Raw genomic sequence first — 72,089 nt, forward strand, 5'->3', positions numbered from 1 at the left:
TTATTTAATACTCGTTTCAAGTATAAGTTTTAATACTTCTACTTCAATTATTTTTATAAAGATAATTCCTTGTGGGAATATTATTTAAATAATAATATTCAAATATTTTCTAAATATACTGGGGACTGATTTACTTCATTAAATCAGTTTTACTCCAAACACTCTTTAAAGTGTTTTCGAGTCTTCAAAATGATTTTTAAAAGTTAGAGCGGATCCCAAAACTCATTTTTATGTTTAAGATCTTCCTTTTTAAGGGGATTTAAATACTCTCTCAAAACCTGGGGAATCCGGTTCTGTGGTGTATTTTATATTCGCAACAAGGTTGCTGTCTTGGTAAAAGAGTTTTTGATTACTTACCCAATATTCGGGAAGTAAAATTCTTGGAACAAGTTAATCCATTAACAGGCATCGCCTGAGAAATATCGGTGAGTTTTCCTTTCCAACTAGATACGACTTCTTGGTGAAGCCGTATCAACAAGTTTCTACTTGGGGAAAGTGGGGACGAGCTTTACGTTTCAGAGTCATGGATTTCATCTGAACTAGGAGTGGCGTAAGTGGTCGAGTAGCGCCGGCCCAGCCTTATTATATTGGCCCAAATGGCCTGGAAGTTCCGCTAAGGCGGTCCATTCCTTAGGAGTTCAGTGTTCGGTTGACAAGTAAATCCGACAGGTTCTCCTCTACATGTAGAAAATGGTGGGGTTGTACTACTACGACTGATCATCGTAAGTGGTCTTCCTGGCGCGGTAAACTCCCGTAATGAGTTCATCATCCATTTGGATAATTCTGCAACACTACCCGTAGCATTTCGATTGAAAGGCTACTAATGGGTGGTTGCCGAAGCATTGACAGGGTCAAACATTTTTACTGGTGTATCCATTGAATGAAGTATCTCGTAACTTCATCTCTTTTTAAAATATTTCAAAGATCAAATATTTTCAAGTTTTATTTGTGGTCTCATCTATGGGATGACCTCGTGAATCTTATTATACTTCGAACAGTAGTAGTTCAAGTAGATTTCAAAAAAAATGGTATAAGTATAGTGAAGTAATTGGTAACTTCATCTTCTTTTAAAACTTATATCCAGTAAGTAATTACCTTACTTACAATAAAGATTCTAGTAAGTATCCATTTAGATACTTATATTATTGTTATCACTATGTATTATCTTGCGAGCTGTAAGGCTCACTCTTGCTTTATTTCTTCATCACACAACAACAGTTAGGAGAGATGGCCAGACTCCAGCAGACCCAGCGCAAGCGCGTGGGAAGCGTCCCGCGTCTTCCCGATGATGTTGTAGCTGCTATAGCTGCAGAGGTAGATCCATTGTAGTTCGGACCATCTACTTTTGAGAATCAAATTATGTATAATTATAACTTGTGGCAGATAATGGCAATTAACTGTAAATTTATCAAGTAATCATTTTGGGTTGTAATAACTTTTAAATGCTGGATTCAAAGACTTGTACTTATTTCAATTTCATCTCTGAGACTATAACGAGTTGTGGTGTGTGTTAGTGTGGGGTCACAGCATGAGGTTATTTATTATTAATTAAGTGAAGTGATATTGTGGAAAGAAAGACCGTGACAACCCGGATCCCCGACCCCGGATCTGGGGGTGTTACAATATTCAACACATACTTCTATATACCCTTCATTTTACCCAAATCCGATTAACGGATTGAAAGTTATGCGATAATCAAGTAAACACTGAATATATAGACCGATAGTCAATTAACAAGTTACATATAACACATAATACATCACGTAATCAATGATATATTATTTATAAAGAAGTCTCGGGTCATAATTAGGCTTTCTGGTATTTAAAATGATTTTTAAAACATTTTTCGGAATTAAAACGGGTCATTGGATCAATTTTGGGTTAATAAACAGGGTTTGGTTGGCCAATTCTGGCTCCGAAATAATTTTAGAATAATTATCGAGCCTTGGAAATAATTTAGAATAATATTTTAAAGCTCGAAACTATTTTTCAGAATTTTTAAATCATTTTTAAATAATTAAATCTAATTAAATAATTAATTAAAATCAATTAATAATTAATTAAATCAATTAATAAATTAATTTTCGAATTAATTGACCAATTAATCAATTAGAAATTAACTGGAATTAATTAACTAATTAATTTAGATTTATTTGTGAATTAATAATAATTTTCAAAATTAAAATAATAATTTTTAGAATTTTCAGAAATTAAAAACAAATTTTTATAATAAAAATAAATAGGAAATATGATTTTTAAACATTTTTAAAACAGAAATCCAATTTTTGCAAAGTCTGGAAACTACAGGGACCAAACTGCATCGTTTTCAAAACTGCAGGGACCAAACTGCAATTTTGCAGTCCAGTCGCCGGAAAAAGTCGGGGATGGCCGGAGAACACGTTCTCGGCGTCCTCAACCCACCAACACCTCCAGATCACATCTACAGGTTACCAGGAACACAACCATGCAATCAATTCATCCTAACAATCCCTGAGTAGGCAGGAATTTTGCCGTGAAATTTTCCAGTTTCCGGCGAACATCGGAAAACTTCAAAACACAACTCCCTTCTCTACAGACCTCGTTGGTTCATGAAACTTATACGACTAGATTGCAAATTTCACAGAGAACACAACCCACTATAACACAACATCAATCTATCACAGAATAAGAAACCCCCAAATTTCAATTAAGAACATTCATACGGGTTATAAACCCTAATTTTAAAATTCGAAAATCAAACTCAAATTTGAACATGTTATTGAACTCCAAATCAGACGTATGACATATGAAAATCATCAGGAAAACAAGCTCTACAACATGCAATCATCAAATCATACAAACAATCATCCGAACAAAAATTCATATTTTTAATAAAATAAATTCGAAAATAAATAAATTTTCAGAAAAATAACCTTGATTTCTGCAGGTGTATGGATTACAGAATCTGGTAGAGCTTTTCAAGACCTTCAGATTGGTTACTCGAGCTTTCCAAACCGAATTCAATAACACCTCCAAATGCTTGTTTGATTCTTAGAACAGTTTTAGGAAATTAGGGTTTTTCTCTGAAAATTATATAATTATCTGTCTGCAAATGATTTTGATAAGAAATAAAATACGGTAAAAGGCTATTTATAATTACGGAAAATTAGGATCCCGTTGGATCATTCCGGATATAAAACGGTATGTTTATTTGTAAAAACTGATCCAAACGGTATCGGTTTTCGGGATAATTATCCAAATCAGTACAATTTGTATTGCGGTCTTGGTCTCAGCGCCTGGTTACACGTATTACGAAGTGATAATTGTGATAGTTTAATAAAAAGCTCCCGTTTATCGAAAATACGGGTTTTATTGATTTACCGAAACGAATATTGTATCGAAAATGTTGCGCCGGGACCCGCGCAGGACAAACCGTACGCCGGATCGAAAAAGTCGAAATATGGAATATGCTCGGAATATTACAATTAGGTTAGGAAGGAGTTCTGGAAAGAGTTTCGGGTTCCAAAAACGTAACAACGGTTGACGTCGGTTGGTTCCCGTTTTTATAAAATAGATTTTAATTACCCGGAAAAAGATTTTAGAAATTTCATATGATTCTTATAAATCCATAAACCAACATAAAAATAATTAGGAAGATATGACAATCATCTATATTTTATTTTGGACATATAAAAATTAAAATACTCAATTAATATTATTTTTGAATATTCAAGTACAGATAACACTTAACAATTAGCTCACAGAATATATACTGAACACACATAATAATTATATATTAGCAAAAATAATTACATGATATATCTCGGATATTACAGTGGTCGGTCGTCTTATGGGTTTTTGTTCGTTGGGTCTTATTGGGCCCATAGCTAACATATCCCTGTCCTTCGGCTGGGCCGATGAACATCGATCTCGGCCCATATTGGGGTGAAGAAACTCTAGGACGATCACTTCGGTCTCGTCCAACGTTGTGGGTATATTAATGAGACAGTTGTCTATCACGTCATTTCATAACTCAATCCTAGCCGTTGAATTCCAACCATTTTCATCAGGATTGTCCTTTTCAAAAGAGACCGGAAGTCATTCTTTTGGCACCAGAACTTTTTTAGGAGCCTATAAAAGTGGCTACAGTGTGTCACTTTATTTTCTTTATCTTCCTTTTACAACTAAACACAAACAGCAACAAACTCTCCAAATCTTTCAACACGGGCAGTAACAACTCAACCTTTCCCAACCATCCCATTTCAGTTAAGCAACATCTTCAATCAGTAAGTGTTCCTCATATTTCTTTTTGTTTTTCATGCAAGTTTATGTGTTATGTTTTTGCATGCAAGTTTTTGTCTTTTCTAAGATGCTTTCTGGATTTCCTTTCCGGGTTTTTTTTGTTGTTGTGTGAGGTGTTTTTCTGGTTAGGTAGTAGACATATTTCTGGGTTATTTTTCCTTTTTAGGGGCACCCACTAGGTTTAAAGAGGGCATACGATGTGTTCCTAGTCAAGAACTCTCTTCGGGGGATTTTTGGTTGTAGAACAACCTTCGGGAGCCGACCCAGGGTGTTTAGTTCTTCCTTCTTCCTTGCCTGTTGAGTTTAAAGATGGCACGCGAAGGGTTCTGGGGGCAAGAACTTTTTTCGGGAAAACTTATCTATAGAACATCCTTCGGGAGCCGACTCTGGGCATTTTCTTGTTCGCTCGGTTCCAGGATATGTACTCGGTCTTTTTAATTCTTTCTTTTTCATTCATCCGAGTACATGGACTAATAATTTGTCTCTTTATTTCCGAATACAGGGACATGGACCGAGCGAAACCCCATGCCGGGACTTCCACTCCCCGAGTGAACACTCTTGTTAGGAACTCTACTTCCCAACCCGAGCAAATGGGAAGGGCTCTCTGTCTCGCTGGCGATGTACCCTGCGACTAACAGCCGTTCGGAGCTGTGGAAAGAGCGAGTGGGGCAAATGTATTTCGATTACTCTGTCCCACGAGGCTAATTCTGGGTATATGCCTCCAAGGGAGACAAGCAGATCTACGACACTCCGGGTGTGCCGAAGGGCTTTGAGGACTGTGCCATCGTCATCTCCGAAGCGGCTTTTAAATATGGCTTCAAGGTTCCGTTGTTGAATATTCTCAGGAGGCTCTTCAGTCAAATTGGAATCGATTTGGGGTAGATGGATCCGAACAGATCATTCACATCAACTGCTTCCATAACTGGTGCCTTCAAGCCAGGGTTCAGCCGCTCACCTGGCTGTTCTAGTATCATTACGACTTCTAGAAGAATTCGAAGAGCCCGGGCTTCTACAACATTGCACGTCGGGCCGGCCGAGCAGACTGGACGACCACTAATTCCAGTAACAAGACCACCCACACACACTGCTACTTCATCAGTGGGCCGAAACTAGTCGATCTTTCGGTGTGGCGGGAGGTCAATGCTTCGCCACTTCTGATGCCAAACTTGACTGAGGAGGAAAAGGTTATGTACGCGGCCCTGGTGGATGTGAAGGTAGACAAGCTGGGTCCCGAGGATTTCCTGGACAAGGATTGGCTTCTTAGCTTGTGGGGTGGGGGTAACAGCCTTTTCCTTCGTCTTTCTTTTAATTATAGTTTGTCATATAATTATTTTCTTTCTATTGTTTATTCTGTTTTTTCTTCATTATGTCTTTATGCATTGTATACTTGGAATTTTATGATGCTTGCTTAGACCGACCTTCCTTCTTTCTTCCTTTATTTTTCAGTGTCTTCCAGAGAGACCTTAATTAAAAGGAAGAAGGATAAAGCAGCCAAAAAGAGGTCGGCGGAGGAAGCAGAGAAGACCAGGATGACCGGAAAGAAGGTCATCACAGAGCCTTCAGGCGAGGAATCGGAGGAGAGGATTGAAGCTGAGAGGGCGGTTCCGCTTTAGCAGGCCCCTCCGGCTTCTGAAGACAACCAGGGGGATGACCTGGGGTATATGGGCAAGGGAGGCCCTTCCAAGCGGCTTCGGAACCGGGATGGCGTCGTTCACACGTTTGTCCCTAACTGGGCCGTTCTAAAGACCGACCATACTGTCTATCCGTCTAGGAAGTCTACAAAGGATGTGGCTTCAGACCTCTGTCACGGTCTTCAGCTTCCGGCTGACCAGGCTTCCTTCGCGGCGGCCTCTCCGACTAAAGCTTGCATGGAGCTGATTTTTTTCTTGTCTCTGATAAGTATTTGCTATTCTTTTATTTGTTTAGTCCTTCTTCATATTCATCCTTCATTTATCTAACATATCTTTCACTTGTGTATTTTTTGCAGGCCACTCCTTGGGACGCTACTGTGGAAGATAAGGTCCGAGACAAGAGGCCAGGATGGCTGAAGTCAAGGAACTGGAGTGAAGGGTTATAGAGGCCGAGGAGGAGCTTGGGAGGGTGCAAACCCAGAACGGGGTGATGGTCGGCCAGGCCATAGTGCCGCAGAATGATAGGCAGCGGCTGGGGGGAATCTGGCTCGAGCGAACAGAAGAATAGCTCATAGGAATGGCCAGCTGAAGAAATCCCGCAAGGAGCTTCGCAAAATCAAGAAGCAGCTGGACTAGACTGAAGAGTGGTGCTTCCAGTTCGGTGCTGACTATGTCTTGGAAAAGGCCCATGGCCTCAGATTGGACTATAAGCAGTTGTTGGATGATAGCTTGGAGGACCTTATAGGTCGGGCGACCGTGTAAATTCCTGAGGTCTCATCGGGCGAGGACGAAGAGCTCTCGGATGAAGACCCTCAGCCTTCGATATTTTTCTCTGAATTGTAATTTTTATTTGATACTCTTGCCTTCGGGATTTGTAATTTAACTCACCTTCAGGAAAAATTTTAATTTTTAAATGCATCTTTCTTTTGTCAGCATTCTGTTGTTTTTGTTCGTACTGCATCTTTGGCTAAAATTTTGCCTTAGCTGTTTTTGCGTAGTATTTCTACATCTTCGGCCCCGAGTGTTAAAGGGGCGAATCGTTAGCCCGAAGTGTAATCTCGGGCCATTAATACTGAAGAGACTAAGTCCTTTTAGGCGAAGGAAAGGGGGGTGGCCTTCTTTAGGTTGCCCCTAGGCGAGTCCTCCTTCTTTCCATTGGTCAAAAATTGTACTTAGAAAAATGTAAGTAAAACTTTTAAGTTTAAGATTTAACTAAGAAGGGGAAGGGCTTATTTTCTTTTGGATCATCCCTAGACGAGGATTTCTTCGCTCTTAAAGTTTACTTGTAAAAGTTGTATGAAATTATATATTGAGGATGAAGGGTTTGTCTTCTCCGGGATTGCCCTTAGAAAAAACCTTCTTCGTTCCTTTGATAATAATGTGCTTTTATAATGGACATAAATTACAAGTCACTTATGTTATAATTTTATAACAGTTCTAGGGGAAGGATATTATTCTGTTTGGGATTGCCCCTAAATGATATTCATCCGCCCTTTTATTTTAAGCAAACCAAACATGGCGGGCGAAGGGTTTATCTTCTTCAGGATCACCCCTAGATAATACTCGATCGCCCGCATGGTTTGTCGTGATTTTAAGTAATAAATTTGTGAGAAGGAAGTGCATTTTTATTTGATCATTAATTCATTACACTTTTCACATAGAATTCAGAATAAATTACAAATGGGAAATAAAATAAATTATCCTTACCGATAAAATTTTCGAAGGCGACTAACATGCCAGTTGTTTTTGATTGCTTCGCCGACCGGTGTTTCCATCTTGTACGTTCCGGTATGAACGATCTCAATTAATTTGTAAGGCCTTTCCCAGTTTAGCTGAAGCTTCCCTTATCTCGCCGGTATGGATGCGGCTAGTTACCGTATGACCAAATCTCCAATGCCGAATGACCTCTTCTTTATTCCTGAATTATAGTGTTGGGCTGCCTGTAGTAGGTACTTTACGTTCCTTTGGTGGGAAATCTCTCTTTATTCTTGTTAGGTCACACACACTGTAGAGGGGGGTGAATACAGTTTATAATACAATCAAATCAAACTTTAATATATTAAGTAATAGAAAACAAACTTTATTGAAACAATAAACTCTGTTACAGTATGGAACTGTTACCTCTCAGTGATGAACAAATATCACGAGAGCTGCTAGGGTTACAATGAATAATCTTCTCGAATATGATAACACTTATAGTGTAAACCCTATGTCTGTGTTTATATACTACACAGTTACAAGATAATCGCTAATTGATATGGAATATAATTCTGCTTCCTAAAATATATCAATAAGATATTGATAGGAATAAATAAATTATGATTAAATACTGCAAGATGTGGGCTGCTAGGCCCAATAAAAAGATATATGATACTCAGACCGGAAAGGTTAAGCCTGATGGACCAGATCAGGCCTGATGGAATAAAGAAGGCCCAAAAGCCCTGATTATTAATTAATTTCGTAATTAATTAATAAGGTAAAAATCAGCTATTGAGAAGAGTCCCGATAAGGATATAAATCCTTATAGATTATCCTCAAGGGGACCTAAAAGGATAAGGAATCAGTTTCCTACTATTTAGGACTCCTAAGTCCATTCTAATTATGAGACTTGCCCACCAAGTCTCCTATACCAAGTCCAATTCAAGGACTCCCAACATCTATATAAGGGGTCTCACCCCAAAAATCAGAACTACGTTTTTTGGCTTGATTCTCTAATTCACAGAGATACGTAGGCATCTCGTAAAGGCAGATCGAGCCACGAAACACGAGAGCAGCCATTAAAGGCCTTGAGCTCCCGAATCTTAGTAATAAGTACAGCAAATAATAACCTTAGTTTTTTATCCATAACATTTGGTGCCGTCTGTGGGAAGATGCAACAATAACCATGGCGAGAACACGGAGAACAATTGGAGCTCTAGAGGAAGGAACACCATCAGAGACAACCCAGGAGATTTCATCAACCGTGGAGGTTCCTCCCCATTCAACTTATGCATCTACTCAGGGGGAAGCCCAGACAGGGGCAACTCAACCTCAGCCACAAGGGACAACTCCCCCGACTATTCAAGGTACGAATCCTCAAGTTCAACAAGTACATATACCTGTGAATTCTCGACCCGTCGGGTATGAATATTCAACTATTGTTACTACTAACCCCCCCTACGGGATGCCCCTTCATCCTGAGGTTGGAGGAAGCGGATATGCTGGGCGAAGCGAAGCACGAGGGCAGTCGCCCCCCTATATACGAGGTTTGGGTCCTATCCCTGAGGATCGGGAATTTTCTGGTCCTTACACTGAAAGAGACTCCGAATCTTCGGATGATGAAGTGGCCCCGAGAAGGAGGCGTCCTGGAAAAGAGCCAATGGCCGATGGAAGGCAACGCCCCCAAAGCACCCCAGGGGCGAATCCCCAAGAAGTGCAGAAAAGGATCAGGGCTCATGAGGCTGAAATCCAAAGGCTGAGGCGTGATTTGGAGGCTCACCAGGCCACCAGAACCCAGATACCTCCTAGGGGGAGAACTCCTCCTCCTGTCATAGACCTGGATGGTCCGGTAAGAAGAAGGGCTGCTGTCCCAAGAACTGATCCAAGCAATCTCCTTCCCCTTAGAGATCCTGATGATCCAACTCCACCCTTTACAGAAGAGATAATGAATGCCCATATCTCGAGGAAATTCAAGATGCCCACTATCAAAGCCTATGATGGCACGGGAGACCCCGCTAATCATGTTAGGACATTCTCTAATGCACTGCTGCTGCAATCCGTGAATGATGCTATAAAGTGTCGGGCCTTCCCTCAAACCCTGTCGGTTATGGCTCAAAGATGGTACAGTCGCATGCCCCCAAATTCTATTGGATCGTTTAGAGAATTAAGTCAGGCTTTTATTAAGCAATTCATCAGTGGAAGAGTCCATGAGAAAAGTTCAGCATCTCTTATGAGTCTTGTGCAGGGAGCTAAGGAATCCTTGAGAGATTACCTGAATCATTTTACAAAGGAGGCTTTAAAAGTCCCAGACCTTGATGATAAAGTAGGGAACCAGGGATGAGTTTTTCAAGATGTCCTTGGCCAAACATCCCCCTGAAAACATGTTGCAACTCCAAGAGAGGGCAGGGAAGTATATCAAGGTTGAAGAAAGCATGAGGAAGACCGTAGTAAGTAATGAGCCCACTGGAGGCAAGAAGCGAAAAACTGATCTGGAGTATATCGCTAAGGAAAAATATCCTAGAACCGAACAAAACCCTGATTCAACCCCCAAGAAAGGAGGACCTGGGCAAAAGTTCACTGAATACGCTAAGCTGAGTGCTCCTAGAAGTCAGATTTTGATGGAGATTAAAAAAGATAGAGATATTCGCTGGCCTAAGCCCTTGAAGGCTGATCCCGCCAAGCTAGATAAGAGCAAGTATTGCAGGTTTCACAAGGATGTTGGCCATGACACCGATGCGTGTAGGCAATTTAAAGATGAAATTGAGTTTTTGATTCGAAAAGGAAGATTGAACAAGTACACTGGAGATGGAGGGGACATAAATAATAATGGAAGGAAGAACTTTGAAGATCGTAGGAGGGACCAAGACGATCAGGGGCGGAATCCCCAACCTAGAGGGCCGGTTATAAATGCAATTTTTGGAGGACCGCGATGCCCTCGAGGGCCTGTGATAAACACGATCTTTGGAGGTCCAACTGCTGCTGGATTGTCCAAAAATTCCAGAAAGGCATATACTAGGGAGGTTATGCATATTGTTGGAGAAGCCCTGAAGAGGGCCAGGACAGAAGTAACATTGGCTTTCGATGATTCTGACCTAGAGGGCATGAAGTTTCCCCATGACGACCCGCTGGTCATAACACCGATAATAGGAAATAGCCCGGTTAAGAGGGTCCTTGTGGATAATGGTGCTTCTGTGGATATCTTGCTCCACGACACCTTTCTAAGAATGGGGTATAACGACTCCCAGTTGACACCAACCGATATGCCGATATATGGATTTGCTGGAGTAGAATGTCCTGTGGAAGGGATAATCAAATTGCCGACCACCATAGGTACGGAACCAAGGCAAGCAACGCAGATGCTGGATTTCGTAGTGGTAAAGGCTAGTTCAACTTATAATGCTATCATGGGGAGAACAGGGATACATGCCTTCAAGGCAGTCCCCTCTTCCTACCATTCAGTCATGAAGTTTCCCACCCGAAACGGGATTGGAGAAGAGAGAGGAGATCAAAAAATGGCTAGAAGCTGTTATGTGGCCTCTTTGAGGGCAGATGGAGTCGGGGGGCAGGTTCTTCCTATTGAAGATATGGATGTTCGAGAAAATGATGAGAATAGAGGAAGGCCAGCAGAAGAATTGGTTTCGGTTCCTTTAGACCCCGAGAATCCTGAGAGGATGACTTTCATTGGAGCCACATTAGAGGAGCCCCTTAGAGGGAAGTTAGTGAAATTTTTGCAAGAAAATAGTGATGTGTTTGCATGGTCAGCAGCTGATATGCCAGGCATAGACCCGAAGTTAATAACTCACAAGCTAAACGTGGATCCAAGCCGGAAGACAGTGAAACAAAAGAAAAGAAATTTTGCCCCGGAAAGACAAGAGGCTATAAAACAGGAAGTAGAAAAGCTCTTAGAGGCTGGTTTTATTGAGGAGATTCAATTTCCGGAGTGGTTAGCAAACCCTGTAATGGTGAAGAAGGCTAATGGAAAGTGGAGGATGTGTATAGACTTCACTGATCTGAATGATGCATGCCCCAAAGACTGTTTTCCGCTGCCTAGAATTGATACTTTGATTGATGCCACTGCTGGACATGAGATGCTGAGTTTCATGGATGGATTTAGCGGATACAACCAGATCAAAATACATAAGGATGACATTCCAAAGGTATCATTTATCACTGACTTTGGTGTTTATTGTTATCTTGTTATGGCGTTTGGTCTCAAGAATGCAGGAGCCACCTATCAAAGGTTGGTAAACAAAATTTTTAAGGATCTTATTGGTAAGACTATGGAAGTCTATGTTGATGACATGTTAGTCAAGAGTCTAGTAAAGACTGATCACATAACCCATTTGAGGGAAGCTTTTGAGGTCCTGAGGTACCACAAGATGATGTTGAATCCTACGAAGTGTGCTTTCGGAGTAGGATCTGGAAAATTCTTGGGATTGATGGTCTCAAAGAGGGGAATTGAGGCTAACCCCAATAAAATAAAGGCAATCCTGGACATGGAACCACCAAAAACTGTCAAGGATGTTCAGAAGCTCACAGGAAGGGTTGCTGCGCTAGGACGATTCATCTCCAAGTCAGGAGACAAGTGCTTGTCATTTTTCAAGTCACTAAAGAACATCAAAGACTTTGTATGGAGTGAGGAAAACCAGAAGGCATTTGAAGAGTTAAAAAATTATATGGTCCAGGCCCCGTTGTTGGCCAAGCCAGTTCTGAATGAAGTTTTATTCTTGTACTTGGCTGTTTCAGAGAGCGCCTTGAGCGCGGTGTTGGTTAAGGAGGAACTGAAAGTCCAGAAACCCGTATACTATGTCAGCAAAGTTTTGCATGGTGCTGAGTTGAATTATTCAACTATTGAGAAATTCGCTCTAGCCTTGGTAATGGCTTCAAGAAAACTGTGTCCTTACTTTCAGGCTCATCGGATTGAGGTGCTAACAAATCAACCACTGAGAAATATCATTCACAGTCCCAAGGCAAGTGGGAGATTGATTAAGTGGGCAATAGAGTTGGGAGAGTTCGATCTCAAGTATAAGCCACGTACGGCCATAAAAGCCCATACACTAGCTGACTTCGTGGTGGAATGTACCATACCCAACCAAGAAGTCGGGGGCAGGAAGATGCCATACCTCAAGACAAGGGAGTCGATAATGAAAGCAAAAAGAAGGACGATAATGAAAGCAAGGAGAAGGATGATAAAGAGTTTTGGGTTCTCTATTTTGATGGAGCATCAAAAATAAACTCCAGTGGAGCAGGATTGGTTTTGCAAAGCCCTGATGGGTTCTTAATTGAGTATGCTATGAAGTTAGACTTCCCAACCACAAATAATGAGGCAGAATATGAAGCCCTGATAGCTGGCCTTGGTCTAGCTGGGACACTTAGAGTCAAAAACTTAAAGGTCCGTGGAGACTCGAAGCTGATCATATCCCAGGTAAAGGGAGAATTTGAGGCAAGGGATGACACAATGGCTAAGTATGTCCGCCTAGTAAGGGCTGTGATGACCCAATTTAATGAATGCCATGTTGAACACATTCCAAGGGAAGAAAATGTTAAGGCAGATGCGCTATCAAAGTTTGCTTCATCCGAGATAGAAGAAAGTTCAGGAAGTGTATACTTCCGTGTTTTGAAGACACGAAGCATAGATGTTAAGCTTGTGGCTCCCATAGGTCTGGGGACGTCATGGATCGACCCCATTAAGGCTCACATTCAAACCGGTTGGTTGCCAAGCGATGCAACTGAAGCACGAAAGTTAACTGTTCGAGCACTAAGGTACTCTTTGATAGATGGGATTCTGTATAAAAGATCTTTCGTGGTTCCTTACTTGAGGTGTCTTAGGCCCGATGAAGCATGCTTGGCTCTTGAGGAAGTGCATGAAGGTATTTGTGGGCAACACCTGGAGGGCAGGGCCTTGGCTCATAAGATAACCCGTTTAGGCTTCTATTGGCCAGAAATGATGGCTGATGCCAAAGAATATGTGAAGAAGTGTGATCGATGTCAGAGGCATGCACCAGTTGTTAGAAAACCCCCCGAGATGCTGACCTCTATCAACTCCCCAATTTCCTTTGCTATGTGGGGGATGGATATTCAAGGGCCTTTCCCTATGGCCACGACACAAAGGAAGTTTCTGATTGTAGCCATTGATTATTTCACTAAGTGGATTGAAGCCAAGCCCTTGGCCAAAATCACAACTAAGCAGGTTGCACAATTCCTGTGGGAAAACATTATGTGCCGATATGGAATTCCCCGTATCCTCGTCACTGACAATGGAACACAATTCAACAATGAGGAATTCAAGAAGTATTGTGAAGAAAATGAAATTGAGTTACGGTTCACCTCTGTGGCTCACCCGCAAGCCAATGGGCAAGCGGAGGTAGCAAATCGGATAATCCTGGATGGACTACGGAAGAGGATCGAGAAGTCAATAAATAATTGGGTGGATGAGATACTTCCAATACTATGGGCCTATAGGACTACCTGTAGAGTCACGACTGGAGCAACTCCCTTCATGTTGGCATATGGGGCAGAAGCAGTTGTGCCCGTGGAGAGATCACATTCTTCTCCAAGAATTCAAGCTTTCAATGCTGGGGAAAATGAGGAAGGGCAAAGGTTGGCGCTGGACTTAATTGTTGAAGTGCGAGATAAGGCACATGCAAAGATAGTAGAGTATCAGAAAAAGGCTTCGTTCTACTACAACCTAAGGGTTAAAGAAAGGTTCTTCAAACAGGGTGACCTAGTCTTGAGGAAGGTGGAAGCTTCTGGTGTAGGGCAGAAAGGGAAACTTGCCCCAAATTGGGAAGGGTCGTACAAAGTCAAGAGCGTTCAGGGTAGAGGAACCTACAAGCTGGAGACTATGGATGGCTTTGAAGTCCCGAGAACTTGGCATGCGCAAAACCTGAAGGTTTACTATGTGTAAAGCCATTAAACATGATTCTCACTTGACAAGTAGGTTGAAAAGCACCTTGAAGCTTTGATTGCTTAGGATTTACATGTTTTAGCTTTATTTTTAGGAGTGGTGTAAGGGATGAACCTCAAGAGTTACCATAAACCTGTTTTACAATTGTTTAGTTCATCTTATTATAGAACTATTTGATTCATATTATTATATGATCAAGTTTGCTTATCTATTTTAGTACAAGTACGGGTAAAATAGGAGATAGTTTTTAAAGCTAGCAAGCTAACAGTACAAGTACTTGAAAAGGATAGTAGAAAAGCAAACAAATAACTTAAAATAGCATAAAAAGCCCCGAAGGGTAATAAGTTCTGAATACGATTAAGTCAATACATAGAAAGCCACAATGGGCCAAACAAGAAAAACAAAATACTCAAAGATCCTTGAAGAAGTCATCATCGATGTTTCCTTTATCGGCAGCAGAAGAAGGAACTGGCACAGGATCAGCACCTCGAGGAGAAACAGTTGCGGCCTCAGCAGAAGTAGTAAGAGTAGGAGAAAGAGGGATATCATCAAGAAGAGGCTCTTTCCCAGGAATATCAGGGACTGGATAGGCAGTGAGAGTCACCTCCGGAATCTTCTTCCCAATCTCCTCTACTATCTGCTCCCAACAGCTAGAAAAGGTCTCCGGGAAGTTAGCATCGTACTCAGCATTTAGGACATCCTGAAAGTCCTGAGATGCCTTATACTCAGCTATCACCTCAGCTCGGGCCCTTTGAGCATCCAGCTCCAGCTTACGAACTTTCTCCTTTTCATCCGCCAGCTCCTTCTCTACCTCACGAAAACGAGTGAAGTTGGCCTCGGAAGCCTTGAGGTACCTATCCCTGTCTCTCTCAGCAATAGTTAGGCTGGTCCTCACATCCTTCAAATTGTGAAGGGCAGCCTGGAGATAGGTATTCATCTACACAAACATATCAAAGTACAGTAAGTAAAAAAAAAACAGTTAAAAAAGGAAGAGGCTTACAGAAGCTACGCCCTGAGCACCCAGACGCTCAATTTGTAGGTCATCAGAAGACTCTACAATCTCAGCCCTGTCACGAGGCGTGATTACACTCTCAGACCAAATGGCGGCAGCCTCGGAACTCCCTACCACCGTGTCCCTCCTCTGAAGGCCCCAAGTGACGGTGAAAGGAAAAGTATCTTCATCAAGGCTAAGAGGCCTCTGGGATAAAAAGGTAGGGACGGCCTCCTGAACTGTGATTGAAGGGTCGTCACCAATCCTAACCCGCTTGTCGCGGTGGGTCTCAACAACAGAGCCCTTGGCAGCACGGGTCTCCCGCTTCTTGAAGATCGTTTCCAAAGCTGCCCTAGCTGCAGGCAAATACAAGCACGTAAGAAGAAGGACAAATAGAGAATGGAAAAAATGGAACAAAAAGGGGAAAGAAATACCCTCGGGACCAAGGTCACTTAGACCTAAACCTTGCAAATTACCCTCTGAAAGGATGAGAGCGCAATGGTGCAAGTTATCAGCAGTAATGGCCTTGATGGCCGCATCCTCATCTATCCCCAATTTTAGGTCTCTTAAAGACCCGTCTATACTTTTTGAGAAGTCGGGCCTGAAAAAATGGTCCCAACCCTCCTCGGAATCCAGAAATACATAAAACCACTCACTCTTCCATGTTGGATACGAGTCGGGGTTGGTGCCAGAAATAAAGCAGGAACGGGCCAAGGATCTATGAACTATTTTGTCCCATCCTTGGTCCTCAGAAGCATTTACAAATTTAAATAAATAACGAAAGACACAAACATTTGGCTCAAAACCGTGTTTACGAGATTGGGCCATATAACAGTGAATAAAACGCCAAGAGTTGGGTGTGAGTTGGGTCGGACAGACTCGGGCCTCAGCCAAAAGGCGAAAAACAAAGGGATGAGGAGGTAGGCGAAAACCAGCATAAAAGGTTTCCTTATAGACCCGAATGGCCTCAGGCTTTGGGTAGCAGGCCCTATCATTTGGGCCTGGAGCCTCGGCCCTATAAGGGTGAGAAATGCCAAAAAGGCGGGCTATGGTACCTACTTGATCTGGACCAAATCTAGAAGGATAATTATATGCATCTAAGTGTAACATGTTAGGAAAGGCTTGCCCGAATTCGGTTAAAAGATCCCTAAGAGAAATAACTGAGGAATGTACAAGAGATTTTTTACCTCGGCTGGCCCTAGAGGGACGGGCAACAGCTTGGGGGACATGGGAGTGAGATGAATCAGAATCCACCATGGATGAAGACAAAAACCCAGGAAGCTCTTGAAGGTAAGTGAAGAAGATGAAGATTCAAACGGAATCTTCAAAATAAGCCCAGGAAGCGGCGGAGTAGAAAGCCGGAAATCGCTTTGAGGTGGCGATTCTTGAGAGACTAATTGCAGAAAAGAAGTTAAGAGATTTTTGTGAAAGTAAAGTGTGAGAAATGAACTCACACTCCACCTCTTATATAGAAGAACTTAAGGATGCACAAACGTGCCTGGGCCTAAATCAAAGGCGGGAAGCCCATAAAATTTGAATTTTGAAAAGATTTGCAATCAAAAATCAAAGGCGGGAAGCCCATAAAATTTGAATTTTGAAAAGATTTGCAATCAAAAATCAAAGGCGGAAAGCCCATAAAAATTGAATTTTGAAAAGATTTGCAATCAAAAATCAAAGGCGGGAAGCCCATAAAATTTGAATTTTGAAAAGATTTGCAATCGAAAATCAAAGTTCATTGAATGAATCAAGGCTCGAAAAGCCTCAACAACGCCTCGGGTACATTGTCCCTAGCCGTTGTTAGAAGTGTGGCTCCTAGGCGTGGTCCAACAACGCCCAGGAAGCTTCTGTCTTCAACAACGCCCAGGGTGCATTATCCCTAGCCGTTGTTAGAAGTATGGCTCCTAGGCTTGGTCCAACAACGCCCAGGAAGCATCAGTCTTCAACAACGCCCAGGGTGCATTATCCCTAGCCGTTGTCAGAATGTATGTCTCCTAGGCGTGGTACTAAACCTGTCTCCTAGGCGTGGGTGCACAGCGTCTAGGATCTATGAAAGCATCAGCCTCCAACAACGCCCAGGACACAAGTTTCCTAGACGTTGTTAGGAAACTGTCTCCTAGGCGTGGATCAACAACGCCCAGGAAGCATCAGCCTCCAACAACGCCCAGGACGCAAGTTTCCTAGACGTTGTTAGGAAACTGTCTCCTAGGCGTGGATCAACAACGCCCAGGAAGCATCAGCCTCCAACAACGCCCAGGACGCAAGTTTCCTAGACGTTGTTAGGAAACTGTCTCCTAGGCGTGGATCAACAATGCCTAGGATGTATTGAGCAGCAAAAGTTCTATTATTTAATCAGAAAATTAGGGAAAATCCAGAAATTAAAGGAAAAATCCCAGAAAATTAGGGAAAAATCCAGAAATTAAAGGAAAAATCCCAGAAAATTAGGAAAAATCCAGAAATTAAAGGAAAAATCCCAGAAAATTAGGGAAAAATCCAGAAATTAAAGGAAAAATCCCAGAAAATTAGGAAAAATCCAGAAATTAAAGGAAAAATCCCAGAAAATTAGGGAAAATCCCGGAAATAAGGGAAAAATCCCAGAAAATTAGGGAAAATCCCGGAAATAAGGCAAAAATTCCTGGAATTAAGATAATTCCTGAATAAAAGGAAAATTCATTGTAAATGTGTAGGTCACTCCACACTTTGCGCAAAAACGAAACCCTGTAAGGGAATAAACAGACTTAACTTCTGCGAAACCTAATCAATGTTTCCCAAAAGTTGGGGGGCAAATGATAGGAATAAATAAATTATGATTAAATACTGCAAGATGTGGGCTGCTAGGCCCAATAAAAAGATAGATGAAACTCAGACCGGAAAGGTTAAGCCTGATGGACCAGATCAGGCCTGATGGAATAAAGAAGGCCCAAAAGCCCTGATTATTAATTAATTTCGTAATTAATTAATAAGGTAAAAATCAGCTATTGAGAAGAGTCCCGATAAGGATATAAATCCTTATAGATTATCCTCAAGGGGACCTAAAAGGATAAGGAATCAGTTTCCTACTATTTAGGACTCCTAAGTCCATTCTAATTATGAGACTTGCCCACCAAATCTCCTATACCAAGTCCAATTCAAGGACTCCCAACATCTATATAAGGGGCCTCACCCCAAAAATCAGAACTACGTTTTTTGGCTTGATTCTCTAATTCACAGAGATACGTAGGCATCTCGTAAAGGCAGATCGAGCCACGAAACACGAGAGCAGCCATTAAAGGCCTTGAGCTCCCGAATCTTAGTAATAAGTACAGCAAATAATAACCTTAGTTTTTTATCCATAACAGATATCTTTTCTTCCAAGTATTCCATTCTTCACGGAACTCCTTCTTCATGCATATCTCTTCTTATATTTATCTTGATCTTCTTTCCTTTAATCAGCTACTGTCCTTATCTGATCGTCCTTCAACACTTAAGTTCTGATATCTAACTTCTGATGATTATCTCCTGACAATATAAGTACTGATATCCTTAAGTCCTGACTTCCAGTATAAGTACTGATCAACGGTTAGGTACTAATTTGTCCTGTTAAGTAAGATCTGAAATCTAAACATAAATTATATTAGCCATGACATTATCAAATATATCTAACAATTCTTATAACAAATCCACATTCACCCTTAATCCGAAGTTGTTGGCTTCCACATTATAGACTTCAGTTCTGTAAGACTCTAGGCCCACTTCGACCGGTATCAGGGCATCCGTTCCATATGCTAGTCTGAAGGGAGTTTCCTCGGTGGAAGATCTGAGTATAGTTCGGTAAGCCCATAAGACCCAGGGTAACTCTTCGACCCATCTTCCCTTCGCTTCGCCTAACCTTTTCTTGATTCCTTGAAAGATTATCTTGTTGGCTGCTTCGATCGCCCCGTTTCGCTGGGGTTGCGCAACTGAGTTCAAGTTCTGTTGAACCCCGAAGTGATGCAGAAACTTTAAGAACTTGTTTTTAACAAACTGTGTTCCATTTTCCGAGACACAAACTTTCAGGATCCCGAACCTGAGAATGATCTGCTCAAGAAAGAACTTTTTGGCCACTTCTTCGATTATGGCGGATAACGACATGACTTCTGTAACATCCCCAAATCCGGGGTCAGGATTGGGTATCACCAAACAACTTTAAACAATATAAACTTGTGTATTAAAATAAATATACAAATATCCCCTCAATTCCGGATCTTTTACAGGTTATGGTATAAAACAAAAAATCTAACTTTCTGAAATTTATAACAAATAAATAAAATTTTATTACCTCTACACTAACTTTCTCGTCTTATTCACTCTGACATCTCCAACTTCTTGTAGCTAGGATCTCTCCAATTTTGCTGTCTATTAAGAGCTATTCACTTTTATCCTCATTTGATACTGAAAGAAATAAGAATTTACAAAGCATGAGTTGGCTAAAAATGCCTAACAAGTATCATAATAGGTTTCCAAGTTTCATATCAAAGAAACTCCTAGAACACATCTTTAAATGATTTTAAAAACATCTTTATTTATTAAAACAGTTGAGAGAATAAAATATCGGCCTTCATTAGCCTTTAGTCATAAATCAAAAGTCGTCATTGGCTGGAATTGAAATATCTGCAAGGTTGGGTCAACGAACAGTTTCCTGATTCATTCATGAATCAATTCTTGTTCGGTTTTGTAATCATAAACTTTCTATTAAGGAATGTCGTCAATGGCGATCGACAATAAATTAGACTGGACACTAGTATCAACACAGTACTATAACCTGCTGATCAGTTAGGTATAATATGGACCTATGCCCAACCGCATATACCCACGTCATAAAAAGGTACCCATGCACTATGGCCTCCATAATTAAAGGGTCCAACCATCTCTGGCCCCGGGCCCATTCTGGCCCCAGGCCCATTCTGGCCTCATAACAAAGGGTCCAGCCATCTCTGGCCCTAATCGTAACCATCCGTCCGTGGAGTATTTTGATTTCAAATACTTTGATTTCAAAATATCCCGAGTCAGGTTTCGTAAATAACCCGGAATAATAGTTATTTGCTCAAAATATAAATCAATAATAAAGGAATGATAATGAAGGTTACTTGCATGATTAAGATTCATTACAGCGAAATATAAAAACATTTAACTATCCTGAATTTAGAATAGGAAAGAAATACTTGCAATATATCACATGAAAGTTCGGGAATACTTACCTCAACTGATAACCCTCTGATATTTAACTATCTGCCATATCACTCAGTTCTGGTATATCTGTGTTTTCATCGACATGCTATCTGACCTTTCTTGTCAATCACCATCCTATGTTTATCTTATCTCTGTATTTACTCGTCTCATGTATTTCGTATAGACAAACTTTACTTTTAAATCTCTCTGTCTCGCTTTGAACGCCTCGAACTATGTGTATCTATCATAAAAGATACTATTTCAATTAACTTACAATATATAATCGTCTAGTCTATACGCTTATCCTTATCGTCTACCCATCCGATAATAACAGATAAGGATCATATTTTAAATCAGATAACGTTTAAAAGTCACGTGGACTCATAAGACACATAACACGTAAACACATAAGGCACATCACATTATTCATGTAACATATGATTCAGTTCATCAAAATATTCGACTCGGTACGTTTAAAACTGAAATCGAGTCGAAATACGACTTTTCGATATTTACGCGACTCAGAAATGTTTCTAAAATCAAACGACCTTTCGAAACGAAAGATTTATGTCTCGAAAGTATTTTTTAATAGAATCAGAATATTTTTCCAAGTCTAGAAGTGTTCGTTTCGTATTAAACGGAAGAACGGTCTATTTATTCTGAATAAAATAAGAATAATTTAATTAATATTAATATTAATTGAATTTTAAATACCTTAATATAATTTTTCAAACTTTAAAATGAATTTTAAATTATTATTTAGCTTAATTATAAATAATTACATTTTATTTAACTATTTATAGAATTAATTAAATTAATTAATTAATTAAATCCATAAATAATTAATTAAAATAAATTATAAATAATTAAATCAAATTTAGATTTATTTTTTAAATAATAAGGAAAATAATTTTATGGAATTAAATAATTTAGTTAATTATTTTAAAAATAATTAACCAATTTATTTTGAATTTAAAATGAATTTTGGAATTTAAAATAAAATTTTTGAATTATTTTAAAATGGAAACATAATTTGGAAAATCTATTTGGGGCAAAACGGATCGAAACCGGGTCAAATCCCGGGTTGTGAAGAACACAACTGGGTTTGAACTCCGGCGATACCTGCCCCGATTCCGGCGAGGGGTTACCACCGACCACCCCCGTTCTGGACCAAAAACAGCAGGATTTCTCATCATTTTCGTAACAAAGTCAATCAAAATTGATCCCGCAACACAACGGGAACAACAACAGCAGAAAACATCATTTAAATCATCGGAATCAACGATCCCCGACTTAACGCCGACGAATAATTCCGGTTAACATCCAAATCATCGATTTCTTAACCAACCTCGACGTTTTATACATCAAAATGAAGCCTACAATTCATACAATCTATCCACGAAATCAAAGTAGACAAACAATCAGTGATAAACCCAGAAAGATGAATCGAAAATTCAAACAAATTCAATAACTCGACTAATAACTTCCGGGAATTGTTTGGTTCAAATAAGTATATCAATCGTTTGCAAATGATAAGATAAAGCTATATCAATCATCAATTTCAATCAATAACCCTCAAATTCGAAAATCCCAATTCAAGTCAAGAACCCTAAAATCGGGTTTAGAAATTTACCAATCGTTTAAATGATTTGATGGGATGAATAGATAATACTCTCCATGACCTTCAATTCGGTTACTCATACATGAGATTTGGAGTCCAGAATCATCTTCAAATCCGTGTTTAATCTCAAGAACATCAAGAACAAACCCTAACCCTAATTTATGAGAGTTTTCAGAATTTTTAATATATTTTCTGATTTTTTTATAAATAAATAATAGATAAATCCTATTTACACTTACAAAAATAATACTCCCGAAATTATTTAGGGTCTAATTATATCATTTAATAAAAATAATTAGCCCAAAATTAATAATTAACGGAGAATAATTTTTAATTTAATAAATAAAAAAAATTATGTCAAAATTTCCCCAAAATTACGAATAATTTAAATGTGCAAGAATATTGAATATTTGAAAGTCTCACGATTTCATAAAAATAAAAATACAATTTTTGTGGGCTTTGACTTCTCGGTAGGGGCCCGGAAAAATTATTTTTCACGAAGTAAAATATTTTCTAAATTAACTGGATGTTCGGAAAATTAATATGGTATACGCCATATTTTGAAAAATAAAGCCAGTTGTTCTATACAAAATATCAGCTATTAAAACGAAACATGGATAGTATAATTTTTAATATAATTCCATTTAACACATAATAAAATACCCAATTTTTTTTTTTCCAAACCACACAGAACGCATATAGCACATAACAGATAACATCTTATGATCAATCATAATCTATAATATCATAAATCACATAATTATTCATTTAATATGACATTAAATAGTCGTAAATTCCTGGTTGTTACAGCTTGGACCCACTTGGTCATGTAGTCGATGGCGATTATGCAGTATTTTGCCTATCTGGTACTGGTAGGGAGAATGTCGACGATATCTACGGCCCACATGGTGAACGGAATGGGGCTAAGGACAAAAGCCTTTTCTTCGGGAGGCTGCTTTGGGACGGTGGTGAATAGCCGACACTGCTTGCACTTCTTTGCATATTCGCTCACGTCAGCTCGCAAAGTCGGCCAAAAGAACCCTTGCCGAAGGATCTTGAAGGAAAGAGACCGACCGACCGACCAAATGTTCTCCACAAATCCTTTCATGTACCATTTCCAAGGACTTCTGTTGTTCTTCAACATTTAAGCACCTCAAGAGGGGTTGACTGACCGATCGATGATACATCCTCCCATTGGAGATAGAGTAGCTTGATGCCCTGTACTTTACTTTTAGGGCTTCCCTTCGGTCCAAGAGAAGGATTCCCTTTTCCAGAAAATTCCGAATAGGGGTCATCCAATCTGTGCCTTGGCGTATCTCAAGGCAATCTTTCCTTTAAATTGAAGGCGTCTTAGCTTCAGTGAGATATATAGAACCGGTCAAGCTCTGTGTCTCAGTCGAAGCTAGCCTGGATAGGGCATCCACCCTACTATTATTTTCCATTCCTATCTGACTTAGCTCAAAAGTTTCAAATGGAAAAGAAGAATCTTTTACCTTAGCGTCGTAAGCCTTCGTCCGAGGATCCCCTTGTTCATATTCCCCTTAAAAGTGCTTGACTACCAGCATGGAATCACTAAATTCCCTCAAATGCTTCTCCTTAAGGCTTCGAGCTAATTCCATTCCCTCCAGGAGGGCTTCGTATTCCGCTTTATTATTAGTAAGGGAGAAGTTGAACCGTATAGCCTGACATATTTCAAACCCGTCGGGGCTAGAGAGGATTAAGCCGGCCCCACACTTCTTCCCAGCGACCGATTTGTCCATATAAAATGCTTCTATTTATCCGAGGTCCGAGTGAGTTGTTCCTCCGGTATAAGGTTCTTCGGTCCGGAGAATGTGCATTCTATCATAAAATCTGTCAAAGCTTGAGCTTTAATCGCCATTCAAGGGATGAACTCGAGGTCGTATTCTCCCAGCTTGATGGACCAAGCTACAATCCTTCCCGAAGCTTCTGGCCTTGTCAGAATTTTCTTCAACGGGTGATCGGTGACGATATCTTAATTTTGGCCATGACCAACCCATATGTGAATTTATCGGCATTGGGGTAACTTGTTTCTACATCCTTAAGAAAGTGAGACACGTAGAAGAAAGGATGTTGGTTCCCCTCATGATTTTTTACTAGTACTACTCCTAGTGTTCAGACGGACACAGTCAAGTAGAGTTGAAGAGTTTCCTTCAGATCCGGCCTCATTAAGAGTGGTGCCTTGGTGAGATATTCTTTTACTTCTTTAAATTCCTTTTGACATTTGGGCCCCCACTCGAAATTCTTCAACCCCTTAAGCACGACGAAGAAAGGGAGTGCTTTCTTGGCTGACTTAGAGATGAATCGCCGAAGGGCTGCCATTCGGCCGGTCAGCTTTTGGATATCCTTGATGCATTTGGGAGCCTCCATATTGATAACTGCTTCAATTTTCTTTGGGTTCACCGCTATCCCTCGGGCGCTGACCATGTTGCCCAGAAATTTTCCACTTGCCACTTTGAACGTGCACTTGTTCGGATTTATTCTCATATTATTCCTTCAGAGAGTCTCAAAGCACTTTCTCAGATCTTTGGTGTGATCTTGGAACAGGGACTTCACCGGCATGTCGTCTATGTAAGCCTCCATATTTCGGCCATTCTGTTCCTTGAACACTTTGTTCACTATTCGCTGAAATGTGGCTCCAGCGTTCTTAAGTCCGAAAGGCATTTTAATATAAGCATAAGTTGCCTTCGGAGTTATGAACGCTGTATTGGGCACATCCTTGTCATTTATGGCAATTTCATGATTACCAGAAAAAGCATCAAGAGAACTAAGTATCTGGTATCCGGTCGAGGCATCTATTAGTTGATCGATGCTGGGTAAGGTGTAGTGGTCCTTCGGACAAGCTTTGTTGAGATCCATATAGTCCACGCATATCCTCCACTTCCCGTTGGATTTTTTAACAACCACCACATTAGCCAACCAATCAGGGATACTCAATTTCTTCAATAAAATTAGCTTCCAACAGGATCTCCTCTTCGGCCTCAATGACCTTCCGTCATTCGGATATAAAGGTCCTCTTCTTCTACTTTACCGATTTGGCCTCGGGTTACACATTAAGGCAATGCTTATCCGTCTTAGGGTCCAAGCCGGGCATATCCTTCACCCACCCGGTGAACACATCATGGTACTTCCGAATCACTGCAATAACCTTTTCCTTCATATATTTTCCCATGTTTCTCCCAATTTGAACCATTTTTCACGAATGCCCAATATATAGTTCAACTTCTTCGACTTTGGCGGCTGGCTCGGCGATCGGACTTGAAAGATCCGTCCCGAACTTCTCCAACTCGATGTTCAGGGTCTCTCTGTTAGATAATAAGTGCAACACATGGGGGAATGTGTTTTGGATATTTTTAAGCCTTTTTAGATCACACGGGGCATGAATGGATTCTATAAGCTAGCTCGGGTCTTAGTCAGTTCAACATCTAGTATGGTTGTGTGAATAAATCGGATAAGAAATGCAGTTATATTATGTTAGCACAAATAAAACAACAAACATAATATTTCAAAACTCACTTAATTTTGTATTAAAATTAAGTTAAGGTCTATTTCGTCAAAAAAAGTTAGGTCTTGCTACAAATCCTGGGTTCTTTATAAGTAAAGAACTCAACTTTTATCTTGAGAGAATACAAGAGTGTTGAATATGTTTTTTTTTCTAAACTAAGGACCAGTGCATGCTTTATACACTAGCAGCACGGGTTACAAAAATTGCACTAAAATATACTAAACTCTTTACTAAAGAAACCTTTTTTTATTTCCATTTCTAGCTTAGAAAATCTGTGCAGAATCTTGCAGGTCTGTGACCATCCTTTGTCTAGTTAATCTTGGCCCCTGATCTTGTATTCTCCCCAGCTACTTTGTAGACTTTTCATTCTTGTTGATAGATTGTTTGTTGAATAATAATCTTGAATCTTCATTTGTTTGCATTCTTTATTTGAGAGCATATCGAGATCTCTAATTTGTTCTAGAGAGAGATGACATCTCGATAAGTATTATGACTTGTCGAGATCTCTGAGTTCTCTATAGGTATATTTGACTTATCGAGGTCTCTTGATATTTTCATGCTAAATGACTTATCGATATGTCTGAGCTCTTTACATGTAGAACTGACTTGTCGATAACTTAGAGATCTCTATATACATTTGACTTGTCAATATCTCTGATATCTCTGATATCTTTAATGATAATTTGACTTGTCGATATCTCCAATCTTTACATCTTCGATTTGACTTGTCGATATCTCTGAATTCTCTATATGCAGAAATGACTTGTCGATATCTCCAATCTTCACATCTTCAGTTTGACCTATCGATATCTCTGTGACTTCTCTATAAGCCATTTTGGACTTCTCGATAAATCATTCTGGAGTTCTCGAATGACTTCTCTATATTGCTTGATCTGTGACTTGTCGATATCTTAACTTAGAACATTTTTCATCATACATATTTATTCAACTCCAAGCTTCTGTATCATTTCTCTGAGGCATGATCTAAATTGATCTTCTTCTAGAGTTTATTCCTTAGGCTTGAAAAAATACTCTAGTCTAATCTTCTAACCATTTTACAGACTCAAGTAATATAATACAAAATACAAAGTTGATTATCAAACAACTAAATCTTAGGGCTGTCAAATTGACTTAGTCTTGTTATTGTATATGCATGTCTTGCACAACACTCTCTGCTTCCACTGGGTTCGGCCTCAGCTCTTTTTCTTTTTCCAGTTTCATCTGGATTTTCGTAGGCCTGATCTTTCTCTAAGTCCTCTAGCATGATTATTCGGGTTGTTTTCTGATCGCTCCTCATCTCTCCTACCCACTTCTCAGTTGGGAATTTGAGCATGAGGTGGGGTATGGACTCTACCGCCTCGAAGGTTGACAAAAACGGCCTTCCCAGGATGGTATTATACGGAATCTCAATCCAAACCACATAGAACTTTACTGGCTTCTCAACAGTATATGGTAATTTTCCCAAAAGGACGGGAAGAGTGATCGTACCTTCGAACTGTATTGGGTGTCCTCCGAAGGCGTAGAGTGGTGCTTCGTTGCAAGGCTCTAGTTTTTCGCGTGCCAGGTTCATTTTACAATAAGTTTTGTGGAACAGGATGTTGGCCGAGCTGCCAGTATCCACAAGCACCTTCCAAATTTTATTTTGTCCAATGGGAGGATTGATGATAATGGGGTCTTCATGTGGACGAATGACATACTCATAATCTTCTGTACTAAAAGTCATGGGCATGTTGCGCTTTGCCAGGCCGAACTGATAGAGGTTGTACACCTGTCGAGCATACTTATTTTTCGTCGTCTTACTATCTCTGTCTAGCATATTGCCCCCAGAAATTGTATTCACCTTACCCCTTATCTTGTCTCTTCGTTCGGGCTCCTCAGCTTCAAGTTCTTCCTGATTATCCTTCGGCCCCAGTCTGTCCCTCGGATCTTGGACGAACTGATTGAGTCGCCTTCTTTGATCATTCGTTCGATTAGCTTCTTAAGGTGGTAGCACTCATCAGTATTATGATCCTTATCTCTGTGATAATCACAGTACTTGTCGGGGTTCTTCTTATGATTAAGGGCCTTCATCTTGGCTGGCCGAACGAACCCAGGCTTTCCCTTGATCTCATGAAAAATCTTGGATATTGGTGCATTCAGATTGGTGAATACAGCCAAATCTCTATCTCGGTGTCGTTCAGCCCCACGGTCGGTTTCCTTTCTTCCTTCCTTCCTGCTTTCCCTTTGGTCATTCTCAGATCTTGAGCTATCGTATCTTTCTGCTCGCTTCGATCGGTCATCCCTTCGGGAATCTTTGTATCCCCCGATACTTTCCATTTTTCTCCAAATATTCTTACCCTCACATATATATCATTTAGGGATTCGAGGGGGAAATCGTAAAGAGAGGAGCGAAACTTTTTACCTTTAGAGGGGTCCAGCACCGCCATAAGGAAGCCCATCGCCTTGACTTTGTCCAGATTTGTGACCATTCCAGCTTCCTCCTTAAACCGTGCCAAGTAATCCCCAAGTTCCTCATTCTCCCTCTGTCTACAGTGGACCAGAGCCTCAGTATCCTTCGCCTTTCGGCATAGGTGTGAATAGTACTTCAAGAATTTTCTCTTCGACTGCTCATATGACCCGATGGACCTAGGTTTGAGGCACTTGTACTATATCGAAGCTGATCCCTTCAAGTAGGTCTTAAACATTTTACAGAGCATGATGTCACTATGACTCATCCCAATCATCAGCAATTCGTATTATTCACAGTGGTCCTCCGGGTCGCCCTTTTCGTTAAACTCACTCATCTTCGGAAACTGCCTTTCCTCTCCCGGGGGAGGTCGTTACTGCTCGATCTCTTCTGTCACGATCGGTTCTCGGTCGACCCTTCTGTCATTGAACACGACCTTTTTTAGGTGAGTTAGTATGATTCTCTTTGTCCGAATCAGATGAAAAGCTTTGCTTCGTTCGCTTCCTCCTGGGGTGCAAATCAGAGTCAGACTCGTCTTCTTCGTCATGCCCACTTCGCTCTTTTCTTGGTTTGGTGGTTTTTTCTGGCTCATCGGCTTGTAGTGCTTCACGCAGTGCTTTCTCCTGTAGCTCAATTTCTTCCCTCTAGAGCTGCTGGGCTTTCAGCCGCAACGCATCGGTCTCTTTTCGCTTCGCCCGGGCCTACGCCTCTTTCTCGACTTGATCATCTTTTGCTTTGCCCTTCTCCGCGGCTAACTTTTCTGCACGGATCTTGAGAAGTGAAGCCTCCTCTTCGGGAGTTAACTTGATGACTCCATCGGCATCCGCCAAGGAGAACGTCTGTCCCCCGTCGTGAAGAGTGAAACCAGGTGGTGGTGAGTGTTCATGAACTGTGTTTATCGTTTTCTCAGTATCTCGTCTACAATTCTCGTAATTTTCACAAACTGTGCCAAATGTTACGCCCAGATCTCCTTTGCTCTGATAGAACCCAATTCGGCCTCTTAAGAACTATCTTTGGCTTCTACTGGAAAAGGAAGAGAATTCGATGAATTGTCCTCCCGATTCACCTCCAGTGTGAGAATAACAATCTGGATGTAGAGTGGGTTTTGGGAATATAAGAAAAGTAAAGAGATGTGAGAGAGTGTATGTGTGATGTCTTTGTCTTACTTTCTTAGAGATTTTATACCCAAACTCACCATAAATGCTCGTCCGTTACACCTGGTAATGAAGAGGAGTGAAAATGGGGCGTTATGATTGTATAATCCCAACGGTTGGAGGAGTAATGGGTCTCGGCCTGCCGAGCTCTGTAAGCCTTCGGTCTGTGGTTACATTGGGCAGTCGGCTCAATAATGTGGTTGTCTTATGAGTTTTCGTTCGTTGGGTCTTGTTGGATCCATAACTGCTAACAGGTAGTTAATTGGTAGTGAATTAGGATGTTAAATAATGTCAAATTTTAATTAATTTAATTGAAATTTAGGAAAAAGACATTTAAAATAGAAAAAATATAAAATTATTATATTTTTGACCAAAAGGAAGAAAATATAAAATTATTATATTGAAGTTTGAACGAACAAAAATTTAACGCCCTCAGTGTTTTATAAATTTTCATTAATATGAATCTGAATTATTAAAATGATACTAATCACCGATGCCGTTGATGATTATTTAAGCAGAGGGAGCCGCGGGCAGCCCACGTTCGATCCAAACATATACACTTATGTTAATGATTCAAGTTGTTGATATTCTAATTCACATGGACAATTCCAAAAAGGCAGCTAACAATAATTCCGATATGTAGAAAAAATACTTATATATTATAAATTATATTTGTACTGTATTCCTTGTTATTTACGCTAGTTTATGATAATATAATACTTAATATTCTTGTAAGAGAACATTATTATCTTTAATTTATTTTATCTCTTTAATTAAGAAAATAAATATTATCAAAACTTAAAAGCCTTGTTATATGGTCATGGCGGATTCAGGGGACACGTCTCCCACAGAAATAAAAAATAAATAATTATTTATTAAAATTTTAAGCTTATGTTTTGTAAAGTGTCCTCAATAAAAAAAGTGAAGTATCTATAATGCTCGTAAACTTTCCCTAATTTGAGTCATGTTTAGTTCATAGGTTGAAAATTAAATAATTAAAATACTAATATTTAGCATTTACATATCAAAAAAATTCAAAAATTATAATAAAAATGGTAAAAAAAGTTGAATTGAACCCCATTCCTAACATACTCACTTAAGTAATCCGCCACTGATATGGTCAGGATGTTTGGTTCCTTTGTGGATAAATATTGATATGAAATGCTTAACATACCGTAAGAGAAACTTGAATGGTGTTAACAGAGGCGCCGACATGGTGCAGTGTTGGGTATCTTGTTTGTTACCCCTGCATTGAGGTTGAGAGATGTCATTGGGATTGGGGGTGTATTAAAGAAAATAGTATTATATATCCTTTAATTTTGGTTATTAAAGAAAATAGATAAATATTATTATATATCCGTTAAACTATCTAATTATTAAAATATTAAATATAGTCTACTTATTCTACTAAACTATGACCACAACCTATCATATTATTAAAAAATAAATAAATACTGTTATATATTTGCTAAACTATTAAATTATTAAATCACTAGACATAATCTACGTATTCTACAAAATTTATTCTATTACTTTTATTATAAATTTATAATTATTACATATTTACACAAAAAATTTAAAAATTAGAATATGAAAAGATAAATAAAATTTTTAAATATTAACGGACCAGTGCATATTTAAACTATTATCTTTAAGTAGTGAAGTTGACATCTTAGGTTTCAATTATTGGAATATTTTTTGAGAGAAGGGTGCTAAAAATAATATAAAAAAATAGAAAATATAAAATATAATATTTTTAATTATGCCGGCAAAAGATTGCCAACCATTAAAGATGAGCTTCGGGAGAGCGTACCACAGTGCTGGAATTTTATCATATTCACGTAAGTTTACTCGACTTTTATATAGAAATTAATACAATAAGTTTAATAAGCCGAGAAATGGTAAGGTTTTTACAGTTGCATTTCATTAAACAGTTTCCTGCATCTATATATGTCCAGATTCCCCTTATTCATCATATGTTCTGTTCTAAGATTAAGTAAAATTCATTAGATTCTTGTATTCGGTCATTAATATTGATAACTCCGGTGAGGGGGCGGCTTCTTCCAGCGCCGTTCCTGTACCTTCTGGGTGTGAATGAGGTGTAGCTGCTGTTGGAAGCCTGCAAAACAACACCGGAGGAGGGTTTGTCCCCGCGGCGCCTCTGGTGTAAGAATAAGAAGCTGGTTGGGGAATATCAAGATATAGAGGACTAATGTTGCTGTGTGTGTAGGCTGAGTATATGAGAGTGTGTGTAATGAAAGTGTTTTCTAACCCTTTCAGGGCCGTTGGTTCTTGGAGGCGGAGGACGCCTGACTTGGGTGGATTGCATACACGTGTCCAAGGGAGGACCACCTTCAGGGTTTCCTAACGGCCTTCTGACATGCGCCGTATTTGTCTGATATGTTGGTTGTTGATATCTGTCATCGTCACGTGCCCACGTACCCTTCCTTTGCGGGTCATGGAGTGCACATGCGCTTGCTGGGACCTCCCTCATGGTGACCTTGGTCATGGGTTGGATCCAGGTAGGCAGATGATCTAGGTCATGGGCGGGACCCTGGTAGGCAGGTGATCCAGGTCCCGGGCCGGATCCGGGTAGGCAGGTGATCCAGGTCCCGGGCCGGATCCGGGTTGGGAGATGATCCAGGTCATAGGTTGGCCTTGGGCCTGATCTCTCCACTTGATTGTGTTGGGTGAGGGGGTCTTGGTTCATCAATTGAGCCTGATACCCCTTAGATTCAGGTTGGGCCCTAGCCAGGTTGCTTATACCCTATCATTTGCCCCCCACTCCCTTATGCAGATTTTTTGGATGCAGGAGTAGAGTAGTATCACATAGCTGTTGCTTTAGGAGAAAAATTTCTGCTCCCTGGTTGCCCCTCAATCCAGATTTGGTGTAGTAGATACCAATCCAGATTAAGGTAGAAGAATTTGGCTGCTTTAGAAATTTTTTTTGCACCCGGTTGCCCCCCAATCCGGATCTGGTGTAGTAGATACCAATCCGGATTAAGGTAGAAGGGTTTTGCTGCTGTAGAAAAAATTTATGCTCCCTGGTTGCCCCCTAATTCGGATTTGGTGTAGTAGATGCCAATCCGGATTAAGGTAGAAGAATTTGGTTGCTTTGGAAAAAAATTCTGCACCCGGGTTGCCCCCCCAATCCGGATCTGGTGTAGTAGATACCAATCCGGATTAAGGTAGAAGGGTTTTGCTACTGTAGAAAAAAATTTTGCTCCCTAGTTTCCCCCTAATCCGGATTTGGTGTAGTAGATGTCAATCCGGATTTGGTGTAGAAAAATTTTGCTGCTTTAGAAAAAAAATTTGCACCCGGGTTGCCCCCCCAATTCGGATCTGGTGTAGTAGATGAAGATCCGGATTGACCTTGAGGAATTTACGCTCTCACATATGTATCCGGTTCACATTGATCCGGATTAGGGCCTTTGGTCTGGGTAGTGGGTTATGGAATCTGAAAAGTCGGGGATTTGTAACGCTTTTCAGATTTTTCCCTCCCATGAATTTAAAATTTCAGCAGTTACTCCTTAGAAAACCGGCCCATAATCATTATGGGGTGTAAATGCGGTTTTTTAATGTGCATATATATACATTTATATATATATATATATATTTTGTTTTAATTCCCGTAACTATTGCCCGGGCCACTCCTGTCCTGCCACATGGCAGGGTGGTTGGTCTCCCCAACACCTATAAAAAGATGGTCCCTTCTCTCCTTTTCATTTTTTGTTCATCTGCAAAGAAAATAGTTAGTTTCTCCCCACTTCCTTTTTGCTTTTCTCTGAAGATTGGTGCTTGTAGTCGACCATTGCCGCCGTGTCCCGTTAGTTCTGTCGTTTCTCTTCCATTAATTCGTAAGTTAACTCGTTCTCCCCCTTTTCCTTAATCTTTATCGCACTTGTAGTTCTCATGGTTCTTTTCGAGTTCTTGAATGCTTCGAATTAATGGTGGATCTATGTGTTTTTTGGTTTGTTTTGTAGTGGGTTTGTTCATTTTTGCTTGGGTATGCGTAGATCTACACTTTTTGTTGTGTTTCTTGCATGAAAAATTGGGTTTTGGGGTGCGTTTTTTATGGGCCTTTTAGTGGTGTTCTTCGTGTTCTTGAGGAAAATATGTGTATGTATATGTCTGTTTTGTATTTTTTGCTTTTTGATTCTCAAAGCGACTGTTTGTGGGTTTGTGTTTTAGTTTGGATCCGGGTAGGGGGTGTAAGACCCGGATTCGTGGTAGCTATTTGGGTAGAATTATATGAGTTTGGGTTTTTAATTTGTGTTTGGCTGCTTTGGATCCGGGTCTGGGCATTTGCCATCAGGATCCGGGTCCATGGTGGTTCGGTTTATTGGCTTGTAGTTAACATGATCCGGATCGTTGATGTTTTTCCGGGTTGGACTAGCATTTGTGGTCCGGATCATTAGGTTATGGTAAAACTAACATAACTTACTTGGTTCAGACCGCTTAGCAAAACAAATAAAATCTGTAGGGCCCAGGCTAACTGACCTTCATTTTAATAAGTATATGGTCCGGACCAAGGAGCGGGCTAGGAGAGTCTTTAACTGCTACCCATCCTTTTCTGGAGAAGAGAGTGATCCAGATTCTTCTGGAAGAGAACAGATCCGGGTCGAGATGGTGAAGAGGGGTTCCGAATCTTCCGAAATAATTAACAGCTTCCGGTTCAAGAGGCTTCCGGAAAACTCGGTTTTCTTCTCCCTTGAGGGTCGCTGGACCGATATCAAGAATCATTTTGTCAGAAAACCAGTCGAGCTCGAAAATAGCATCTACTATGGCCGGGTTAGGTACGAGAGGCAGGAGGATGGCAACCCTGGGGTGTATGATCAGAGGGCCTTGGAGGAGGCTTTTTCGGGTTTCCCGATTGGCCGGGATCACTACTAGCTGAAGGATTTCTATGCGGAGGCCGATCCGGCTAACATGGACACAGCGATCCGGGCTGTGTTTCAGTTAACCCCCGATATTTCTTGGAGATGGCTAAGTCCCCATGAGAGGATTTATCACCGTCCATCTGATGGTTTCGTTCCAGTTTGGCTGGAGCATCTGAGGTCCGGGTGGAGCCCCCGTTGCCATATTTTCATAAAGCACCTCTTTAAGCACATATATAAGATTTTCCCAATGAAAATCACCCCGAATGGTATCAAATCCATGACCTGGTTTATAGCATGCTGTAACAAGTCTGGGCTCTTGCCCACCTTTAAACTTTTCCACCAAATCTTTTACCTCTCAAAATCCAGCTAGAAACCCTTCTATGAGCTCAGATTCCGGGCTGCCGAGTGTGATTACGGCCGGGGTATAGCCAAGCCGGTTATGCATCAGACTTTCCTGAAGCACTAGAACGGGGAGTTGATAATGTTGAAAGGTTTTGACTTGGCATACTTTCCTTACTTCACCCTGGGAGTGTCCAGACGAAGTTCAAACCCGTGATCTTAGAAGGGGAAGCCGTGAACTAGATTAAGAGGTTTTGTGATTGCCTCGGGTTTCAGCCGACCCGGGACACGTTTATGAACCACAAGTTTCTGTTTCAACTCGGATGTAAGTTTCTCTCCGACCTCGGGTTTCTTCCTCTCTCATCGACCCGAATCATAATAATATTTTCTTTTGACTTGTAATTCGTTTGGATAAAAGCTGGTCCTTGATTCGGGTTCTTTGCATTGCTTGTTGATCCAGATCTCGGCCCTATTTGCTTTTAACTTCTAGTTTGTTTGGATAAATGCTGGTCCTTGATCCGGGTCCCTTGCATTGCTTGTTGATCCGGATCCCGATCATATTTGCTTTTAGCTTGTAGTTTGTTTGGATAAATGTTGGTCCTTGATCCGGGTCCCTTGCATTGCTTGTTGATCCGGATCCCGGTCCTATTTGCTTTTAACTTGTAGTTTGTTTGGATAAATGCTGGTCCTTGATCCGGGTCCCTTGCATTATTTGTTGATCCGGATCCTGGTCCTATTTGCTTTTAACTTGTAGTTTGTTTGGATAAATGCTAGTCCTTAAACCGGGTCCCTTGCATTGCTCGTTGATCCGGATCCCTGTCCTATTTGCTTTTAACTTGTAGTTTGTTTGGATAAATGCTGGTCCTCGATCCGGGTCCCTTGCATTACTTGTTGATCCGGATCCCGGTCCTATTTGCTTTTAACTTGTAGTTTGTTTGGATAAATACTGGTCCTTGATCCGGGTCCCTTGCATTGCTTGTTGATCCGGATCCCGGTCTTATTTTCTTTTAACTTGTAGTTTATTTGGATAAATGTTGGTCCTTGATCCGGGTCCCTTGTATTGCTTGTTAATCCGGATCCCGGTCCTATTTGCTTTTAACTTGTAGTTTGTTTTGATAAATACCGGTCCTTGATCTGGGTCCCTTGCATTGCTTGTTGATCCGATTTTGGTTTCCTAGTCCGGGATACTTAGTATCTTTATTATGACATGGTTTTTTTTCCTCTCCTACAGGCTTTCTGCATTACATTCCTTCCTTCAGGGAAATAATGTCTTCTTCCGCTTATGCCGCCGTTTTCAACTCTTTGGGCTTAGCTTACAAGACAACCAAGGGAGCTCCTGGGACCGGATCCGGTTCCGTAGATGCAGAGGGGGGAGCCGAATCTTCTGCCTCCCAGAATGTGGTCGATCCGGTCAATGTGCCCTTGACTGATGATCCGGATGTCCAGGAGATTTCCGGGGATGAGGCCCATGCTTCTAAAAAGAGAAAATCGGTTCTGGGAAAGCCCCCGGGGTAAAGCTGTCGTCTCCAACAGGGTCATCTGCGACTCGGAAGGAAAAGGTCCGGATGGGGGTGCTGTGAAAATAGGGACCAAGACTTTGGTCGACCTAGCCGAGTTCATGTCTAACATCCCCTCTGAGGATGACTGGGAGGAAGTTGAAGGATACAATATGGCTTCTGGTTTGAAGAGGGTAACCGGGAAGTGGGGGCAGGTAATTAAATTTCAATGGTTTTAGTTCTGGGTTGTGCCCCCCAATTTAGTCTGTACTTAGCTTCTGTCTTGTCTTTTTCCAGCTCGGGAGCGCCATATGCATATGCTCGGATGTTGCTTTTACAGAGATCCGGGAGGCCAACAGCCGGACTAGAGCTGAGAATTTGTGCGCTGATAACTTGAAGGGTAAGTTGGAGGAGGCCCGGGAGAGCTTCCAGACCGTCGAATCCGGATTGAACGAGAAGCTGAAGGAAGAGCGGGACCGGGCTGATGGTCTTGCCAAGGATGTGGAGAAGCTCAAGGCCGATCTTGCTGCAAAGGAGGATTTGAATAAGGAAGCCATAATTGCTGAGTTCAAGGCCAGTGATGTGTATGACCTTGAAGTTGCCCAAGCCGGGGTGCCCGAGGTTCGCTGGTCCTGGATTGTTGCTGAACGGCATATCAAAAACGATCCCTTAGCTTCTTGGGACAGCTTTATCCGAGAATTCCTGGTGGCCAAGGCAGCTGTTGAATGGGGTAAGGGGGAACCGGAACCTTATGACGGTCTTAGTCCTAGCTTCCTCTAGATTTGTTGTAGCTTTGTTAAGCTTTCCCGGCCTTGCCCATGTAATTTCCGTTTTGTAGGATTCTGACTCCGTACTTGAATTTGAACGATTTTTAATATTTGGATTTGTTCCAGATTGATGCAAATCCGGATTATGCTTTAAATTTCACTTCCGTTGCCTTGTATTTTCCTTTCATTTTAGGAAATATTTGCTTTTCTTCTGGTCCGAGTAGGATAATCCGTCCGGTAGTTTTTGCTTTCATGCCCAAATGATTTTAATTCGGGCTGTGGATATGTCCTTCAACCCAGATTGGCTTTATAGCCGGTTGGTTCCGGGTATGAAGCTTTATCAGGGTTGATTTTTGCTTCTCTTATTGCCTTTCAATCCGGGATGATACCCTCCCCGGATTGGTGGTTGCTTTTGCTTCTTTTTACTTGGAGAATAATCCAAGTACACAATGGTTGCTTTTGACCTGGATTTGGATTCTTGTCCGGGTTTGTTTCGATTTTTATATTGGCTTTTCGATCCGGGTATGTTACCATTACGGATTGATGATTGCTTATTTTGCTCAATGAACTTAGAAAACAATCTGAGTACATAATGGTTGTGGCAACCTGGATCTGGCTTCTTATCTGGGTTGTTCTTTGCTTATAATATTGCTTTCAATCCGGGTATGCTACCAATCCGGATTGATTTTTGCTTATTTTGCTTTATGTACTTAGAAAACAATATGAGTACATTATGATTGTTTTCGACCCGGATCTAGATGCTTGTCCGGGTTATTTTTTGCTTGTAATGTTACTTTCAATCCGGGTATGACATCATATCCGGATTGATGATTGCTCTATTCACTTAAAACTTTTCTAAGTAAATAGTGGTTGCTTTTATTTTTTGCTTCCAATCCGGCTGTGGGACTATATTGTAGAATTTTATCTATCACGGAAGCATGGTAAAACAATTTTACACATATAAAATCCAAATAAAAGCATATAAATCGTGATTAAAATCGAGGGATCGATTTCTAACCTTTAAAAGCGATCCAAGAACCACGAGCGGAGATCCTTAGCATCTGCTCCTCAAGTGTGAAGCACTCCACCGGTATCCACCAAGAAAACGATGTAATGAAGTAGGAGGAGGTGGAGAGAATTAGGATTTTGTAAATCTTTTTGGGTTGAGGCAAAAATAGGGTTTATAATGGTATATTTATAGGCAAAATTTTCAGCTAAAAATTTCCATAAAATATTATTATTATTAACCCTTTATTATTCTCACTAATAATTAAAACACTTTTTAATTATTAATTCTTTTTCTAAACACTTTAGAAATAATTCTCTCTCTTGATTTAATTTCCAAAAATTAAATTCTTAATTAATAATATTAAGAACTTTTCTTAATTAATTTATAATCAATTAAATCTCATTTAATCAATTATTAAATTTGCCAATTAATTATTTATTTCATAAATAAATAATTATCAGCCATTATTAATTAATTCCTCCACCATTAAATCATTCTCTTTTATGGTGTGACCATGTAGGTTCAATATTAAGCCGGTAGTAGAAATAAATAATAATAAAACTATTTTATCATTATTTATATAAATTCTCTAATTCATTAAATATGATTAATTAATTAATCATATTTATTCTACATCGTGAGGGATACTTCTTAGCATATCGCGACTATCTGGATAATACGAATTCACTGCTTAGAATACCAAGAACCTATTCAGTGAATAGTTACCGTACAATTAATTCCTTCTACCCTGCAATGTCACGATTAAATATAAGGCATGGAACTTGTGTCAAGCCTATACTATTTAATCACTTGCTTTCCCATTCACTATGCTTAGTTCTATTTAATGTAAATTAGAAACTCCTTTCTAATTTCATTCACTCTGGCTAGAGATTCCTGAACTAGCATAAGTGGATCAGCATTGAACATTCTCTTCCTTCACTGGAAGGGGTAGATCCTCTATTGATCATACACTATCTTCGTGTACAAATTCCTATACCCAGTAGAGCCCTTATAATTGTCCCTGGAGACTAAGAACTTAGCCAAAACATAGTTCAGTGTACACAAGATGACTATGATGACCTTAAGTCTAAGGATACTTGTACAACTATCACTATGTGAACAACTGCCGACACGTGAGTGAACTCCATCAGTTGTTCAGCTGTGTGAGTCATGTTCAGTGAACTTATTCTATAATAAGCACCTACATACTAGCTATAGTGTCACCACACAAATGTCTATGAGAACAGACATCCTTCATAATGAAGAAAGCATAATATGTACCGATCTTTGCGGATTACTAATTACCAGTTAGTAATCCTACGACCAGGAACTATTTAAGTTTAGAGTTATCATCTTTTAGGTCTCAATATTATGATCTCATCACAATCCATAAAAAGCTTTACTCTAAACTGTGGTACATCTTATTTAAACACTTAAAATAGATAGAGCCCGCAATAAAAACAAAATAAGTCTTTTATTAATATCAATGAAATCAAAATAGATTACATAAAAGTTATTCCTAAATCCTCATACATGATTGGACTTAGGACATATCTCTTTCAATCTCCCACTTGTACTAAAGCCAATCACTCTGGTATCTAATACCCATCTTGTCTTTATGACGATCAAAGTGACTTTGAGAAAGTGGCTTTGTGAGTGGGTCTGCTACGTTGTTATGTGTGTCAACTCTCTCGACGTTGACATCTCCTCTTTCAACAATCTCCCTAATCAGATGAAAGCGCCGCAGGACATGTTTGGAATTTTTATGAGACCTAGGTTCCTTGGCTTGTGCTATTGCTGCATTGTTATCACAATACAACACAATAGGCTCTTCAATGTTAGGAACAACTCCCAACTCAGAAACAAATTTCCTCATCCAAACGGCTTCTTTTGCAGCCTCACTTGCAGCTATATATTCTGCTTCCGCTGTGGAGTCAGCCGTTGTAGACTGTTTGGAACTCTTCCAACTAATCGCACCACCATTCAGAGTAAACACGTACCCTGACATGGATTTGCTATCACTCTCTGATTGAAAACTAGAGTCGTATAACCCTCTATTTTCAACTCAGATTCACCACCAAAAATAAGAAAAATGTCCTGAGTCCTTCGCAAGTACTTAAGGATGTTTTTCACAGCTTTCCAGTGGACTTCACCTGGATTGGACTGATATCTGCTCGTCACACTAATTGAATAAACAACATTAGGCCTAGTACACAACATCGCGTACATGATAGATCCTATTGCTGAAGCATAAGGAATCTTACTCATACGCTCTCTTTCCTAATGTGTCTTAGGAGACATTTTTTCGGAAAGGGACACTCCATGGCTCATCGGTATGAGACCTCTTTTGGAGTTTTCCATGCTAAACCTTTTAAGCACTTTCTGGATGTATGTACCCTGTGTAAGACCTATCATTCTTCTAGATCTATCTCTATAGATCTTCATACCGAGAATGTAGGATGTTTCTCCCAAGTCCTTCATGGTGAAGTTCTTTGATAGCCATACTTTGACTGATTGTAGCATCGGTATATCATTTCCTATAAGAAGTATGTCATCCACATACAATACAAGAAATGTTACCGCACTCCCACTAACCTTCTTGTAGATACATGGTTCATCTATGTTTTTGATAAAACCAAACTCTTTGATTGTCTCATCAAAACGGATGTTCCATCTACGAGAAGCTTGCCTTAAACCATATATGGTTCGCAGCAGCTTACACACTAGGTGTTCATTTCCCTTGGAAAGAAAACCCTCTGGCTGTGTCATATACACTTCCTCCTCAAGTTCCCCATTGAGGAAGGCCGTTTTCACGTCCATTTGCCAGATCTCATAGTCGTAGTAAGCAGCAATCGCAAGCAAAATCCGAATTGATTTTAATAGGGCTACAGGAGAAAAAGTTTCATCAAAGTCAATCCCTTGCCTTTGTTTGAATCCTTTTGCCACGAGCCTGGCCTTATAGGTCTCCACCTGGCCATCTGCTCCAATATTTCTTTTGTATACCCACTTGCACCCAATAGGCTTAACACCTTCAAGCGCCTCAATCAGAGTCCATACTTGGTTGGTATACATAGATTCCATTTCGGATTTCATGGCACTATGCCATTTCTCTGAGTCAACACTACTCATAGCCTCATTATAGGTCACATGGTCGTCATCATCAATGATTGACAACTCATTGCCATTCTCAATGACAAGGCCATAATACCTCTCAGGTTGGCGAGACACTCTCCCTGTCCTACGAATGGGCTGTTCCACAGAAGGTTGTTTAGTCTGAACAGGTGTTTCCACTTGATTCGTAGTAGTTTGTGCTTCTTGAACTTCATCAAGTTCAATTTTGCTCCCAATGTTTCCTTCAAGGATAAACTCCTTTTCCAAGAAGGTAGCATGTATGGAGACAAACACCCGATGATCGGTGTAAAAGTAATACCCCAAAGTCTCTTTAGGATATCCCACAAAATTACATTTTACGGATCAAGATTCCAGCTTATCTGGGTCAACTTTCTTGACATAAGCTAGACATCCCCAAATCTTAACGTGTTTAAGACTCCGTTTCCTTCCTTTCCATATCTCATATGGAGCTTGAGGAACAGATTTGAAAGGCACCTTATTCAGTAAATATGCTGAGGTTTCCAATGCATAACCCCATAGGAATACTGGAAGATTCGCATAGCTCATCATGGACCGAACCATGTCTAACAAAGTTCGATTTCTCCTTTCAGATACCCCATTTAACTGTGGAGTATATGGAGGAGTCCATTGGGAGACTATACCATTTTCTTTGAGATAATCTAGAAACTCTCCATTCAAGTATTCACCACCTCGATCTGTTCGAAGAGTTATAATATTGTGTTTGGTTTGTGTCTCCACTTCATGTTTATATTCTTTGAACTTTTCAAAGGCTTCATACTTGTGTTTCATCAAATACACATATCCGAATCTAGATCTATCATCTATTAAAGTAATGAAGTACGAAAATACACCCATGGCTTGCGTAGACATTGGTCCACATACATCTGTGTGTACCAATCCTAACAAATCTGCAGCCCTCTCTCCATGTCCACTAAATGGAGATTTGGTCATTTTACCCAATAGACAAGACTCGCATGTAGGATATGATTCAAAATCAAAGGGGTCAAGTAACCCTTCCTTATGCAATGTCCGCAGTCTATTTTCACTAATATGACCTAGCCTACAATGCCATAAATAGGTCAGATTTTCATCATCTCGTTTTCTTTTGTGAGTTTGTTCAATCTGAAGTAAATCATGCTCTACGTCACATACATACAGACCATTATTTAAAATACCACGTCCATAAAGAACATTATCTCTAAGAATGGAACATTCATTATTCTTAATAATAAATGAAAAACCATCCAAATCCAACATAGGAATAGAAACAATATTCCTCACAATAGAGGGAACGTAATAACAATTATTCAAAATAATAGTCTTGCCCGTAGGCATATGTAAACTAAATGATCCTACAGATATGGTCGCAACCCTTGCTCCATTGCCCATACGTAGAATCACCTCATCTTTTTCAAGAGTCCTACTTCCCTTTAGTCCTTGCAACGAATTGCAAATATGAGAACCACAGGCGGTATCTAATACCCAAGTAGAAATTTGACCTAGTGACATATTAACTTCGATCATGAACATGCCTGAATCAGAAGTGGTAGTCTCACTACCCTTCTTCTTTTTCAATTCTGCAAGGTAAACCTTGCAGTTCCTCTTTCAGTGCCCCAATTTGTTACAGTGAAAACAAACAGCTAAATTAAGACCAGTCAACTTGTGAGCATCTAGTATGCTCCGGAGTGATAGTGCAGAAGACATGACGAATATAGTAAATCTGTAAATGATAAACACATAACAACACTTAGCAAATATTCAATTTCATTTCAAAATACTATATGAATCGGGTCTATATTCATAAGTGTCTCCCACTAGTTTATCTAATTTATTCAACCCCCTAAGTGAAAATTAAGCATTCATAATGCTAGTGGGAATAGAAATCCTACATTCCATCACACAACCTCGGCTGTAGCACGAAACATCATGTGATGTTCAATAGGCAGACAACTCTTGTCAATTACATCTTATGTTATTCCCTAATATAACTTTAGCCTCTTGAATAATTGAGTCACGGCTGTGGCACGACAAACTCAATATTCTAAGTCAAGTCTAACCCAACATTTTGTACAATTGAATCAGTCTCCAACGGCCCACGGCTGTGGCACGTAACGACCTTTAGATTCTAATTCAATGTACACATCTCTATGTAATAGACAAGTATTTCTTATTTCGAAATCAAAGCCCTCGGCTGTAGCACGAAACGACAATGATTTAAAAATAAGAACTACTTTCTATCATGTTGGAAGGCTATGACCGACACAAGCCCGTTGTGTCATTGGCCAATTACTAGTTGATATTATTTAATTTTAGAGGGTTTATATTACGTTACAATCATAATCATATTATAAAGAGATTCTTCCTTTTAAATTAAATATTTTAAATCAATAATTGATAATCAGATGATTCCCAGATCGGGTGGAGCATTGTCAAGAGGCGTCACTTAATAACCCTTTCTTACAGATAGAAATCTGTTGTTGACTGAATCATCCTTTCTCTCAATATTGAAAATTCATATTCAATTACGTGTTTCATAAACACAAGAATCTCATGATCATATTCATAATATTTATATTAAGGTCATTAAACAATTTCACTATACTAGATTGTCTAACAAACACCTTATGTTAATTAAGTTCACATAAATCTATCATCGCATGATAAACTAAGCATATATCACATATATAAGCATGAATAAACATCAAGGTAGGCATGTTACATCATGTAGCATATTGGTTTAAGCATTATACATCTCTATGTATCACATGAGGCATTTAAAAGCAATTAAAACAGTCAAAAAACAGCTTTAAAACACTACTGTTAGCTATAAACAGTTCGAAACTATTTCAAAAAATATCATATAATATACCATTAGATACGTCTCGAAAAGACGAATCCAACGGCACCAAGCACGCCCAATTCTGAGTAGCCACGCGCCCTCACGCTCCCAAAGAAGCAAATCCACGCGCTGACACGCGCACACACGCTGTCAGGCGCGTGTCTGACATTCGCCCACGCGCCCCACGCGCACACGCGCCCTAAACCCTAAGCTGACGTCAGCATGACGTCATCTGATGACGTCAGCACTACACTGATCTTTGACCCACGCGTGTCTGACACGCACCGCGCGTGACACACGAGCGCGTGTGCCCCACGCGCGCATGCCAGACGAGCGCTCCTCTACCATTTTCAGACTGTCGCAGTTTTTTTATTGAACCGCCGCCGCCGTACTCTAACTTTAACGAACAGCGAGCCTCCATCTTTTTTCCCGTGCCGTTCCTTTTCCGTGCCACCACAGTACATGTACAGCAAGAAAACATATATATATATATATATATATATATTACAGATTATATATATATATATATATAATTACGAATTTAATTAAAACAACTTCAAAAATTCATAACAATTAATCCATACATCATAAAATTATGAAAAATATACTCAGACGATCTACAACACTTGCAGAACCCAGATCTACAGTCAAAATAATTCTGAGAAACGATTTCAAATTAGTCATAATTAATCCATGATATAACTTGTAAAAATCATAATTAATTCATACAAGCACATAAAATTCTGAAATTTTTACCACAGATTTATATGCATACAACCTATACTCTGATACCATTGTAGGATTTTATCTATCACGGAAGCATGGTAAAACAATTTTACACATATAAAATCCAAATGAAAGCATATAAATCGTGATTAAAATTGAGGGATCGATTTCTAGCCTTTAAAAGCGATCCAAGAACCACGAGCGGAGATCCTTAGCAGCTGCTCCTCAAGTGTGAAGCACTCCACCGGTATCCACCAAGAAAACGATGTAATGAAGTAGGAGGAGGTGGAGAGAATTAGGGTTTTGTAAATCTTTTTGGGTTGAGGCAAAAATAGGGTTTATAATGGTATATTTATAAGCAAAATTTTCAGCTGAAAATTTCCATAAAATATTATTATTATTAACCCTTTATTATTCTCACTAATAATTAAAACACCTTTTAATTATTAATTCTTTTTCTAAACACTTTAGAAATAATTCTCTCTCTTGATTTAATTTCCAAAAATTAAATTCTTAATTAATAATATTAAGAACTTTTCTTAATTAATTTATAATCAATTAAATCTCATTTAATCAATTATTAAATTTTCCAATTAATTATTTATTTCATAAATAAATAATTATCAGCCATTATTAATTAATTCCTCCACCATTAAATCATTCTCTTTTATGGTGTGACCATGTAGGTTCAATATTAAGCCGGTAGTATAAATAAATAATAATAAAACTATTTTATCATTATTTATATAAATTCTCTAATTCATTAAATATGATTAATTAATTAATCATATTTATTCTACATCGTGAGGGATACTTCTCAGCATATCGCGACTATCTGAATAATACGAATTCACTGCTTAGAATACCAAGAACCTATTCAGTGAATAGTTACCGTACAATTAATTCCTTCTACCCTGCAATGTCACGATTAAATACAAGGCATGGAACTTGTGTCAAGCCTATCTTATTTAATCACTTGCTTTCCCATTCACTATGCTTAGTTCTATTTAATGTAAATTAGAAACTCCTTTCTAATTTCATTCACTCTGGCCAGAGATTCCTGAACTAGCATAAGTGGATCAACATTGAACATTCTCTTCCTTCACTGGAAGGGGTAGATCATCTATTGATCATACACTATCTTCGTGTACAAATTCCTATACCCAGTAGAGCCCTTATAATTATCCCTGGAGACTAAGAACTAAACCAAAGCATAGTTCAGTGTACACAAGATGACTATGATGACCTCAAGTCTAAGGATACTTGTACAACTATCACTACGTGAACAACTGCTGACACGTGAGTGATCTCCATCAATTGTTCAGCTGTGTGAGTCATGTTTAGTGAACTTATTCTATAATAAGCACCTACATACTAGCTATAGTGTCACCACTCAAATGTCTATGAGAACAGACATCCTTCATAATGAAGCAAGCATAGTATATACCGATCTTTGTGGATTACTAATTACCAGTTTGTAATCCTACGACCAGGAACTATTTAAGTTTAGAGTTATCATCTTTTAGGTCTCATTATTATGATCTCATCACAATCCATAAAAAGCTTTACTCTAAACTGTGGTACATCTTATTTAAACACTTAAAATAGATAGAGCCCGCAATAAAAACAAAACAAGTCTTTTATTAATATCAATGAAATCAAAACAGATTACATAAAAGTTATTCCTAAATCCTCATACATGATTGGACTTAGGACATATCTCTTTCATATATCCGGATTGTTTTTTGCTTTCTTTACTAGTAATTTAAAAGAAGTAATAACTTTCTGGGAAAGGAAAATTCTTTTCACTGAATTGAAATTTTGTTCATACAAAATATAGGATCATAAGTTGGTTGCTTGCCATAGGCTATATGTTTTTGGTTGCTTTTTCTACTGGTAGAATTTTCTGAGCATGAGTCCATGCCAAGTGTTTGGGATCTCGGATTTATCCATGTTCGTGAGCTTGTATGTTCCTGGCCTTAGAACTTCCTTGATTTTATAAAGGCCTTCCCATCTTGGCATTAACTTCCCAGTGTTGGTAGGATCTGAAGCTTCCATGTCTTGAAGTACCAGGTCTCCAACTTGAAAGTTTTTGACACGGGACTTCTTGCTGTAGTGCTCTTTAGTTTTTTCCTTGTACTTCTCCATCCTTGCCACAGCCTGGTCTCGGACTTCATCAATTAGCTCAATATTTGTTCTGAGCCCCTCCTCATTTTCTATTTCGTCAAAGTTGATTGCTCGATGGGAGGGGGATCCTACTTCAATTGGTAGCATTGCTTTTGTTCCATTGTCCAGTTTGAAGGGTGTTTCTCCTGTGCTTATCCGGGGGCTGGTCCTGTAGGCCCATAGGACATTAGGCAATTCTTCTGGCCATTTGGTTTTGCTTTCCCTGAGCCTCTTCTTGATCCCCCGGAGAAGGATCCGGTTGGTTACTTCTACTTGGCCATTCCCTTGAGGGTAGGTTACAGATGATTTCTTATGTCGGATACCCCGTACTTGAATGTAGGATTCAAATTCTGCTCCAACAAACTGCGGCCCATTATCCGAGACCAGTACACTCGGGATCCCGAACCTCATCAAGATGTTGTCCATGAACTTGATGCAATCTTGCTGGTTTATTGTTCTCATGGCCTTTGCCTCCACCCATTTGGTCATATAATCAATTGAGACTAGCAAGTACCTGAGGTCTTCTCTGGCCCTGGGGAAGGGTCCCATGATGTCAATCCCCCATACAGCAAAGGGGATTGGTGACAAGACTGAAGAGGGTAGGACTGGGCTTGTCCGGGTGATGTTGCTGAAGAGCTGACATTCCTTGTATTTTTTCACAAAATCTATTGCATCCTGGTGAATAGTTGGCCAGTAGTACCCTTGTCTTATGATCTTATGAGCTAGGGCCTTTGCGGACATATGATCCCCGCATATCCCTTCGTGAACTTCCATCAGATAGTACTGTGCCTCCCCTGGTCCAATGCACTTTAGGATTGAGACGAAAAGGTCCGACGATAGAGTATCCCTTCTTCGATGAAGAATTTTGGTGCCTTGGCTTTTAACCTTTGAGCCTTCCCTTTGTCTTCCGGGAGCTCTCCCTTCTCCAAGTAGCTGATAAATGGAGTCATCCAATTCGGGCTGTTGTCTATTTCCATGACCTCTTCTGATTTTATGCTTGGTCTTTGTAACTCTTCGAAGTAGACGGAGCAATCCAGGTCTGATGAGTTTTGAACTAGTTTAAATAGTGTATCAGCCTTTGAATTATCCTCTCTGCAGATTTGAATGACTTGTGTTTTTGGTATCAAGGCGAGGTAGCTTTGGACCAGAGCCTGGTACTTGGCTAGAACTGGATTCTTGGCTATGTACTCGCCGTTTATTTGCTTTACTAAGATCTGGAAGTCGCTGTAAATTTTGAGGTTCTGGATCCTGAGTGCTTTGGATAGCTTCAATCCTGCTATTAGGGCCTCGTACTCTACCTGGTTGTTTGTTGCTGAAAAGCCAAAAGAGATTGTTGTTTGAATTTTAAATCCTTCTGGGCTCTTTAGGATGAGCCTGGCTCCTGATCTTTCATTTATTCAAGAACCATCAACTTTGAGAGTCCAGGCTCCTATGTCTTGATCAGTGTTTCTCTCAGGGTCAATGCTCATGGGCATAGGCTCTTCTTCCGGGAAATTGCATTCTATGATGAAATCAGCTAGAGCCTGTGCTTTGACTGCTGTTCTTGGAATGAAGCTCAAATTGAATTGACTTAGCTCAACTGCCCAATTTACCAACCTCCCTGAGACATCTAGCTTGTGTATTATCTTCCTTTAGGGTTGGTTAGTTACCACCCGTATCTCCCTCCCCTGGAAGTAGTGCCTGAGCTTCCTGGATGCTGTAACCAAGGCAAAAGAAAACTTTTCTAGCCTTGGATATCGGGTCTCCGCATCTTTTAGCACTTGGCTCACATAATAAACTGGTTGTTGTTTTCCATTCTCTTCCCTGATCAGGGCTGCTCTAACTGCCAGGGCCCCTGTTGATAGGTAAAGGGATAGGGGCTCCCCGGGTTGGGCTTTGGTTAGCACAGGGGGTTGAGAAAGGTACCTTTTAATTTCTTCGAATGCGCTTTGGCATTCAGGGCTCCAATTAACTTCTTTCTTATTGGTTGCTCCTTTTAACAGGTCAAAGAATGGTAGGCATCTCTCGGCTAGCTTTGAGATAAATCTTCTAAGTGTTGCGAGTGACCCTGCTAGCTTCTGTACATCCTTTTGTGTTTTGGGAGACTTCATCTCCTGGATTGCCTTTATCTTTTTTGGGTTGGCTTCAATTTCTCGGTTGCTTATCATGAATCCAAGAAATTTTCCTGCCCCTACTCTGAATGTGCACTTTTCTGGATTGAGCCCGAGTGAGTATTTTCTCAAGTTGTGAAAACATTTTCTTAGGTCTCCTATGTGACCGGGGATGCTTGTGGACTTTACAATCATATCGTCAATATAGGATTCCAGGTTCCTTCCAATCTGGTCTTTGAAGATTTTATTCATTGCTCTCTGGTAGGTTGTTCCCGTATTAGTCAATCCGAAAGACATTATTATATAGGCATAGACCGCCCTGTCGATAATGAAGGCTGCCTTTAAGATATCTTTAGGATTCATCTTGATATGGTTGTACCCCGAGTAGGCGTCCATGAAACTTAACATGACGTGCCCAAGTGTTGCGTCAATCAATTGATCAATATTTGGCAAGGGGTAAGGATCTTTAGGGCATGCACTGTTTAAGTCCGTTTAGTCAATACACATTCTCCATTTCCCGTTTGCCTTTTTTACCATGATAACATTTTCCAACCATTTCGGGTACTTTACTTCGCATTTGATCCCAGCTTTGAGTAGTTTTTCAATTTCCTCATCTATTGCTTTCTGCCTTTCTGGTGCCAAATTCCTCCTCTTCTGCTTAACTAACTTCCTCTCGGGGTTGACGTCCAAGCTATGCATTGTTATGGATTCATCTATCCCGGGCATGTCTCTTGGGCTCCAGGCAAATATATCAGAGTACCCTTGGATTATTGATACTCGTTCTTCTTTGAAGGTAGCCTCTAGTCCGGATCCTATCTTTACTTTCTTGGAAGGTTCATTTGCACTGGTCAGAATTGTTTCTGTTTCTACAGTGGCCTCAATCTTGGAATGATCCATATTTGACACCAACTGCTGGATCCGGGCATCTGCATTCTTCTTCATGTAGACCTAACCCTGGGCTACCATTTCTTTTTGGTTGTTTTCCCCTACTTCACTTGTTTTAGGGTTGGTTGCTTGCACAGTAGGATTGACCTGGCCAAGGCCTAGGATCAATTTAATCTATATTGTGACTTTGTTGCTTTTTTGCTCTTTCGAGCTTGGTTTGGTTCCTTTTCGATCTGGGAGGGATTCTATGATCTGGACTTCTTTTCTCGCATCATCCCTTGAGTGGGGGCGATGTTTCTTGATACTTTGCTATTTTTGAAGTACTACGGCCTTCCTCTTGTTGTCTTGATGAGTTTCAGCCATGGCCAGAGCTTGGCTATAACATCTTTCAGCAATCTCATAATCTCCCTTAACCTCTTCTACCCCGGTTGGGGTTGGGAATTTTATTTTCAAGTATGATATAGAGGTAATTTCTTGGATCCTGGTCAGGGCTGAGCGGCCGATTATGTCGTTGTAGGACGAGGGAGTGTTGATCACGTAGAATTTTACCACATGGGTGACTTGGTTCGGGGCCGATCCAAATATCACTGGCAAGTATAAGGTTCCCTGGATCGGGACTAAGTTATTCCCAAACCCATAGAGAGGGTCCTCTCGGCATTCATTGGAGCGCACGCTCCCTAGCTTCATCCGGTCCACAGTATGCTTGAAGAGTATGTTTACTGAAGATCCATTGTCTATCAGCATTTTCCTTACTTCATTATCAAAGATGTCAAGTGTTACTACCAAAGCTTCATTGTGATTCTGGTTGACCCCTTCATAATCCTTGCTGCTGAACGAGATCACCATCTCCGGGTAGGATTGGATGGAGAATACTTCATCTCCTGAGCCCGGGCTCCTAGGGGGAGAGTGTGACCTTCCAAGGACCACATTTACTACATTCTTTCCTCTCCTTTGTCTTTCTTCTTTCTGATTTGTCTCCCTGGAGATGTACTGATTAAGGTTTCCTTTCTTGACTTGGTCTTCAATGAAGTATTTGAGGGAGAGACAATTTTCAGTTTTGTGCCCATGGGTTTCATGATAGTCGCATTTCCTGTTATAAGGCCTGCTCTCTAGGGGAGTCTGCATGGGCTTTGGTGGGTAATAGAATGGCTTCCCCTTGATCTCCTTTAGTATTTCTTCCCGGGTCCTGTTCAGTGGTGTCCAGTCTGGCTCTTGCTTAGGCTCTCTGGCTTGCCTAGGTGGACCAGGATCACTTTTAGATTCTGTCTTGGCACCCGGTCTTTGAAATATTGGAGTATTTTGCACAACATTGGTCTGCTGGGTTTGTTGGCTTTGCTTGAACTTCTTCTCTTGATGGTAACCCCCTTTCGGTCGGTCATCAGAAGTTTTATTCCTGGATCCTCCATTCCGAGTCATTCTCATCGCCTGGAGAATGTCTGTTTCTTTTATGAACCTGGCTGCCATAGAGCAGGCGGCTAGGCTTTGTGGCTCTTTGTTTATCAACTCTACAATGTATCTCTCATTGTGTTCCGGATCCAGGTTCCTCCGGAATATGCTAAGAGCCTCCCTCTCATCAAGATTCGAGACTTTGTTGATGACTTCATGGAATCTCCTCATATAAGTTGAGAGTGCTTCATTATCATATTGGCGGATTATTTTCAGGTGACACATGTGCATTTCATGTGTCTTATTGGCTCTGAATCTTCTAAGGAAGGCCACCCTGAACTCTTTCTAGGAGTGAATGCTTCATGATGGGATCCTGCTGAACCATCTTTGAGCCCCCCCTTTAAGGGTCGAGGCGAAGAATCTGGACTTGGTCAGGTCGTTGTAGTAGTATATTTGGGCTATCTGTTCGAAGTAATTCAGGTGCTCTTCCGGATCCCCAAATCCATCAAAAGAGTCAAAGTTGTAATGTTTGAGATTTTTCTGTCGGGAGATGGCTTCTAGGGAGTGACTGAAGGGTGTAAGGGTCTCCCAAATTTCCAATCCGGAATCTTTCTCCATTTTTTGTTGGAGCTCATAAATCATATCTTTCAGATCCTTCTGCCCCTCCTATCCGTCATCAGAAATGACCTCGAGGGTAGGGTCCCTCCGAGTCCTTTTACCTTTGCCTTTAGCTAGGAGCCTCTCCTCTTCCAGCTGCATTCTTTTCTGAATCTTTAACTCAAGCTTTGCCTCTTCTTCTCTTCTTATTTGCTCCCTCATTTCTTCCAACTTTTTCTTCCTGGTTGCTTCTGATTTCCTTCTTACTAGGCTCTGTTTGATTCTTTTTTGCCTTAGCTCCGATTCGGTCGAAGACAGCTCTCCTAGATTGCTGAGAATCCCCAGACTCTTCTTGCTCGACTCTTCTTGCTCATCATCTTGCTCATATTCTTCCTGAGCCCGGGCTTGTTCATCTCTGTAGAGCCTGATTGCTTCAGCCGGTTCATGACTTGTTAAGTTGGCCATATGCTCCTCTGCCACTGGAATATTTGTGTACTTGTACTGGTTGAGTTCGATGACATTCCTGGCATCCCGGACCGGGGTATGTTGTGTCAATGGTTGCTCCTGGAGGGTCTCTTGGTCCCCCCAGGTCCTTGAGCTTGAGAGGGGTCCTGGTCCTGGACATGGGTACTGGCGGAGGGCCTACCAACCGTACTTTTTCCTGCTCTTGCCATTACCACAATTGTACAAACAACTGACCAAGATTTGAGGCTAAAAATGTGGATCTAAGGTTGTTTTTTTGAAGATTACAAAAAATTCCCAGAATAGTACCAAACAAACTTTTTGGGTTTTGCTAACAATACTATTGAACAAGAACAGCAGGCTCTAGAACACAAAGACAATATGCAAAGTAAAACAGATCTGGGTTTTGAAACTATCAAAACTATCAAACCCCAGGCTTCAAGAGTATCAAGATTATCAAACCCTAAACAATCAAAATTAAAAAACGAGAGCGGGCTCACACAAACGTGGCCTAAAGTAAACATTCATATTCAAGAGAGGGTATGGTTGCTTTTTTTTCTTACAGGTTTAAGATGTGGACTCTCTTAAGAGTTTGCTGATGAAGGTGAATCCAGGGGCACCGAGACCTAAGGATGGAGCCCCCTCCTTCTAGCGCTAAATGATAACTCCGGTGAGCGAGATGGCTCCTTCCGGCGCCGTTCGTGGACCTTCTGGGTGTGAATGAGGTGTAGCTGCTGTTGGAGCCTGCAAAACAACACCGGAGGGGGGTTTTGTCCCCGCGGCGCGTCCGGTGTAAGAATAAGAAGCTGGTTGGGGAAGATGAAGATATAGAGGACTAAGGTTGCTGTGTGTGTGTAGGCTGAGTATATGAGAGTGTGTGTAATGAAAGTGTTTTCTAACCCCTAAACCCTTCATCCTTGGGGGTATATATAGCCCCAAGGTAGGGTTTAGGGGTTGGTACCTCTAGATCAGGGCAGTTGGTTCTTGGAGGCAGAGTACGCCTGGCTTGGGTGGATTGCATACACATGTCCAAGGGAGGACCACCTTCATGGTTTCCTAACGGCCTTCTAACACGCGCCGTGTTTGTCTGATATGTTGGTTGTTGATAGCTGTCATCGTCACGTGCCCACGTACCCTTCCTTGGTGGGACATGGAGTGCGCATGCGCTTGCTGGGACCTCCCTCATGGTGACCTTGGTCCTGGGTTGGGGTAGGCAGATGATTCAGGTCATGGGCTGGACCCTGGTTGGCAGGTGATCCAGGTCCCGGGCCGGATCCGGGTAGGCAGGTGATCCAGGTCCCGGGCCGGATCCGGGTTGGGAGATGATCCAGGTCATAGGTTGGCCCTGGGCCTGATCTCTCCACTTGATTGTGTTGGGTGAGGGGGGTCTTGATTCATCAATTGAGCCTCATATCCCTTAGATCCAGGTTGCCCCCTACCTTAGGTTGCTTATACCCTATAAGTATACTTTTAGAAAAGAAGATGATATTAACTATAGACTTTTGTCGAATCATTTGCAGGGTAAGAGAGATATCAACGTAAATGATGATACTAACGAAACACAATTTATTGAAACAACTAACATTTGTGTTTAAAATGATATGTAAACAATTTATTGATGTGTTATAAGGAAATACTAAAGATATGACAAGAATATAAAGACCTGGCTAGCTCAAAAAAACAAATCAAAATATGTTCTAATGTAGAGAACTTCTATATTCTTCTTTCTAGGATGTGCATGTGTGATTGTGTACTCTTTTGATTCAGTACATGTCTTCTTCATAGTTCGTTAGCCTTTTCATTTGGTGGCACTTCCAAACGTATGTAATCATACATGAATCCGTTGAAAGGATTTCCTTCTCTTGATTGCCTTAAAAATATTGTATTTTTTCCGGCATGAAGAAGTGATCCCAAAATATTTACACTGTATAAGTGGTACAGTCCATGAATCCCATGTCTTGCAATTGCATTATCCTCGCCTATACGCCCTGTCGTGAAGTGAGGAAGTTTGGCTTCACCATTGTTGATCCGGACCTTCAAAAAGACACATTATAATGTGAATAGCTAATTTTTAATTGTTAGTACCTCTCTGATTAACCAAGTTAATGAAAGAATGTAACACCAGTCAGAATCGCAGTTAGTGAATAACACAATTCACTAAATTTCTAGTTTTTGCATCCAATTAGAAACAATTTAGTATCATATACTGTTTACCTGTAATTCAGCTTCATTGGCAGAAGCAAGTGCCAGCTGCAACGTATAATTTCTTGTGGTGTCCACTTTTTTTAGATCAAATAAAATTTTCCATATTGCTGGGACATAAGTGTTATTTCCTACTTTCCTGCAATAGAAGATGTTCAATTAGCAACTCTGAAACAAGAAATAATGAATTATGGAACTCTGGATAAGAAAGTGTACAATCTCACCTGTTAACATGAGCAAAGAACCAGTCCTTTTGGTACAAACTAACACCAATAGTGAAAACTAGATCTTCTTTAGGATATAGATCAGTATAACGATCCCATAATCCATACTGCCTAAATCCTTCTCTAGGAATCTTATTGAGTAACTTATTTTCAAGAGTCGGAATAGGTCCAGGAAAAAAAAACTCAGCTGCTGTGCGATCAGGGATACCAATTTCCCAGAGTGTAGGGCCATTTCTTGGAGGTACAAATACAACATTATCTAATCTTATGTTACTTCCTGCATATATATAGATCATGAATCTGTTTCAGTCCAGTACAGCCAAATATTTGTGAAGGTACTTAAAATTTTTGAAAAATATTGAACCTGGTTTGATGATAACATCGTTTTCATATTTGTAATCACCAATAAATCCAGGCACCCAAGCATACAAGTTATAGGTTCCAGGTAGGACATTTTTAATCAAAAAATTCCCCTTGGCATCAGTTTGTGTCCAAAACTGATAACCCTGCAATTCAATATTTTTAAAAAGGTAAGAACTTAGATTTAACTACATTTGTAATAGGATTGTTTATGACTGTTTCATGTTAGAAATGGTAACCTTATTTTCTGTTTGCCAGGAGCCTGCTGCTCCAGGTAGAGCCAATCCCACATTGGAGAAATTAGCTGGCATTAGTATCCTGAAGAAGAACATAAGATTTCTCTTAACAATCATGCATAATCTGTATCCAAGGCAGAAATAATACTGAAATAACAAGGTTGACCGCTTCTAAAATAATGACAGAGGAGACTGATAGTGAGTTACTATGCTTTATTTTGTCAATGGTGATTTTCATTTAAATTGTCAGTTTAATCCAGACTCTGTGTAAATAAGCATACATTCCAATTAGCCCTGTGATAGGCGTTGCACTCAATCTTACCCGTCTCGTACCATTAGTGTTCCACTAACTGTGCCACGCTTTTCTGCATAAAAGTAATCAGCAGAATGTGGGAAATCATATGGCCAGCTTTCAGTCTCTATCAACATCTGATACAAATCCCGATTACCCTTAAATAAGGTCCATATTGTTGATAAGATATATAAGCAGGAAAAATGGCTGTAAAACAAATTTGATACCTGTTCTTTAGCATCTTGCCACAGTGAAGTTGTATTTGCCTTGTCCAAACCGGAGTTTAAATAGATGAAAACCGGGCCAAAAACCATTTTCCAGGGTTCCCCGTCTTTAAACTCAAGTCCTAGTGATTTTCCAGCATAATGAGTACTAAAGAACATCTGCATTTTGAAGTAATTAATGTTAGTTCTTGTATGTATTTTCACAAGCATCAAATGTTTTAAGTATAATGTCAAACGAACTAATATCCTACACAATTTTAATACATATCGAAGTAAAAGATTAAAAGCAATTAAACTTTAACTGCTTTTAGAGGAAACATGTTGTCCGACTTGTAAATCATTATAAAAGTTTAGCAATATAGGTTCCAAGTGAGTGTATTGAACGATAAATGGAGGTACCAACCGAGATAAGTCTGTGGCAAATTAAATTGTAAAATGGCACAAAAAATACAAAAAAGCTTACTGATAGAGTTATTGGGCCGCAATGGGAAGTGAGGTCTTGCTTAACAGGTCCAGCAGTACGAAACTCATTACTGGGTGTGATCATCCAGAACCCGGTTGCAGGGTTGGAGCTAATCCATCCATGCACCCTGTTATCCTTGTCTTCAGTCGAATATTGATACTTGTCATCCACCTGCATTTTAAAAACTCATTCTGCCCGGTCAAGACTACCCATCAAATCTCATTCCAAGTCATAAAAAGAATGTCACATGTACATTATTTGTCATTTTACCAAGTCAATTAGAGAAATTGAAAAACACACACACACAATATACACAAGACCTGGGACTTGGTTCTTTCTTAGCCAAAGAAAGGTGTGTCTAGTGCATTCCACTGTGTTTTAGGTATTAATGAGGGCATATTACGAGGTTGAGTATCATCCAGGAAGGACTAAATGCAACGGAGAACTTACCTCTGAAACTGGATCTTTCACTAGCACGGCTTCTGGATAAGCAAGGGGCGTTCCACTTTCCCTGTCTTCAAAGGTTGGCATAACTCTTTGTCGAGCATCTGACACAGCCATGTATCGAAACCTAGACATCCAACATAGTATGTGACCATTATAATAACTTGATCTAGAATTGTGTCAATACTTTTGAAGATAAAGGAAAGAAGATATCAAAAAATGTAGTATACAATTTTTCTTGAAGCTTGAATACAATCCTGTTTTGAAATAAAACCGTATTCTGCCATCCTTTCAAGCGTTCAAATATGGCATACGAGTAGAAACCTGGGACTCCTCGGAGAACTATGAACCTGATCAATTAGAAATGTAACCATTTATATAAAATGCTGAAGGATTTGTTGTATTAAAAGGTGATATGTACTGCTATGGGCCTATGACAGAGTGATTTGTATAATGTGTGGGTTAGAATAGTTTGTAACGAATCCCTTTTACCTTTTGTCTATATTGAGTGGAAGTGTAGTCCCTGGATCCATTGAAGGATTCCATGTTCTTGTAAACGAAAGCTCTACTTGATCTTCATTTTGAACCACCACTGTCATATTTGTCCCTTGTAACCTGATAAGAAGCAACTCATCATAAACTTTGGTTCAAACAGAAGTTCAACCAGAGAAACCAATTTTCCAATAACACAAACTTGAGAAGAAAAAAGATGAACTTACTTATCAAAAGTATCTTTGGAATCATCTGGCTTGCCCCAAACAACATCCCAGTACCTAAAAGTTAACAAAAACATATTTTTCTTACAACTCTAGGTTTTAGGCAGTTTTTACCCTCATTCTAACACAATTTCGGTAAGACGGTGTAAATCTTTTTTGTTCTAAAATTTGAGAATTGGTATTTATAGTAAGTTAACAAACAAACCCTCTTTCGTCTTCTTCATTCTTTTGTTCTAGAATATTCTCAATGCCATTGTACTTAATGCCGGTGACCATACCTCCGGGATTCGAGAAAGTGAAATTGGCTAATCCATTGTCCACTACAACCTAAAGAAATCAAATTAATTAAATTTAACATTGCAGGCACATCTGCTGTTAAAAAATATAAACGCAGGATGACTTTGTTCATGCAGTAGTATTAAAGTACTTGATCAGGCAATATCTTAAGCTGCACCGGCCGTGAATTGCTTTTGTTAATATTCCTGCATGTACATATAAATATAAAATTACAAAACGTTTTTTTGCCGAAAGGGAAAATAGTAGTTTCAACCTCAGTAACATAACACCATGTAAATTTGATATCTCGATCTCTTTAAAACATGAAGCGAATGAAAATATGTTACATAGGCAGACATACGCATGCATGCATGAAAGCTAGATATGGAAAAAAGTGACTAACTGTCTTCTGACGGTAGATTCAGTTAGCAGAAACAATTGAAACATGAATCCAAGAAACCCCACAACATAATATCCCCGTTTCATTTCGAAAACGCAAACCTGCAAATACATCAGCAAGCGTACATAAGTCTTAGACCTAAAGCTCCACAGGTATCAGTAAATAAATATATTTATAATTGCATGCATGCACGTATAAATTTTCACCTATTGATTAATTGTTTATTCTTTTTTGTTCTCACAAGATGTTCGAAAAGACAATATATAACGATTGTTCTCTGCAACAGTTGCTATATATAAACACACCGCCCAGGCAAAGATTACTTGCATTTACCGCATCTTATCCTATCCGATTCGAACCGATTTAAGGATCGACATGAAAAATATCCGATTCAAAGTATGATATGATAATTACGAATCGAATAATAAATGGATTGGATATAAATTTAAACCGATCTGATCCATTTATTCAGGTTCCGATCCGATCCGTTAAAGTATATATATATATATATATATATATATATATATATCTTATTGATAATAATAACTTAAAATAAGTGCGATGCATAGATTAATGTTTTTAATTATTGTTATTTTACTTTTATTGTATTAATAATTTATTATTATTTTTATATGCTTTAATAAATATTATTAATATATTCGTTACAAACTGTTGAATTCACCGGAAATTGACTTAAGTGTTTGTTTTGATCGTTATTTCTAGAAAAGAGGTGTTTTAATTGGAATAAAAAAATAGATAATGTGTTAACGTTTAGTTGAAAAAGGTAATTGGTTTGGATTAAAATAGGATTTATTAGTAACTATAATATTTCATTTTATTAAATATAATTGCATCTTGATATTTTTGAAAAATGAGATATTTTAGTTGGAAATAATTAAAAAGATAATATGTTTTAGTTGAATACAGTAATTGATTTATATATTAATTACGTAAAATATGTGTAAAACAATTTGGTTCTCAAATTAATTAAGGGCAAATAAGTAAAAATAACTTGAATAACTAAGTAAGTGTAACTAAGTAATTTAAGTTAGTACCGATCCATTAAATATCAAACTTTTAAGGTTTTGTCTTTAATAATATAATATTTATTTATATATGTGTGTGTTTTGATCTTTTAAAGTTTTGAAAACGTGATTAAGAGTTAAAATTAATTTTAATCCTTAAAATTATTAGTCAATTTAATATTTTAGTTGTTTGTTTATCTTAGTGTAAGTGAAAAATAATTTGAAATCTATTATATATAATAGAGCAAATTAGGGCATCAAAAAAATTCAAAAAATCCGATATTCGTTTGAAAAATTCGCATTCGTATCCGAGAAAAAGCGGATATTATTCGTATTCCCAATAAAGCGGATATTATCCGTATCCGAGTTCGGGATATTTGAATCCGAAATCAAATACATATATGATATTTAAATTATATAAATATATAATTATATATAATTTTAAATTTATTCTATTAATTTATAGTGTGTGTATATGCATTAAATAATACATTTATATCAATTTTACATGATTGTACACATATTTTATACATATATAAATATATCATTTGAGTTTAAACGTAAAAAATGTTCTAAAATCATCATCAATACAATAAGGCCATAAAAAATTCAAAAAATCCGATATCCGTCCGAAATATCCGCATTCATATCCAAGAAATAGCGGATAATATCCGTATTCGAAATAAAAGGGATATTATCCGTATTCGAATCCGACGATTGCAGATACGGATACGGATATAGGCATATCCATATCCATATCCGAATTATCCGTTTGATAGCCCATGAGCAAATAGGGGGTTGGATGAGACAATTTAATCATTTTAAAATTACTGAATTACCCCTCATAATTGTATGTTAATAATTATTTTAATTTAATATGCATGCATTACTTACACCTAATTTAATATGCATGTATTAAGTATTATGTCTCATTATTCCATACATTTATTACTACTTGATTATTTAATATTAACAATTTATAACTATATGGATAAATTAAATATATCTTTAAGGAGAAAAACAATACTATTAGTGTACGAAGATCGAAGCAAGAATAGTAAAAATTATTTTTTTATTCTAACAATGTGAGATTTATTAAAAAAATATAATTTTCAAAAAATGGTTAAAATTATACGCAAACAATGATTAGATTGAAATTTTAAAGATATAGATGATATGATACCTAAATTTTTTAACCGTATTAATATATAACAAATATTGAACTTTCATGCATATAAGAAAAATAGTTGAAAAAACTCTAGGATCATTAATATTACAAATACTTCGAGTTGATGGGATCATTAGTCTAACAACACATACTTCTGGTCAAAATCAACAATCATGCAACTCACTTATCGCACTTTTAGCATTCAAACACATTAGGTATTTAAAAAATTATTTATTCACATTTCGGGCAAAGAACACCACTACATTTCTCTATTATTTCACCTTAATGTTAATTGTCGAAGAACGCTCAAACTAGAGCATTCACGTGCATTGCACGGGTTAAAGAGAAATCAGTCAACTTGATCTTTTCAAGTACTCGACGGCTATTCGACAATAGAATTCAAAATATATAATAAGTACAACATTTTTGAATATCATATATCAATTATCCGATATAAAATTAAAGAAAATGCATTCACAACATAATTTTAATTTCATTTATATAGAATGTACACTGTTAATTAACATGTGAGACTAGAGAATGTTTGTGCCTCGCATGGGCTATAAATCTAGTTTTATATTTAGTAAAAAAATATATTTAATTTTACATTGTTATATTTTATTTTAAAAAGTGTAAAGTCTATTTTGTGTATGTTTGACCACTTGCAATACTCGACTTGAAAAAGTACCATTTGTTATACTAAAATTCACTTTTTGTTACATTTTTTGTATTTCCGTCAAATTCGTTTCACAATATTAACTAAAATAGGGGTAGAATAGTCTTTTGTAATATTGTTTTCGTACTAAAAAACCTAACTACATTGATGAGCTTTTCTAAACATAAAACCCAAAAATCTCATTATGTAAAGAAATTAATTGATTTTAATTGTAAGAGGATCATTTCTTTCTTCTGCAATTTATTATTAGGTTTAACTATTAAAAATTTATTTTAAAAAATTGTATATTTAGAAAAAATTGATGTCATTTTGAAACTAACGAGTGTAAAATCTAAATGTTTTACGTAAAAAAGACACATGTTGGAGAATATTACAAAGCAATATAAAGATTTAGACACGAAAATGATACAATCAGTTTTAAATAAAATATGATAAAAATGGATATATACTTATTTTGTATATATTTTACTTTCAATGATTTAAATATACAATTATCTTTTTTTAAGTAAAAATATACAAATTTCTTAAAGTAAGTTTTTAATAATATAACCCCTATTAGTTTGTAAAGTAAAAAAGATGAATTTATTTAACATGATTAACTTAATTTCGTTAAGAAATGAATTATATATTAATATTTTTTTGACGAAACTTAGATATTAATATTTTAATTTCAATTAAAGATATATTAATGATAAAAATGGGTTGGGTAGAAGAAATAAAGAATATGAAGGGAAAAAGATTGTTTTATCCCTCCTTTTAGCTTTATTAATAATTATATTAAAGTATTTTAACGAAAGCATACAAATCGTAGGTAATTAGGCGTTTTCGTATAACTATTGAATTGCATTATAGTAAGTGATCTAATACATTAAGTGCAAATATACATAATATACTTTACTCAAAAATAGTAAAATATATTTTGTGTACTTGTTTGACCATTTGTAATACTCAACTTGAAAAAGTATTATTTGTTATATTAGAATTCATTTTTCGTTACATTTTACTATTTTCGCCAAATCTGTTTGACAACTTAACTAAAATAGGGGTAGAATGATCTTTTTAACATCATCTTCGTACTCAAAACTCCTAACCACCATTGATGAGCTTTTTTTTAAACTTAAAACCCAAATATCTCATTTTGTAGAGAAATCAATTGATTTTAATGGTAAGAGGATCATTTTTTTCTTTTACAATTTAATATTAGGTTTAACTATAAAAAAATTATTTTTCAGAAATTTTATATTTAGAAAAATTTGATGTCATTTGAAACTAACGGGTGTGAAGTCTAAATATTTTACGTAAAGAGACGCATGGTGGAGAATATATGTATATATATATATTAATAGGCTAAAATATCACTGGATTCAGTAAACTTATATACAGGTCACTGAACTCGAAAGGTTTGTTGAATAATCACTGAACTACATTTAACTTGAAATTTAGTCATTGAACATCAAAATTTTTTGCACAAACGTTAATACATCTTTAACTTTAACGGAATCCGTTACTTTTTTTATTTTTCTCTTTAAATTAGTTAGTTGTTCTTGTTTCTTTTTATAAATAAATCAGTTTTTTTACTTTTTTCCTAATGTTTTTTGCTTAATATATCAATTAATTTTTCTTTTTCTATATAAATAAATTCATTTATTTGCTTAATAAACAATTTGTTTTTTGGGTTAAATAAATCATTTATTAGAAATTTAGAAATTACAGAATTTAAAAAAATTGAATGAACTTCCACTCATTATGTTAGTGCATGTTAACGACAGTTACCTAAATACAAGTTTTTATCAATTTAATGAGTTGATTCCAAAAGTTTTGAGTCCAGTTACCCAACTGCAAGTTAGGTAGTAGTTAAGTTATGATTTTGAATAATAACCCGTATATACATGTAATATAAAGATTTAGTCAGGTAAATGATATAATCAATTTCAAATAAAATATGATAGATTTGGATATATATTCATTTTGTATATATTTTACTTTCAATGATTTAAATATACAACTTTCTTAAAGTAAATGATAAAAATGGGTCGGGGCAGAAGAAAAACAGAATATATAGGGTTATCAATAGGGCGAGTTCAGGGCGGAGATTGCAATTCTTATACCGACCCCGCATAAAAAAAAATCCCCATACCCGTTCCGTTTTCTCGCGGGGATTTGTAAATTAATTTATAATGTAATTTTTATAATTTCACTTGTTTTCAATTTGTTATGACTATATATAATTAAATAATATTTATTTATTATGCACTCTAAATAATATGTATGATTTCATTTTGGTTCGATTTCCTACAATTACGTAACTAGACACGATTTATTTAAAATATAACATCTCTAATTTCACTTTGGTTCAAATACTAGGACTATAATTAAGTAAGATTTATTATTATACCTCTTAATAGTATTTAACAAACTTAATGGTGTTTGATATTTCTATATTAATCTGGATCAGTATTTGGCACGGGTTACTAACTATGATACTATTATAAATGAACTATGATACTATTATAAATGAAGTATGATTTTGTTTGGTTGATTGTTTAACTCCTTCGAAAATTTGTTAGCACCATACCAAAAAAAATAAAATAGGTTTATTTATTTGTAAATTAAACAAAAATACTATAATAAGCAAAATATTGGTTTGTTCAATAGGTGGGTTAACACCTTCCAAAAAAAGAAAATGCATTTATTCATATAAAAAATAAAATAAATTTGTATCTAATATAATTAAAAACTATATTAATTATATTAAACTAATTAGACTCAACTTGCCAAACTCTTCTATATAAAGTCAAACTCTTTCACATTTATTTAAACATGTAGAAAAAATAAATTAAAAGGTTATAAATCTAGAGATTAATTTTAAATGTCAAAATCATTTTTAAAATAAAATTGACATATTAAAAATAATTTAAAATAGAAAACATAAATAAATAATATTATCCTCACCTGATAACTAAAATTCAAAATTTCAATTCATAATATTACTGAGATAACAAATATTAAAGTTAATATGTGCATTGTACAAGTCAAAGACTAGTATAAGTTAATACATATAATCACTTATATGTCTACATTCTCCTGGTCTACATTCTCCTTGTTCTTCTATTTTGTTTCGTTATGATTAGGTTATGGTTGGCCAAATAGTTTTCTGCAATTATGTCTAGATTCATTTTTTTTTGTGCTATTTTATGATAATTGTAATATCCTGTAATTTTTAGTGAAAAAAGAGAAAATTTTGATATAGATTTTTGAATTAAAATTGGGTTCAAATAATGGGCCCAATCAGATATGAAACTGGATGACATGTAGGTTAAGAATTAGGATTTTGTAACGTTATAAATACATCATATTTTCTTTCCTCGTTATTTACACCAAAATTTGTAGGCTTGCTATCTTATAAAATTCGTAAAAAATCACGGTGGGTGGAAATTCGTTGATTTTAAACTTTTCGTTCTCTACAATTTTCATGTTTCATGTTTTGGAAGAAACATCGTTTAGAGGGTAAAAAAACTAATTTCAGATCTAAAGAGAATTAGAATCGTGGAGGATTCAAGATTTGAGATAATGTTATTTTAAATGAATTGCTAAGAATTGAATATATGTTCTAATGTGAATTATTTATTTGCTTAATTGAGGTAAATAAGTATTATGTTTTGTTTAATTACATGTTCATATCCATTTGATTTTGTTATCGTGATTAAGATATTAATATGTGATTAATTAGACAAATTATTTTCAGAATCACTCAATTTTAGTTTCGTATCAAATCATTATATCCGATCATTGAATAGTGTGACATATACAACTAGTTTACGCATGTTCTGAAATAAATAAATAACTTATTGAGTGAGAGTTAACGAGGGACGTAAACTAGCACCATTAAATAATCTAATTATAGAGGCATTTCGCTGGCATAATGCGACCATATTTTAGAACCGTCGGATTTAGAAAGAAGAATATGATTTCAAGATTTATTATTGATTAAGAATATTAATTACCTGGATTACAGAGTATGTCAAGTGCGTCTCTTTAATTATTGTTATACAATAAATCGTGTGTATCTTCTCCTATTTGTTATTGTGTATATGTTTGAATTTCTGTGATCAATATCATGTATAAGTTGTGTTTTTGAAAAAGATAAAATATTATTTAAAGCCGTTGGACGGTAGTTGTTTGCTGAGCTGCGCAACTCATCCTTTTAATTCTTAGGTTTGTCTAAGATTCAAATTGAATAATGCTGGAGTTTGAGAACTTGGAATTGGAGTATATTGACTTTTAAGTCACTGTTAGCTGCGTTTTTATAATAGTCATCTAAGTAATAAAATTTTGGATTAATAATTATAATATAGTTTTGAAATTAGAATTAATAGTCCAAAAAATGCGGGCGGTTACAATAATCAAGTAGAATCCATTCTTTCTGAATTTTGATTTTGAAATCTATACATGTTTGTTCATTCCTTCTGGTAAATATCAAAAATCAATTGATCAATTATATTACTTCATTTGTAAAACCTCATGTAATTCACCTTTGTCTTTTACATCTCAATTATAGTTTACTTTTTAACTGTAATATCTCAATTATAATTAACGACCTTGTGTTTGCTGATGAAAAAAAGGGGGAAGGAGCATCCTCGTAGTTGCTTGAACGGATTTGTAGAAACAGTAAGTGATTGTGGCTTGTTATATTTGGGTTTCATTGGTGTAAAGTATACATGGGAGAAGTCTAGAGGGAAGGAAAATTGGATACAGTAACGTCAGGATTGTGGTTTGGCAAACCACGAATGGTGTAATTTGTTTCCCGTAGCAGAGGTAAGGGTACTAGAAGTAGCTACATCAGACCACTTATCGTTATATTTGCAGTTGAACAAATAAGAGGTTAAATCTCAAAGTGCTCACCGAAGTGAAGTGTTGATATCAATTTAGTTATCAAACTTAACAAACAAGTTAATGTGCCACGGAGAAAAAGATTTAAGTTTGAGTATATTTGGCTTCGTGAAAAAAGAATGTTTTATCTTAGTGAGGAATAGATGGGACTACACGGACGGGAAAGAAATAATGAATAAGATTAGTTATTACTATTTTCAATTGGGACTACACGGACGGGAAAGAAATAATGAATAAGATTAGCTATTACTATTTTCAATTAGATGAATGGGGAGGAGGTGTCAGTCAAGAGTAAAAAATAAATCTATTAAAGTGTCGAGAAAAATTACGACGGTTGAGGACTCGAAGAGATACTAGTGGCATTCAAAGCTACAATGCTATGAGGTGGGAGTATATCAAATCGTTGGAGAAGAAGGAGCTATATTGGAAGTAGAGAGCCAAAGAGTTCTGGCTCAAAGAAGGAGACCATAATACACGATTCTTTCAATAATATGCTTCAATGAGGAGGAAGAATAATATTATTCAACGTATTAAAGATGATAAGGGTAAGTTGAAGGAGGCGCCAGAAGATATTCTGGGGGTAGTGACTTGCTATTTTTCCCAACTATTTCAATCTTCAATGCTGAATGGTGGTTATAAAGTCCGGAAACGGTTGTTAGGTCCGTCATAAACTGTAGGGGGGGTGAATACAGTTTATGCAAATAATTTGACAAAGCTTTAATATAATTAACAGTTTTTATATTAATCTGATAAAAACTGTTACACAAGTACTCTCTCAAAGGATATCAATTATCCTTGAGAGTTTCTAGGTTATCAAAAAGATATTACAATTCGTTAACGCTACTCATAAAGAGTTAACCTAATATGTGGTTATATAGTGCACATTTATACAATCAATAAGAAATCCTATTCTATTATAATAAGGAAACCTAATACATATCCATGTCTGATTAATTTTGAATAAAGTTTTTTACCACCTTGAATTTTGCAATCCTTTTCCTTCTCGAATATCTACTGAAGTGACTAAGTCCTGATGACATCAACTGCTGATCATCAAGTACTGATAGACAAATACTAATGATGTCACCTTCAGTAAGTACTGATATTAAGTACTGATGGTTTATATCCTGATATCATCAATTATATTTAACAATCTCCTCCAACTTGTGCATTATATAATCATGTAGAAGTTCTAATTGATGATGTCAAAACTATCTAGATGTATAAATCAAATAAACATATACAATCTTACAGACAGTGATTATCAGACTTTAATCTTCATCCGGAACTCTAAAATAGTCTTTAGCTTCTTCAAGAAACTTCCTTAGCAGATTTTCTTCTATTACATCCAAATACCATTGCATCCTCTGTTTGTGTTCTTTCAGCTCATCTGGTGATTCATCATTCTGGTAGATGGAAGCCCTGAGGTCATGTAGCTTTGAATTTCGAAGAGATAGATCATCCAACTCCAAAAATCCAATCTTCTTTCCATCTGGATTAAAATTTAAGACTTTCCTTCCTAGACTCATTTCTATCTTAGCTCCTCCAACAGGCATATCAACATAATATTCATTTTGATCACTGTACTTTGGAATGTATTTTGATTTATAAGGCATTCCTCTCTGTTTGGACTATATCAGTTTCTTTATAAATGTAGACCATCTGGAAGTTACATGATTGGTTACCTTGAGAATTGTAGCAACAAGTTCTAATTTCTGCATGGTTTGTCTCTTAACAGTTCTTGTGTCAACCTCAACCTTCTCCCAGACTCCAGAAAATAGATCAGTTTCTCTCCAACAAGATTAATAAAAATTTGTACTGATATAATCTTCTGTAAGTCTTCAAGCATCACATTGTCTCCAATTTCAGTCAGATTAGCCTGCTTCCTTAGAATCAAAGCATCACTTACAGATGGATCATCATTTAACCTTCCCAGAACACTTATAATTCCAGATTTTCTAGCATGAGAACTCCCACTGTAAATATTCTTTAATGTTTCAGAAGGATCTCTTCTAGGTGCAGGTTTCTTACTTCCCCATAGTAACTCCTCTTCTATTCAAAAGTAAGTTCTAGCTTATCAGAGTTTATGTTTTCAGAATCAGGATTTGATAACTTAGCTTGAATGGGGTTTGAAGAATCAACTACATGAGTAGTATCAGAGGTTGTAATTGGTTGAACAACAACATTTGCTTCTTCATTAACTTGAGCAATGTTAGAGGTTAACTTCAGTTTCTCAGCCCAGTCATCTCCATGAATCTTTCTTTTGATAAGCTTGACTGACTTTTTCTTCTTCAGCTATATCATCAGTATTAAAAGCTTGGGCTACTGTATAGATTGGATCTATCAGTATTTGTAATTTAGGTGCCTTATATACCGATTTCCTTTTAGCAGCTTTAACTTTAGGCTTTGATGGCTTGGACTTCTCTCATATCTTCTATTTCCCCTTATAACTCCTGTTAGCAGTTAAGATTTCTTGAGACATGAGAAATCTTTCAGCATCTGCTTGACTTACCTCCCTTATGACTACCCCTTTGGTTGATCTGTTAGAAGGATTATCTTCATAAGGATTTTGAGAGATAATAACATCAGTATTTGTTGTCTTCAAAGAATTCTTGAGTTCTTCCTCCATCTGCCTTAGTTGTTCAAGATCAACTCCGGAATTTTCTTTCTCAAATATTCTTCTACTCACCTCAGAGTCAAATGCTTGAATCTTTGGGTCCTTGTAGAACAGAGTTGTCTTTCTGCCTTTTGCTTTCAAAGTTTGAAGATACTGACTAGCTTATGTACCAACTTCTATCTCCAAAATGCCTTGGTCATCATCAGCAGTTGTGACTTTCAAAGTTTGTTGAGTAGTTGTAGTCACAGTCAATTCCTTTGATTGTTGAATTATCGTCTCACTTTTCCTGCTTCCTCCACCTTGTCTAGATTGAGACCTAGTGATTTTTGATGAACCACTAGTTCCAACTAGATCTTATCCTCTCCTTTTCACCATCTCCTTCCTTCCTCTTTTATCTCCACCATCAGGATTTGTGTCATCAGCATCTTTCAAATTCGGCTGTTTGTATTTAGATTTAGCAATCTTCTCCCCCTTTTGGCATCATCACCAAGCATTAGACAAAGAATTAGCTCCATTAAATTTTGAACCTCATCAAAATGTCCAAACATTTACACTTATTTAGCTTCCAATCTAGCCTGATTGACATTAATCTGAGTCTGTCTTTCAAGAATTAATCCAAGTTGTTTCTGTATCTCCTGATGAGTAGTCAAATTTTTATCTAGAAAAGATTATTTGATTTGAATGTTTTGAGAAGTGGTGGCTTCCTGAGCAGTATGCAAAGATCTTACCAATAAAGTAGAGGCTTTCAGATGATTAAGCATATCAGGATTCTGAACGATCTTCTCATCTGTATCCAGATGATTAACAACATAAGTATTTGAAATAGAATAGTGAAAATCCTTCCATTTCTTGTTCCATATATCATCAAAGAAATTTTATTTCTTCTTAGCATCTAACTCTTTCAGCTTTTGTTTCCTAATATGTGTAGGCATATCTTCAGGGAATAATAGATCATCCTCGGGATCTATAATAGTATTTGAAGTATCAGCTTCTTCACCATCATTAGATTATGTCTCATGGACAGATGCTTCATCAACAACTGGATCTTGAACTATCTGCTGAACTTCATCTCCAGTTTCGACATTTAAGATAGAATCAGAAATTGGGGCTGTATGTGATCCAGCTGCTTCAGAAACTTCCATATCATCAGCATGTAACTCCACATCTTCAAGAATTGTAGAAAAATAAACTGGAGCTTCAGGATTTACTTCCAGAACCTCAATACCTGTGGAGTGTTGTGGTGATCCTGTAATGAATAGATCTTTATGAATAGACTGTTGCGCTACTACATCTTCATCAACAACAGGGAGAATTTCAGGTGATGGAATAGTAGAGTGAGTGGACTGCAGGAAAGTACCAGTACTTAGACCTGCAAGGAGATTATCAGCACTCGGTACATTAGAGTTTATCTGAGGGTCATCGGACTGTTGTTCAGTAGCTGTTTCTTTTGCACTCTGTGCACCTGCAAAATATAACAAGTAACACTTAATCTCTATGTTCTTTAAAAGTAGTCTCACTATTCCTCACACCACACATTTCATAACTTTTAATAGTTAGAGTTTTCTCACAAGGATTACTAAATCCGGACTCTCATCTACCTCTCCTTTTGCCAGGAAGGATCCTGCCTCTCTTTAATTATGTTTTTCTCTAAATCTTTTCACACAACTCAAATAAAAGGCTTAGATAAATATGCAATCCTACAGAAATAAAAGGTGGCTAAAGGAGGGTGGTCTGTGGTCATACAACTAGAGGTAGTTCTTAAAAGGTCTAAATATAATCATACCAACATGATTTATAATATGAACAATAAATGCTGATAAGATAAAATCAGTATTTACAGGAAATGCTGATAAAGTGAAATCAGTATTTATACCTTGTGAATCTGAAGATTCAGCTTCCTTATAGACATTCAGTGGAGGTACTGATAAAATATCAGTAGATGGTGGTGATGGGTGAATTCTGCCTTTAGCATCTATTACCAGAGTAACTGCAGCAGGAGTGAAGCCTTCATCCCAAAAACTGGTTTTCAAATTTAAGATCTTCCTTTCGAAGGGGATTTAAATACTCACTTAAAAATCTGAGGGATCCGGCTCTGTGGTGTATTTAATATTCGCAACGAGGTTGTTGTTTTGATAAAAGAATTTGATTACTTGCCCAACGTTCGGGAAGCAGGTCCATCTAATTGAGTCGACATAAGCGATAAGTCGGGGTACGGTCTATCAAGGTGTAAGAGGCTGGGTGACTGTCCATCAATGCGAGTGACCGGGTAACGGTCTAGCGCAAGGTCCTAATGCGGCCAGGGTGATGACCGGCGAGAAATTCATCCATCTACTAGTAGAAAAGGTTACTTAATGGGTATATTTGCCTTATCAGCAAGATATCGGGTTTATGCTAAAGTTTTCTTCTTTCCAAATTCATTGGGTATTATAACTTTGTTTATACTTTTCATAACAGAGGTTTTAAAGGAATGTATGAGATATATAGGTGCATATATATATATATATATATATATATATATATATATATATATATATATATATATATATATATATATCGGGAAATAAATGAAGTATCTAGTAACTTCATTTCTTTAAATGATATTTCAAAGATTGATTCTATTCAAGTCTTATCTTATAGTCTCATCTATGTGATGACCTTTTGAAATTTATTATACTTTGAACAATGGTAGTTCAAGTAGTTTTCTAAAATGATATCAGTATATTGAAGGATTTGGTAACTTCATCTTCTTTTAAGCTTATATCCAGTAAGTAATTATCTTACACTTGATAAAGATTTTCAGTAAGTTATCAATTCAGATACTTGCATTATTGATTAAACTATATATTATCTTGCGAGCTGTAATGCTCACTCTTGCTTCATTTCTTCATCACATAACAACAGTTAGGAAGGATGGCCAGACTCAAGCAGACCCAGCGCAAGAGCATGGGAAGCGTCCCGCGTCTTCCCGTTGATATTATAGTTGCCATAGCTGCAGAGGTAGATCTATTTGTAGACAAACAAACGGTAAACTTATTAAGTTATCATTTTGGGTTATAATAACTTTTAACATATGGATTTCAACGACTTTACTTATTTCAATTTCATCTCTTAGACTATAACGTGTTATGGTATGTGTTATTGTGGGGTCACAACATGATGTTATTTATTTTTAATTAAGTTAAGTGATATTTATGGAAAGAAAGACCGTGACGACCCGGATCCCTGACCCCGGATCTGGGGGTGTTACATTTGAGATATTTAAAAATTCTTATCACATCTAATAGATGAGGTTCCCTTGGATCAGCTTGGAACCTAGCACAGAGACAGGTAGCATACATGATATCAGGTCTACTAGCAGTCAAATACAGGAGTGAGCCAATCATAACTCTATATTTAGTTATATCTACTGATGAACCAGTATTTAAATATAACTTGGTTGCAGTGGCCATAGAATTTATTGTAGTTGAACTATCTTGCATTCCAAATCTTTTGAGCGAATTCCTGGTGTATTTGGATTAATTTATGAAGATTCCTTTATCAGTCTGTTTTCCTTGTAAACCTAGAAAATAACTCAATTCTCACATCATACTCATTTGATATCTAGACTGTATTAGCTTTGCAAACCTCTCACAGAGTTTATCATTAGTAGAACCAAAAATGATATCA

The 72,089-nt window shown here is 38.1% G+C and overlaps 4 protein-coding genes across 5 annotated transcripts; all 4 read right to left on the minus strand.

The window, feature by feature from the left end:
- Positions 1-24,446: 24,446 nt before the first annotated feature.
- LOC141674247 (putative mitochondrial protein AtMg00860) lies at positions 24,447-24,758 on the minus strand. The gene has a single exon (XM_074480966.1). It carries the CDS (start codon positions 24,756-24,758, stop codon positions 24,447-24,449), a length of 312 nt encoding a protein of 103 aa, XP_074337067.1.
- Positions 24,759-24,827: 69 nt separating this feature from the next.
- Positions 24,828-27,652, minus strand: LOC141674248 (uncharacterized). Its single transcript, XM_074480967.1, has 2 exons — positions 27,006-27,652; positions 24,828-25,353 (listed from the first exon to the last, which is right to left on the minus strand). Exons 1-2 carry the CDS (start codon positions 27,650-27,652, stop codon positions 24,828-24,830), a joined length of 1,173 nt encoding a protein of 390 aa, XP_074337068.1.
- An 18,862-nt stretch (positions 27,653-46,514) lies between these two features.
- Positions 46,515-49,822, minus strand: LOC141674249 (uncharacterized). Its single transcript, XM_074480968.1, has 4 exons — positions 49,384-49,822; positions 47,949-48,102; positions 46,884-47,829; positions 46,515-46,784 (listed from the first exon to the last, which is right to left on the minus strand). The coding sequence occupies exons 1-4, from the start codon at positions 49,820-49,822 to the stop codon at positions 46,515-46,517; spliced, it is 1,809 nt and encodes a 602-aa protein (XP_074337069.1).
- A 4,095-nt stretch (positions 49,823-53,917) lies between these two features.
- On the minus strand, positions 53,918-58,182 carry LOC141672186 (uncharacterized). 2 transcript variants are annotated; one of them, XM_074478717.1, is made up of 15 exons: positions 58,051-58,182; positions 57,799-57,853; positions 57,650-57,698; positions 57,375-57,428; positions 57,148-57,270; positions 56,886-57,005; positions 56,662-56,782; positions 56,212-56,382; positions 55,752-55,907; positions 55,555-55,661; positions 55,236-55,314; positions 55,001-55,142; positions 54,637-54,913; positions 54,425-54,551; positions 53,918-54,244 (listed from the first exon to the last, which is right to left on the minus strand). In XM_074478717.1, the coding sequence occupies exons 5-15, from the start codon at positions 57,252-57,254 to the stop codon at positions 53,990-53,992; spliced, it is 1,662 nt and encodes a 553-aa protein (XP_074334818.1). In that variant the 5' UTR covers positions 57,255-57,270; positions 57,375-57,428; positions 57,650-57,698; positions 57,799-57,853; positions 58,051-58,182; the 3' UTR covers positions 53,918-53,989. The 2 variants fall into 2 exon arrangements, with proteins under 2 accessions (XP_074334818.1, XP_074334817.1); XM_074478716.1 differs by having other exon boundaries at positions 57,577-57,698; positions 58,051-58,176.
- Positions 58,183-72,089: the final 13,907 nt, after the last annotated feature.

This window comes from Apium graveolens, chromosome 7 (genome assembly GCF_009905375.1).
Source record: "Apium graveolens cultivar Ventura chromosome 7, ASM990537v1, whole genome shotgun sequence".
Classification (NCBI taxonomy): Eukaryota; Viridiplantae; Streptophyta; class Magnoliopsida; order Apiales; family Apiaceae; genus Apium; species Apium graveolens.

Coding starts and splice junctions, on each gene's coding strand:
- LOC141674247 (XM_074480966.1), bottom strand. CDS start 24,758: ATGGTCAGCGCCCGAGGGATAGCGGTGAACCCAAAGAAAATTGAAGCA.
- LOC141674248 (XM_074480967.1), bottom strand. CDS start 27,652: ATGCTAGACAGAGATAGTAAGACGACGAAAAATAAGTATGCTCGACAG. Junction 25,354..27,005: donor GAACCCAGTGGAAGCAGAGA/GTGTTGTGCAAG, acceptor TCGGTAAAGTAG/AAGAAGAGGACCTTTATATC.
- LOC141674249 (XM_074480968.1), bottom strand. CDS start 49,822: ATGAAGAAGAATGCAGATGCCCGGATCCAGCAGTTGGTGTCAAATATG. Junction 48,103..49,383: donor AAACGGGAAATGGAGAATGT/GTATTGACTAAA, acceptor TTGGCTTTTCAG/CAACAAACAACCAGGTAGAG. Junction 46,785..46,883: donor AAGCAATGCTACCAATTGAA/GTAGGATCCCCC, acceptor GTCCGAGACCAG/GCTGTGGCAAGGATGGAGAA.
- LOC141672186 (XM_074478716.1), bottom strand. CDS start 58,160: ATGTATTTGCAGGTTTGCGTTTTCGAAATGAAACGGGGATATTATGTT. Junction 55,662..55,751: donor GGCAAGATGCTAAAGAACAG/GTATCAAATTTG, acceptor GATTTGTATCAG/ATGTTGATAGAGACTGAAAG. Junction 54,914..55,000: donor CGATGTTATCATCAAACCAG/GTTCAATATTTT, acceptor ATATATATGCAG/GAAGTAACATAAGATTAGAT.